This window comes from Chelonoidis abingdonii, chromosome 7, assembly GCF_003597395.2.
Source record: "Chelonoidis abingdonii isolate Lonesome George chromosome 7, CheloAbing_2.0, whole genome shotgun sequence".
NCBI lineage: Eukaryota > Metazoa > Chordata > Testudines > Testudinidae > Chelonoidis > Chelonoidis abingdonii.
Genome location: NC_133775.1, coordinates 86,857,235 through 86,929,323, shown reverse-complemented (window position 1 = coordinate 86,929,323; position 72,089 = coordinate 86,857,235). Strand labels below are relative to the sequence as shown.

Below are 72,089 nucleotides of genomic sequence, written 5' to 3'. Positions count from 1 at the left end.
CTGGTGTGTTAGAACACAGGATTCTAATCTCAGTTTGTGTGACTTCTCTGGTGTTTGAGGCATTGGTTAATACCAAAAAACATGAAGGATACTGCCTTATTAGCTGAAGTGAATCTAGAACTCATGAGCTCCTGATTCTCTTATTTGTACATTTCAGTTACACTGGTTCTTAAACCAACCCTGGGAGGGGTGTGTGAGAGGGGGATCATGCCTCATATGATACCCCAGAGGAGAGCCCGGACTACTTGGGTCTGGTGCTAGATATGTGCAGTGGTCTAAGGGATCCTGGCCCAGCTTTCTCTTCCAATCTTCCTCTACTACAGGTGCTTTTGCAGCAGCTGGGCTGGATTTCTGTTCCCAAGGATTCCCAGTGCAACACTTGATGCTACTATGGTTTCAGCAGGAGCTTAGCCTTAGGTTGTTTAAGGCATTTGGTTTGCTGCCAAAATTAAGCAGTAGCAACACAAGCCAGATCAAGGAAATGATGATTTGCTTCGGTTTATATCAGCTAAATCAGGACAAAATTTCATGTTACAAGCCGAAGGTAGTTGTCTGATCAAAGACCTGTAATAAGCAATGGAGAGGTTAGGACTTCTCAAATAAAGAAGAACACTGTATAATTGAAAGTGTTAGAGGGCTTGCTTCAGATTCACCCTGTAATACCCTGGATCAAATCAAATAGCCCCATGATAATGTAATTAAATAAAAAATGAATCAATCTTCCCCATATAATCCCCAGTGAAGTTCAACAGCAATGTTACACAATTCTTCACAGGCTAGGGAGAAAAGGTGAGCCTTGTAGTTTGCCTAGGGACTTTAGTATTACTTTGTATCAACCCGTGATGGGGTTCAACTTACCACCGCTGGCACCCCCTGCCGGTCACTCCGGGAATTAGCTCTTGACCACTCCAGGGCATCTTCACCGCATGGTAGCTCGCCAGTTGTCTCCATTCTGCTGCCCTAGGACCCACATGCTCCCTGCTCAGTGAGGTCCTCTTCAGGACAGTCTTTATCAGCTTCAGGACACTGCCCTCTGTCAGTGCCCACTACTCTGGTCTCACCCCCTTCCCAGGAGGCAAGGGTTAACAGGAGTCCTTTTGTTTGCCCTATCTCAGTGGCCAAACACAACCTTAGCATCTAGCCCCTTATCTCAGCAGCAGGTCATTGTCTGTCTTAGCCCCTCTCCTCAGTGGGCAGGGGTAATGCAAGGAGGGGACCCAGGCCTGCCCGCTACTCTGGGTAGCAACCCAGGGACCCTCTAGTGGCAGTGTCCCTCTCTCTTCCTTCTCTCCCCTCTTGTCTGCCTAGTTTCGCTGGGCCACTTCCCCTTTGGCCATGTGCACCGTCTCGACCTCTTCTAGCAAGGGCTGCAGCCTGGCAGGTATCTGGGCCAGAGGTCCAATCTGCTCCCCCAAGCCTGCCCAGCACTGCTCTGTCCAAGGTACTGCTCTTCAGCTGAGGAACCAGTCCTCCCCCCTCACTAGTCAGGGAGTGACTGACTTCTCCTTTGCTGGCAGCCTTTATATAGGACCTAGCCTGGCTCTGATTGGCTGCCTCTTTCTCTGTCCTGATTGGCTCTCCCCAGGCCTTGGCTGATTGGCTGTTGGTCTGCACAGCCGCTGGGGCCTGGTTCAGCCCTTTTCCTCAGGGGGTGGGGCACTGTCCCACCACACAGCCACTGACTTTGCTTGAGGCACCTAGCTTCTACTTTCTGCTGGTTGGATTCAGTGAGTCTTGTAATTCAGAAAATGCTTTGAAATTCATGTTCTTCATTTTTCATCTTCTCAGGAGAACTTTTATATTTCAAAAATCTCATTTTTTAATAGTAGGGTAGTTGATCATTCCAACATGATCTAAATGCATTTAAGAGGAGTTTGGTAGTGTTAAAACAAGTTCTTCCCTCATTATCTTAGCAGTTGCCTATTCATATCTCTAAAAATATAAGCAATAAATGTCATCTAAGCAAAAATCCATAAGTAGTATTCCTCCTCTGCTCAACAACAGCCAAACACATCAAACAGCTGATTTTTTTATAACAGCAATTTGTACAGGAATTTCCATCAACCTACAATCATCACAAAGAACACATATGCCCCATGCTAAAATTTTATTGATAAAATAGTTTGAATTACAGTTTTGGATTTTCACTTTTACACTGTTTCTTTGAAATAAAAGGCATAAACAAAAGGGATGAGTAACCCTTACAATGGGTGGAGTATTTACACATTGCAACTGCAGTTTAAACATTTACATTATTTCACTAAAAGGAAGGAAACAATACAGCAATGTAGGAAAAAAAATCAGTTCCCGTTTTCCTAGTCTACAGCTTTGGAAAATTGATGATAGTCATGAGGAAAATTTCTGATAGGGCTCTTACTTCCATCATAAGTTACTTTTTAATAAGGAAACCAATGTTTACACTGTAATTATTTTTGTAATTTCCCCTCTCACTTATAAAGATAATTCTGTTTTTATGGAATTTATTATCTGTATTAGTGGGACAATAAAACCTTTATTTAGGAATGTTTATAAATAAAGTATAATAATTTCCCTTTCTCTATAGGGCAACAAATCGTTGTCAGCACTGAAAAATGTGAATGACCAATTCCCATATACCTAAAAGATGGATCATAATTTGTGTTCTTTTTCTTTTCCAGACACAAGGAAATTTGTAGACCATTAGTATTTTTGAATTTTTGTTTTCCCCCTTTAGACTTGTCCTTTTGAAAGATGCATTAGTGCACTTCCCTTAGGAATTTTAGGAAACTCAAATTATTGATTCACAATATATAGGAAATAAAAAAATAGAAATGTTCCAAATTTAAGATCCTTTACCCCCATGTACATAACAGCATGTGTAACACACAAGCATTCCCATAGTAATTATATTCTTTTAACACAGCATCATCTTGAACTTAATATCAAAGTTCTGTTGATGATTCCACAATTAATCTCAAAAGTGGCCTATTTTGTACTTGAGAGACAAGGTGGGTGAGGTAATATCTTCTATTGGACTAACTTCTGTTCATGAGAGAGACCAGCTTTTGAGCTTATGTTACCCACACACCTCCTGGGTGTGATGTTCTGTCCCATCTAGTGGCACTGAGAGAGAGTTAAATGAGTCTGCTCTACAGCCTTAGCTAAGAGCCTGTTGGCTTTTAGTTCATGCTGTAGAGGCTCATGCACTAAGCTCCTGAGGTCCCCACTTCGATCCCACCCACCAATGACCGGGGTCTGTCGGTGTTACACTTACACAGAGCTCTTCTGAGAAACTGCTGTGTGTAAGCTTGAAAGCTTGTCTCTATCACCAACAGAAGTTGGGCCAATAAAACACATTACCTTACATCTGTAATATCCTGGGACCAACATGGCTACAACAACACTGAATACTACTATTTTATACTTGCCACTTCTTTGGATGAATAACATCTGTACAATATTTTTGTTGGCTACAATTCCCACCTTGGTAGGCTATAAATAAAGAGGTTAAGTCTATTCTCATGGCAATAAAACAGAAGGACCTAATCCTGCTCCCACTAAATGTAAATAGAAATTTTGGCATTGACTTATCTGTGAACTATATCAGGTTTAATGATTTGATACTGCTCTAACTGAAGTCAATGGAAATGTTTCCATGGGCTTTAGATCAGGCCCTAAACCACTGATCTTGCAAGCAGCCCAATTATTTCCAGAGAAGTTACTTATAAAAGAACTAGTGCAAATGAGAGCACTAGGCACTGCAACGGATCAAGTACTGTATGAGTCAAGACAACTAACATTGTTTCCCCTGATGAATCTCTTTATGAAGCAGTATCAGAATACATCCTTTATTTTTAGGCAAAACTGTCACTAAGTATATCCTAATCTGAGTAAACTAATACATACCAACACAAATCCAATATATCCTTCTTTTCTTTGTTACTTTGGACCAATATCCAATGTAGAAAAAGCACACCACAGAGACAATTCTGGAGTTCCTCTAATTCCTATTTTGGACTGTGCGGTAATTCTTGAAAATGGTTTCTTTTTACTATTTATGTCTTTCTCCCATGGGAACATCCAGATTTCCTACTAGAAAATATTTCCAAGAATAGGCCTTTTGTCCTTCTGCTCCAAAACATATACCACAATAACACTTCAGAAGCAGATCCCATATACTTGGCTTCCAAAACCAAAACCTATACAAATCAAAGCTTAAACCCCCCAACAATTTTTATAGAAAAGCTAGTCCTCAAACTAACAAGTCTAATTTTTCCTGACTCCATATTTAACAATCAAAATGATTATTTCTTTAATTTTTAAAAATTACAGAATTGTTTAATGGTTTGGTTATGACCAGAAAAAAGTAGATATTAAAGCAAACTTCTCCATTTTTTATCTACCAAAAAAAAAAAAATCCAAGAGTACCAAACTTTTGCATCCCTTTACAAACTTCAATTGCCTGGTCTAATAAGTAGCTTGCTTCTACGTATTGCTTCAAATAATGGTCACCATTTTCAAAAAGCAATTAGTGATTTTGGGTTCCCAATTAGGACACTTTGGAGAGATCTGATTTTTCAGAAAGTGTTGAACAGTGACCCTCTGAAAATCAAGCCCCTTTGTGGTTTCAGGTTGAATACATGAAAATGGGGGCATGAAAAATCATATCACCCTTGAAAATCTTGGCCTAGTATCATTGACTGGTGCCTGGAGTAGAAGAAGTGCTGTTTTTTTTAACACTGTGTACTGTTTGGTTGTCCTATGCAGCTCTCAAGAATGTGGTACATTCATCATCTTTTGTCTGGCTCCGCTTCCCTCCATCGGTCACATAAATACATAAAACAAGATGTATTGGTTAAAAGGATATGGCCCAGGCTGATATATGTAAAAATATCCTTCCCTATTGATTCTCACATATTGAGGGACAGCTTCAAAGAAAAAAAAGTCATCTTGGGTTTGTTTGGGGTTTTTTTGCCCTGGTCCCTTTTTATCCCTTAAACACAGTTTCAAAATAAAAAAGCACTAGATGTAGAAACTGATTATTTTCCACACTTCCCTTGAGAATAAAAAAAATGAAAAATGTCTACGCCTTCAGTTTTTTTAAAAGTTAAGTCCATAAGCTCCATCCAAAATAAGAGCCTCATTGAAACCCATTGAAGTAAATTGAAAGACTCCCATTGACTTCATTCAGCTTTGGATTATGCCCTAAATGCACACATAACTATGTTATACTCATGTGTGCAAAAAGGATATTTCAGCACTCAGAGGTAGCTGTATATGTACACCTTACTTTTTAATGTGCAATGATTTGTGGATATGTACATGTGTAGGTACCACGGGCAAGATCAGCACTGCAACCTTTAACATTTAGAAGCCCTGCCACCTAGTGGAATCCACAGCCCTGAGCGAGACACCTAGGCTCCCTATACAATGCATGGTGAGAGTTAGGTGCTGAAGAATGGTTTCAGAGTGGTAGCCGTGTTAGTCTGTATCAGCAAAAAGAACAAGGAGTCCTTGTGGCACCTTGGAGACTAACAACTTTTTTGGGTATAAGTTTTTGTGGGCTAAAACCACTTCATCAGATGCATGCAGTGGAAAATACAGTAGGAATGTATATATATATATAGAGAGAGAGAGAAAAAACATGAAAAATGGGGGTTGTCATACCAACTTTAATGAGACTAATCAATTAAGGTGGGCTATTATCAGCAGGAGAAAAAAACTTTTGTAGTGATAATCAGGATGGCTCATTTCAAACAGTTGACAAAAAGGTGTGAGGAACAGTAGGGGAAAATTAGCATGGGGAAATAGTTTTTAGTTTGTGTAATGACCCATCCACTCCCAGTCTTTATCCAAGACTTATTTAATGGTGTCCAGTTTACAAATTAATTCCAGTTCTGCAGTTTCTCGTTGGAGTCTGTTTTTAAATTTTGTTGTTGAAGAATTGTGACTTTTAGGTCTGTAACTGAGTGTCCTGGGAGGTTGAAATGTTCTCTGAATGGTTTTTGAATGTTATAATTCTTGACATCTGATTTATGTCCATTTATTCTTTTGCATAGAGATTGTCTGGTTTGACCACTGTACATGGCAAAGGGGCATTGCTGGCGCATGATGGTATAGAACGTGAATCACAATCACCAGCAAACTGAGCAGGGAGCCAACACCTAAACAACCAATAGGAAATGTTGAAGAGAAGGGTATGGCCTTCTCCCAAAAGGAGTTAAATACCTAAATCCAGAGTAGATGCAGCTATCTCCCTCTGCTTGGTATTCACAGCTGTGAACCCTCTCCTGGAGTTAGGTGCCTAGCCCCTTTCTCTTAAAAATAAATGAAGAGGAGGTGCTCCTCACCATCTTATAACCTTTACCCCCATTGTTAAAGCTCCCACCGAGGATGTGGGAGACCTGGGTTCAAATCTCCCCTCTGCATGATGTAGAGAAAGGACTTGAACCCAGCACCCTAATCAGTGAGCTATGGATTCTTCTGGGCATGGTCTGTCCATCTCCCTGTTGAATATGTCCCACTTTGTATGACTAATTAAATAGTCACTGGAGCAAGTTTTTGAACGTGGGTCTTCCTACAACCCAGATGAGTGCCCTGACAATGGGCTTAGAGAGTTGTTCTCATTCTGCCTCTGATCCGAAGAATAATTATTTATACACAGCAGAACAGCTTCAATAGGAGAGGTGGAGAGAGACCCACTCAAGAATATCCTATAGCCCAGTGGTTAGGGCACTCTTCTGAGAGCTAGGATCATGGGTTGAAATTCTTACTCCATGGGAAGTTGAAGCTGGGTCTCCCACATCCTGTGTGAATGCTTTAACTACTGTACTTAAATTATAATGGGGGGGGGGCACCACCACCTCCGCCTCTGCTTTAGGTGAGGATCCATCCAGTAGGCGTGCTCTGAACATTACTGAATTGGGCCTCACAGGCAGTGTATGGGGCAACATTTAATTTGAGGATGCTGTCAAGACTTAGGCTGCTTTTGGCATGCCCATGAGCAGAAATTTAGGCACCTAGGGGACTTTAGGTGTCAATAAGATTAAGTTGCAGTTCAGTGAGGTGGAGGGGGGAGGTTGATCTAATATGTCTAATATGACAACTAGGTGCACAAATCCTTTTGTGGATATAGCCCTAAATATTTAAAATGTATCCCAAAGAGTCATATGCTCTGTCCTTAATCCACCTGAAAACTTCCATCAGTATCAATGATCGGTCTGTGCACATATCATTGTAAGCCTGGTCCATTCCAAGTCTAATTTTCCCTCAGTAACTATTAGCATCCATATTGGTATATTTGTGCATATAGGGCCTAATAATTTCCAAAGTAGAGATGGAAAGAAAATACAATAGGAAATAAGATAGGGGTAACAAGGATGTTCATTTGGTAGAGTTGCACTGGGGGACATGAGATGGTTCTTAAAAGGACACTGGAGATGTTAGGTTAAATTATATCCTATATTATCTTCACTGTAGTTCAGCTAATGATTTTACTGATTCCTAGTTGTGTTCAATGTACCAAAGGTTCATTGGATCATGGTATTAATTTCCTAATTTATTTTCCTTAGTTTCATCTTCAAGTATGCTCTAATTGTGTTAGATTATTGAAAACAAAGGAGAAAAATCCCATCTTTTAGAGGAAACATTACAGAAATGTTAAAGAGCTTAGTAGGAGAAGTGGAAGGGCAGAAAGTTACACTTAAAAGAAGGATGTAATTTTTGGTAAATCATTTCAATTTTGCCAGCAGGATAATCTCAGAATTTTGAGGTTTTCTATATTGTTTAGCAACAGCCATTGCAGAGAAAAGGAAGCTTAATTATTTTATGAGGATAGCAGATTGTAAAATGTGTCTGGGGAGTATTTTTGGAAAAGTTAAATGGAAAATGTGGCTGGATGGGTCAAGAACCATCTTAGACTGGAGTAAATTTGCAAGAGCTTACAGATGCATCAGGTGGAAAGGAATTTCTCCAACATGCATGGTGAGCGCTGACCTGAGCTGCTGCTGGAAATGAGAATTATAAAAAGTTACTTTATTTGAACTGTATTAAAACTTGGGTGCCTGAACCTAAATAAAACTGGTTTCATTTTCAGAAGTGCTGAGCTCTCACAACTCCCCTTGATTGCTTAAAATCCCAGGATGTGCCTGTATGTATACACATGCTGGACATATGCAATGTGTAGATCTACTGACATATATTGTTGTGGGGAAAAATATTTCTGATACCAAGTGTTAAAAACAGTTGTTAAGGTCACTAGGGAAACAGTTATGTATGATCCAAAACACTTAATGCTGGGTTTCTTTGCAGAACGAAATTATTTTAGACAAAAAATTAATGATATATGTGGCAGGGCACATGGGTAGATCAGTGCATAAAGAATTTCAGGTAAAGAATACCATGGCTCTGGAGATGTTACCATAAACATAAGAGAACAATATAAAAGGAACAGGAAGAAATTTTGGAATCATTCAAAGTACTAGGATCAAGTGAATCAGTTGTGAGCCCATCACCATAAAAATATATTTGTTCCTTGGACCAGCACTTGAATCAACTGAATTCAAAGTCTAACCATAAAATAGAAAGATGACACAATGAATACTCAAGATTCTTTACTTTAGTATGCTCTGTACTGTTGAATTCAAGCTATGGTCCTCCTTCAATACAAGTAATTCCTACTCAAGTCACTTAAAAAAATCACGCAGCCAGACTGAACATATGGATTCATATTATGTTATGGAAAGTACTGAATTTTTCACAATGAAAACAAAATTATTATTTAAAAAGAAACATTTATAGAAATGCTATTTTAAGCATTGTATCAACATGGGCCAGTGACTTGTCCTTCAGATGACATTGGAATTTCTGAATGCATCCTTTATAGATTTTGCATATTTTAATGAAATATATCACAAAATACATCTGATCCATTGCAATAGTGTTTGCTGATTTTTAATCATAAACATAAGGGTTCCTAGGAGAAAACTGATTTGAAGTTACATTCATCCAATCAGTAAACATAAACATGTGACCTAATGAAACAGTTGATACTGACCAATACAACTTGTATTTTGAGTTTCAGTGATTTTAGTTGGGATTTCTGATGTAATGAATGTGAAAACAGCAATTCCAAATATACCAAACCTTCCCTTGCAGTGAAATGATTCTATGATAAGTACCATTTCACTATGCAGCACATCAAGCCTCTTCCCTCATATGTATGGCAAGCTCCTAGCACAGAAGTGGTCCATCTCCTTTTACTGATCATATGGGTAGACTAATTCTCCTGTTTCAGACAAGATCACTTTCCAAGTAACTGCATCTTTTCCCTCTAAAACTGACTTTTGGTTTGACATATCTTCAAAATGAGTCAAGAAACATATTCTATTATTTTTTGCTCTGTTTCTTCTTTTTCTTCATTCTTTAAGCTATTTTTATACAGCTTAAATCAAAGTTTCTTTAAAAACTCAGAAATTAGGGAGGAAATTAAGAGGTGAAGATTTTTCAGGGTGCTTTTTTCTTAAAAAACAAAACAAACTAAAAAACCAGCCTTCTCTGACTTCTAAACAAAAGGTCTTTGGATTTAGCAACCCTTCTCCAGAAAGCTTATTTGGCATAAAATCAAATGTTGAAGCCAGAAGAAAACTCAGTGCACTGATTTTTTATAGGTACTGTAAAAAGGTATTCTTTTTCCAAAAAAGATGACATTTGTGTGCTGTACTACAATGCTTCACAATTGTCCACTATTAATAATGCATATGAATATAGCATATTAGATTGCTTTGCTCATTTTTGCTCATTTTGGTTATTTAGAATTAGAGGAGGAGAAACATGGCGTGGACTTCTTTTCCCTCCCAGGTTGCAGAATTTGTCTGAGTATGTGATCCTTTGTCCTGTCGGGGCCAGAAAATAAAATTTCAGGTTCTTGCAGTATTTCGGTCTGGTGCATTCTCATTACACTCTCTATCTTTCCTGCAGCCTCTTTAGTTTTCTGATGTATATATTACCATCTTTCAATACAGAAACAGAAAGAGCTGTTTTACTGCTCGGTGTCTCGAAAATAAAAGGAGGCAGATACAAGATAACCTGCCTTTATGTTGGCTTTATGATGTCCATCTTGATCCATCACTTGCTGAAATAAAATTAATTATGCAATCCAACAAGAGACAATTACAACCTAATATAGGCACCTTCATCATCATAGGTTTCTATTATAATGTTGGTACTGGCATTTGATCGACATTAGTATATTCATATCCATGCTTCGTAAGAACCAAAAGTGAAGTGCGCTAACATTGACAAAAACATACATATAAAAAACTCCACTTTGATCACAGTTCTGAAAGGCAGAAACAGAGGAGAATGATCATAATCATCTTTACTTGTATAGTTTTCATAAGTTCCAGACTTTCTCCCAAGAGAAATCAAGATCAGGACTCTCAAATAAATAAAACTTGTTCACGTAGCAATATTTTGGGTTTTACATCATAAAAATATTCTGAAAGATTCAAACAAGAACCAAATTACAATAGATACACTTACATACACTATCTTGTCAAACAGTACTGAGGAGGAGCTCTCCAAAAGCTAAGGTGACTATTATGTATATTTTCCCCATCCTTGTCTCAGCACCAGGCATTCCATTTAAATGTGGCTTTTAATTAAGGGTGTGTGCAAAGAAATGCCCCCTGCATTTATCAGATCAGGCAGGCTAACAAATGACAGACACAGGGGCTAGATTTTAAGCAGCAGGCTGTAACTTCATCTAATACTGGAAGAGGGGCATTATGCGCCTCACTCCCCTGCTCTCACACATCAGGCATTTACTGGGTTCCCACACACATCCAATAATTTGGGGTAGACCAGCCTAGGCCCACCCTATGACTCAGCTCATTTTTGAATCCTTTCCACCTCCCCTACAGAGGTAGAGGTTCCTAAGGGAGAACTTTTGTCTCCCTTTTTCCCACAGGCAAAAGCACCAGGAGTACAAGCTGAGTCTCCACTGGCCTCTGGGAGTTGGTCCCTTTTATCCTTGTCTGCATAGGATACCTGCCGCAAGTTGTGACAAGCTAAAACAGTCGTACTTGCCTAATGTTAAACTTTTTAAGTCTTATGGTATAACCTAACTGTGCTTCCATGATGTTGCAAGGAAGGTTATTTGCAAAAACGTACCACACGTCTTGCCAATTTGGTTCAATGGGAAAAATTTCCTTGCAATCCCCTAAAAAGTGATCAGTCAGACCTGCAGCGTCCTAAATAACACAGCACCTATGCTATACTAAGGGAGGCAAGGTGGGGTTGCCAGCCATAGCAATAGGCTTGTGAAAAGTTCAAATAAGTTTAAACAGACTGGCTAGCTCATTCTCCCAACTCCATCCAATGGAAAAACAGGACCCCTCTCCCAGCCATACATGCTCTCTCACATTCATGCCACCTCCCACCCAGGCACTGTGTACTTTCCCTTCTGTCCACTGGAAGTTCTCCCCTGGTCACTACGGGGAAGGGCATTGTGCTCTTCAGTTCACCCAACGGGGGCTCTGGTGAAACATCAAAGGGAGAAAGTTCCAACAGCTTCCCCACTGAAAATAGCCCAGCAATGTTCCAGACAATACAAAACAAGCAACCAAGAAGAACCCAAAGATGCCAGGTCCCACCTAATCTGATAGTGGTTTTGAATAAAGAGAGTCATAATACCCTAGTCATATGAACGAAGACATGTGGGACAAATTTCCACAGCAGTGGAGATATTTAAAGGCGGAAGGGGTAAAGTAGTTCTGCTGAAGGTTTGGATAAAAAATTAAGAATGATTTGCATATCGTTAGATTTATGGACAGTAGCATCTGTTTTTGTTTGGATTACTATTTTAGTCTCATGGACAGGTATTGCTATAAATGAATTTATATTGGTTGTTGCTGTTGCAAAGTATATTTTCTAAATATTATATGCTTTGCCCTAATAATGAGTTCATGTTATTATAAATAAAAATGGATAGTGCTGTATGCAATTAACATATTGACAAAAGTCAGTGACCTCTGATAAGCATGCACCTTTTAGATTAATGCAGACAAATACATTATGGTGTATCTTATCAAACAGCAATATTCAGGTGAATGCCAAAGTGCTGTATTTAATTCTTTAATGATCTTTGGTGACCAAATACACCAACCTAGATAGCGAATAATATGGCCTCCTATCTGCAGATGGAGATAGGAAAACTAATGAAACTTTAAAGGGGACTGCTGTGCCTGAGCACACCAGTTAGGCATTGTTGGGTTTGTGGATTCATACGTTTGCCAGTTCTAGTATGTGATTTTGGATTAAGCTGCCTATTTATAAATTTAGTTTTTATGGTATTTTCCCCCATCTGGTGCTCAGAAACTTTTGAATATGAGCACTTATGAAATTAATATATAAAAATAATATGGCCAATGCCCACAAAAGAACATCTTTCTTACTGTTAGTTAGTCATAAGTATGAATGTTTGGCTGATTTCCAGGTTATTTAATAAGTTCATATCCTTTGTTGTACACCATGAGGTTGGCCTCTTGATTAATTTGCCCCAAAGGGATGATGATGTAATTATTCAGAGAGTTGGACATGAGCATGATGTCCTGATAAGTTTTGAGGAAGTCATTCTCTGTGAGGATTGCCTGTTAGTAGCAATATGTGGCTGCTCAGTAGCAGCAGTGGAGATGGGTTGGAGGTTTCACATACGGTAAGAATTTAATTTATGACACCATACAAGTTTTAGGTCCAGAACAAACCAAAACTGAGCTCAATAACAAGTGTTTTGGTTTTTCTTTTTTCCAGCATTAAGACTTCTTAAATTTTTTACATTGAGAAGATTTGAGTTGCATCCCTACCATTGAGGAACAAAGTGACAGTTTACTATTATGGAAAAATGCGTATTAATTTTATGTGATACCTTAAGAGATGGGTTTAATGGAAAGTTGCCATAAAAGTACAGCTAAGGGAAAGCAAAGTAACTTCCATGAAAAGGCTATTAGAATATACAATAAGAAATAGAACTGGTCACACATGTTTTCTACCCATCTCTCCCTCTGTCCCACCCTCCAAGCAGAATTTTTTTTGTCAGCCCTTAAAACTGAATTTTTTTTTTGATTTTTGTTTGCTCAAAACTGAAATTTTTTCACATGAAAACTACCCTCTTAAAAAAAAAAAGTATGGTTTTCAAGTGACATTTTTTTGTTTGGGGGTTTTCAGTTTTCCAATGAAAAAGTTTTGAGGGAAGCAGATACTTTCCATAATTTTTTTCCAGTAGTCAAAAATCCAATTTTCCATCAAAAAATCTTTCAGTGGAAAACTTTTGACCAGCCTTAATGAGAATGATGAATTACACTGACAGTTATTTCTTTTACAGTAGTGGCTCCAGGCCCAGTCGTGCTAGACACTGTATAGACTCATATTAAGAGATTGGCTCACCTACAAAAAGTTTATCATCTGAACAGACAAGATAGACACAGAACAGATGATGGGTGGATAGACAGGAAGTATTGTTATTAGAGCTGGGCAGGGAAAGGTAATTCTGTTTGGAGAGGATTTTGGCATTTTAAACTATGATTTTGTTTTGATTTGGAATGAAATCCAAAAAATTTGAAATTCTCTGTAAAAGTGAATGGTGACTCTGGGCCAATCTGTCTGGAAAGCTGCCCAAGAGCCATGGAGCCTAGAAGCCTAGGATCCCCGACTCTAAGGCAGTCTGCCTGGCAAACTGCCCTGCAGTTGTGGACCTTGGAAGTCCTAGGAGCCCAGGCTACTGAGGGAGCTGCAGGTTGCTGGGAGCTTGGGAGCTAGGGCTCAGAGAGCTTCCAGATTCTCAGATGCCCATCAGTCAGCCAGGTGGACTGCTGAGGAGCTGGGCAGGCGAGCTGGCAGGAAACCAGGCAGGCTTCCAATAGAACCCTGCCTTCAATCTGTCACAATTGTCAGAGTCCAACCACCTCAGCAAAAAGTTTTGATTTCAACAAATCAGTAAATTCCAATGAAAGATTGTTTTGTCTGAATTTTTCCAACCAACTCTCTTTATTACCCCTTTTCTGGAGGTTGGGAATTGAAGTACAGAGCAATTAACTGACCAGCTCAAAGTCTCACATGAAAAAAAAATTTCTGGTCAGCTGGGAATCTCCCTATTTCCAATTCAGTACCTTAACCAAAAGACCACCTTATTGTTCTTTCAAGAATAGGATCCTTATGCAAACATTTATACATGAATTACCTCATACACAAAACTAGAGTTCAGCTGGACTACTCCTTTGGGTGACTTTAAGCACATGCATTAAGTGCTTGCAGGATCAGATCCTAAGCATGATATCTGTAGACTAACATACACACTGCTGGACTAAGGAGATGATTGCAGAGTTAACATTTCGGGATACAGAATTTGTTGAACAGTCAAACTAAAACAGGAGAGACTGAAGCAATATCATGGAGGAGAATATGCTGAGTCTGCAGAGGGAAATTATATTGGTTGACAGATAGAAGTTGATACAAGTTATTGAACTTTATGGAAGTTTCAGAACATAAATATAAGTAGGTGATTTCTGATTATAGTTATAGCCCTTCACAACAGAGTATTATTTTATTCTATTCTATTTTATTTTTTAAAGAAGATGCTCGTGATAAAACCAGCACTTTGAATACTGGGGATTCTAATTTCTCAGATTCTGACTGAAATAACAGATATGCAAAAAATAAGTAGGGAAATGCACCCCATATGGTATTTCAGAACTGCTTTCTTATGCAATTTGTTGAAAGTCTATTGGCCAGAGGACTATTCTGGATCTAATCTGAGGAAAAGAGCCAAGCAAGATAAAGCAGTTACAGCCAGAGATTGTCTAGTATATAATGATCACAATATTGTTAGTTTATAAATTAATAAATATGCGCTAGAGTAAGCAGTACAGATAATTTAATTTTAGAAAGCTGAATTTCATAGAATACTGTAGAGATTTTGGGTACTATGTGCACTTAACTCAGTGACAAAACTCACATTGACTTAATTGGGAGCGGCATCAACCAATTTTTTATTATTTATCACTCTACGGTATATGGAAAATTTACTGTTGAAAAGTGGACAGTATTGAAGATCCAATTAGAAACACTGACATGGAAATTTCTCCTCAAAAGCAATAGAGACCAAGGTGGCTAAGTGAAGTTCTAAAATAATAATATAAACATTAAGCAGGAGGTATTTTTTAAAAAATTTATTAACAATCTAGTGAGGAGAAGGACATGGGTAGCTATAAAAATCAAGAGAAGCAAATTAAAATGATAAATTTACTGCAAAGAGAAAATAGAATATAGTCACAGCAGGCAGGATGTGGAAAAAGGGAAATTGGTCAACAAATGATTATACTGGGAAATCAGATAAGGAGGATAAAAAATAGCAGTCATTAAATTGTTATTTTACTTTGATTGTTTTTAAACATAATGAAGAATAAGAGTCTAACAGCTGTCTCATCTTTTATATATATGTAGATTATATTAGATATCTCATATGTTTACACATATTAGACAAGAGTTAGTAAGCAAAAACCAATTGAAATAGCTGAGAAAAGAGTAGAAGCTTTTTAGATGGACCAAATATTCACTACAAAATAAATACTTTCATATGTGCTTATTTTTTAATCTATTTATTTATATAGGAACTTTTAATACGTTTACAAATCATTGACCTGTAAATGTCAGAAAAAAATGATGATGATTACAACAGTGAGCTTTCCTTACAATATCATCGTCAGTCGCACTGATGTCATTTGCATCAGATTCTTAAAGCTAGGCATGTGTTTTAAGTACCTTAGAGAATTAGGGTTATGATCCCCACTTCTAAAGTAAATGATAATCAAAATTAATGACCTTTTAAGACATTTTTTGTAGCATATCATTGAAGACCAGTCATATTTAGGGTTATTTAAAAAAAAAGTAGCTACAAGATTAACAGGCATGTTTGGTATAAAACTTGCAGGAAGGTGTTAGAAGTAATATTGTAGGGTTTTAGAAGCTACCATTAAAAGCACATTTTGGGTAGATTTTCAAAGGAGCCTAAAGGATTTACACTCCCAGATTCCAATGAATTTCAATGGAGCTAGTGTGTCTATCTCCCTCAAGCCTCTTTGAAAATCCCAGGCTTTATTTATAGGTCAATTTCATGAGGAAGAGTTTTTTCTTAGCTAACTGGGTTAGGTTCTACCATAGTCTAGTAGAGAAGGCATCAGGATGGAGGAGACATCATTATGAATTTTACAAGGAGCAGTTAAGGCGTTGTGGTGTAGATATTATTTTAGTGGAGAATGCACTGCTCTGGACTGTACCGAATTGCACATATGTAACTGAGAACAGAAATATGGCATCCGTCTCACAAATAGTCCTAGTATGGCAATCAATAAATATGTACATCAGCTCTCAATTTCCAGTGTTTTTGTGCCCCACTACAGTGATGCTTGGACCAAAGCACTGGGTTTGGACAGACTGTTATTGGAACTTGATCCTTGATCCTTATAGAAATCTCCTGGCTGATTATGTAGATGAACAAAATAAAGGTCCCTTGATATAGCAAATCACTTCAGTACAACTTAAGTCAATGGGACTCTCATGCACTTAAAATTATGCCCATGATGAAGTGCTTGGCTGAAGAACATTTAATTAAAATTACATTAATAGAAAAGGTTGGGGCAATGAAAAAACAACAACTGGAATTTGCAACTGGGCATCTGTTCCTCTAGAAACAGAAAAAACACATCAGAAAAACTGGACTCGTGGCATCCAAGTTTATACTTGTAGAATCAAAAAGCGGTAAATTGAATAGAAATGCAATGGAAGATTCTTCACTACATCCTCGTCACTTAAGACACATTGATGCCAATAGTGGCAATGAATGCAGAATGAATGCAGAAACTACAGTCAGTGAAAAAAATTGATATATGTTATGACTGTGCATGAAAAATGAAGGAAATGTGCTGTAGTGTATATGGCAGAAAAGTGAAGGAGGTACTTTGTTAAAGAGGTGGATGAGGGCAGCGAACACAAAATTACACATGAAAACTTCACGACTAATTAAATAGTTCAGAGTTTTCAGTCACAGTTCACACAGCCATTGCCATGGACTTATCCATGTTGAATGGAATAAATGTGGGAACTGGAGAATTCACAGTAAAACTCAGACTAATCTGCGGACGAGGAATAAAAGGCAAAAACTTATCAATAAAAAGAGAGCTAGAGCGGAAAAAGTATTCTTGCAGAAGAAGGATCAAAATAATTTGATGGAGATTTAAATCTGAATCAAAGTTTTGAGAAAAAAAAAAGGCATAAGAACCTAATACAAATTCCACAAACTATGAAACCATAGCCATATAACTGAGTCATTGAGAGTACAACATACTACTACTTTTCCGCGCATATATCAGCTGGTAACATGTCTGACTTTTTTCTTTTTGTCTTTTTAAATAGTTCTTCATCATTAATATACACAAAAATCTGGCTGGTGTTTCTCGGTGCTGGAAGCCAAAAAATCCATGATGCACAGTTTAGTATCTTGTAATGAGGTGAGAGTTAGGTTCTGGAATAGACAGATTCTAAACTAAAGGAAAAAAAAAACTTCAGCACTCCCAAGCCTGGATATAATGGAAAGGGGAGACTGTTTAGGCTAGGAAAGAAGCCCTCTGAGCAGCCATGCATGTGGAGAAGGCTTAGGCTGGGATTTATATAATGTGTAGTTTGCTGGAGCCATATAAGGACTGCACTAGCTTAAAGGGCTCAATTATGATTTTTTTCTAAAACAGAAATAAGAGGCTGCTCAGAAGACCCCATGCAAATGGAACTGTAGATTTGGGGTAAAGAGGCATGTTCCAACTACTGATATACACACTCTACTTGGCATAGGAATGCACATACCCTATGTATGGGGGAACCCAACCACTGATTTAGACTTTCCAGTTTTCCAAGGTCCAGACATGGATCAGTTAGCTACCCAACAGTTTCATATTGTGCATTATGAACCTGAAATCTAGAACTCCCTCCCTCAAGTCATATACTCCATTTGATCTTTGCATAAACCTACCATAGAGATCAGAAGGCAGTCACATAGCCCCAGGAATGTTAGAGGAGCTGGACACATAGTCAAAATGTTATTTCTTAATTTAAGTTATCTAAATAGCTGCTCAGGTTTTATAGCTGCATTTTACTGCTGTTCATGTAAAGTACTCTTTGACAGCCACATAATTAGGTAGCTTATGAATGATTATTTTAGCTCATGATGAGAAGGCATTAGATCAAGTGTTTGTGTATGGGGGTGGAGGATTGTCAGTGTATGGATCAGATTCTGATATTCTTACTTTGAGTAAGTATATACTCTGCAAGGGTTCTGTTGATTTCAACAGGGCGTTACCGAAGGTGAATAGATGTAGCAGATCTGCCTATCAATGAAAACTATATATTTTTCCTCCAGAATATATTTTTAAATCAACAACCAAAACAACAAGCATTTAGCAATTACCTTGAAGGAAACAAATTTCTGTCTTTTCCCCTCTGAGTTCTTGCCAGTTCTTCCTTGTAGTTATGCCTATAAATATTTAGAAAGCAGTTGTTACAATAAAGGTTTCAGTATTTTATAACCAATGACAAATTACTGAATCTAATATGTTCATCCAAGAAATGTTTTGGTCCACTGTAAAACATTGGTATGAAGTACAGTGTACAAAAGCATAGATGTATTTCACAGAAAAAGGCAATTTGGGCTAAATTACCAGCAATTCTGAATGTATTTCTACTGGTGTGGCAAATGATACTAAAATTTCATCAGGAATGGTCTAATGGTTTTATACAGCTGGTAAATTATTTCCAATGTTAACAGTTGTTTCCTTGTGAAATAAGGTATACAAGATAGCCTTTAACTTAAATATAACGTAGCAAATGTTTAAATATTATTTAAAATAGTCTTTCTTTGTTTTGCTTCAATTGTAGTCAATGGAAGATGCCTGCATAGCATTAGAGGAAAAGATAACCTTTGATGTAAAGCTATATAACCAAGTTAGCTTTTTAATAAATATTTGATTAGGAGATGAAGTTTTTTTAATTGTATTTTTACTAGCAGGTGAATTATGGATTTTCCTTTTTTCTTATATATTTCCCTTGGTTTCTCTTAAATCCTTTTGATACTTAATATATAATATGCTTATTTTGTTTACTATACTAGGTCAGACTATAATGAACACATATGGGGCTAGAAATGTCTTAAAATATAGTTAATATTTCACTCTCTGAACTCATATGAGTATTTCCTTACATATTTAGGTAATATCTCTCTTCTGTTTCAGTGCTTCTTTTCTTTCCATTGTACAACATTATCTTTCTTCAAGCAATCTCTGGTTACCTCAGATCATGTTAATTCTTTGCAAATTTAGGTAATAATAATATATTCTAAAACTCCCAAGGATGTGAATGAAACCATTTTACTGAAGGTTCTAACATTCAATTTCTCTAAGAAATCACTAATAAGTTCTACTGCACATATGATTGGTCCTATGGAGTTCTAGGTGCATTCTTCTCAGATACAGCTTCTGTATGTGCTAAACAGCCCAGCCAACTATAAGTAACTGCCATACTGGACCTACACACGGTCACATTCACTAGCATCTTGTCAAGACATGCAACATCAAACACCAACACCCTGGATAAAAATGACTTTTAAGATTGCTTTATTATTCAGCATTAATATGCTGTCAATATCAATGCAAGGAGCTCGGGGCCTGCATCTTGAGATACAAATGTCTGTGTCACTTCTGGAGGTGGAATCAGATGCATACAGTTTTTTTTTCTTCCCCATTTCTGTGCTTTCCTTACCTGATGTGTGTATATCTAAGACATTAAAATGAAACATCTGGGAGCTCTGCCATTTCCGCCTTGAGGATTAACTTCACCGCAGCCCTTAAACTTCCTCTATTATGGCTTCTTCTAGAATACTCATGCCTACATTTGACCCTTGACTAATAGAAGCTCTGCTTTTGCTCTATGTTCATACATTTTGAGGATGGTGGCGGGGTGGATAGCTGCACCACCTCTAAATTTTGCAGGGCCCTGTGTGAAATAAGATATACAACACTTCCTGCACTTCCACAATTTGCATTCCACAGCAAAAGGTGGTAGGGTTTGGCAGCTGGATAGGTCAGGGGTTGTTCTGAAGATAAGGGAGGGTTTAAAAGCATGAGGAGATCAAAGTGCATGCTATTAGTGGAAGGCTGGAGAGGATGAGCTGCCGTCATTGATCTTTGAAGATGTGGGGAAGTGGTTGGAAGAGGTCTTGACAAAAAAGGCTCCCTCAGCCCTTCTTCCCCTACCCCAGAAAATCACAGAGCCTTGGGCAATTCAACATTAGGTGCAGACCTAGTGTCAGCCTTGAGGGTTAGAGATATTATTGGATCTAATGAAGCATTCCTGTTAAAACTGTGTCAGTGTCTCCTTTTGGGATCCTTGTGCACTTTGTTTGAATAGCTCATTCTGAATAGCCTTCATTGGGCTTGCATGAGTCAGTTAAAAAATTGTAATAATATAAGAAATACTCAATTATGTTACTCATATATAAAATAGAAAAATATAAAGCAGATATGTTGTACATCTTTGAAAGTAATTTCCACTTAAAAGGAGCATAAATTGTAAATTTATTACAATGTTGAAATGTTTCACCTTTCCTAAATCATACCACCATCATCATGTTATGTAGTCAGATCACTCATACATTTTGAATTTTATGGTACAGTATGTTTGAATAAAATTTATGTGTAAACATATTTATAATTCATTCAATCCATACATTTAATTTCTGAAATACAGTACAAGCAAACATTGCCCCAGTGCATCATCACTGATTTATTTGGGAAACAAATAGTAAATAAAAGAGCATAAATAGTATATAATATTTATTAGAAAATAAGATCATCCTCTTTTTTAAAATTAACTTTGTCTGCAGAAGATTGGTTATTCAGGAAAATATGTAGGCAATGAATTTGCAAACACTTCAGAAATGTTTTATATAACTGAAGATCAGAATAAATGTTTAGTATTAGCAGTTGGATTTAAAAGTGTGTCACTACTGAGGAACTGGTTTTGATGGATTAAAGTTACATTGCTTCCCATCTTTCATAAACCTGAAAAAACTTGAGAAGCTTGTCCCTTCAGACTAGAGAAATTGAGTCCAATGATGTGACAAATTAATAGTAATAATTAAATGATTACCTTTGTATATTCAGGGTGTTCTGTTTTCAAAGCATTTGTTTTTGCTTGCCTTAGAGCAGTTTGGCACTAATTGAATGGATCTCCCTTATGAATTATAAATTCAATATTATATATTAGTGCAAAAATTAAGTTGTACAAATAAAATAAGAAGTTAGAAGATTCAAAAGTTGGTGTCCTGTAGCAACATTAATTTGGTCTCATTGCACATGCTGTGTAACTTATGGTATATATATTTATTTAAAAATAAATAGAAATATAGGAAGGCAACAAGAAAAACAGGAATAAGAAGTACCGCATTATATTTTGTCTGCTAGCTCAGACCCTGACATAGGGCTCCCAGGATACAATGTCCATCAGAAAGAAGGTCCAAAATTATGTAAGTGACCCTTCACCCTTACTCTGAGTGATGCTGACTAGGAGTCATCACAGCTAGACCACCTGGAGGATGTGCCAGATACTCTTCTAGAGTCTGGAACACTAATGGAAACTTTTCTCTAAGTTGTGCTCCATGGATTGCAGTTAATATCACTGAAGCTCAGCCTCCACCCACCCATGCAGGGCATAAATCAAGTCCCTGTATATATATAGAGAGAGAGAGAGAGAGAGAGATGAAGAGAGAGACGGAACATATGAGTTAAAATTGTTGTTGCACTTGTAACTTATGACTGTACTGACTTTTTTCAAATTGTAATTGTTACAGGAACAGGTAAACCAAGGATAAACAAGCAAGAGAGTGGACATGGAACCAATTTATCAATCAGTTTGAACTCGACCCAACAGCTGACCAGGGACCTACTTGGAGACTGGGGAAGCCACAGAGCATCTGGAGGACTCACTGGGATGTCAACAATTTAACATTTCTCTGACACCGGATATCTTAGTTCATTCTGTTGCGCAAGACAAAGAGCCCAGGAAATTCAACGGTTGCACATTGAAATAAACAATATTTTGGGGGAAAACTTAAGAAGCTGGGGCCAGAAGACTCCAGGTTCAAATACAGCATTTGGACAGGCTGTAGACTTTGCACAGCTGCAGTCTTAATACACTGTAATAAATATGCACACTTCCCAAGTGGCACACACTTATGCAGACACTTTGATACTATAGTGAAGAGCAAGACACAAGGGCTGATCCTTCAGGACATTCCATGTTTTTTGGGAGACAAACCATTAACTTATAAAGGCAGTAATCAGAGACCTTCCAATGCTCAGGCAACCAGAAAGATCCTGATCTGATCACAAAGGCTCATGGATTCCAACAAGTTTGAAAGCCTGCTAAAGTACAGCAGCACCCCATCCACAGGATAAGGAGTTGAGAACTTGGTGAATCATTACCATTCTACACTGGCCTCGGACATTGACACGTTGTCCCCCAAACTGCCCCTTTCTCCTTGTTGCTCCTTGGTTTTCTGACACCCTATACTGGATGAAGAGAGAGAGTTGGAAACTCAAGCATCAATGGTGGAAAACAGAGGTTGATTCAGACAGGATGAAACATAATGGATTCCTCAAAGCCTATGCTGAAGCTGTATTACAGGCCAAGAGAACTTTCCTATCAGCCTCCACTAAGGCTGCCAAATCCCACCCAAGAAGCTATCTGGGGGGTAAATTGCTCCAGCAACCCTGAGTGCCTACCACATGCATCATCCTACTTCATTGAAAGATCATACACATTCAGGAACTCTTCTGAACACCCTAAAAGAGTCCCAATCCAAGACTTGTGAATCTGACCCATGCCCTTCCTGGCTTGTGAAAGAGTCATGAACAACTTATACCATTCCTGACCAAAATAGCCGATGCCTTATTCAGATAAGGAATCTTCCCTTCCTTCTTCAAACACTGAAGAAACTCTCTCCTAGATATTTTACTCCTATCCAGCTATTTCCCAGTGTCAAACCTGTCATTCTTGAGCAAGCACATAGAGAATATACCCAAAGGCCAACTACAAGCTCATCTAACTGAAAACAACATCTGAGACTCTACACAATCTGGATTCAGGACAGGATAGGGGTCTGTTTTAGTGGCACTGATGAATGATTTTCTCCTGCCATTGGATACAGGACAGACTTGCATTTTTTACCCTCCTGGACCTCTCTGCAGTATTATACTACTGTCTCACCTGAGAGAAGTGGCAGGATTCTAGAGTAATGCACTACAATGGTTTGAGTCCTTCCTGAGGTGGGGAGGGACACACAAAGAATAATGATGGAAACTGCATGTCCGCCACTAGACCCCTAAAACTGTGAGGTTCCACAAGGATTAATTTTCTCTCTGGTCCTTTTCAACATGTACATGCAACCACTAGATGAATTGGTCAGATGACATGGACTCAAGTGCCAATAATATGCAGGTGACACACAGCACTACTTATCCTTCATCACATACAGACAGACCAGTACCAGTGCTTGGATGAGATCAGCTCATGGATGAAGAGAAGCTGTCTGAAGCTGAACCTGAGCAAAAGAGAGGTGATGCTGGTGGGCAGATGAAAGTATTTTGAGGAGTTTTCAGTGACAGTGCAGTCTCCTTTGAGTGAAGGTTCCCATCCACAGTCAGTCAATTCAGTCCGTAGTCTAGAAGTACTCTTGGATTCCTCACTGATGTTCAGTTCTCACTTTGAGTAATACTATCTACCATCTCTGGTTGGCTAGAAGAGTCTGTCCCACACTGGTGGATGAAGATCTGGCCTCAGTTATTCATGCCTTTGTCACCTCTCAGTTGGACTACAGCAACGTGTTATAGCTGGGCATGAAATCTTCAGCAATGAGGAAATTCCAACTAGTACAAAATGCTGCAGTATGCTCCTCAGGAACAGAGGCTACTGTGCGCACACCAAATCTGTCCTCAGCTTTCTTCACTGGCTTCCTATAGAATTCCAAATCAAGTTCAATGCCTTGGTCCTTATCTTCAAAGCGCTCCATGACCTGGGCCCAGGATACTTAAGACTTTTTAAGATTGTGGGACAAAGACTGTTGTTGACAACTTCACTCTTCTGATGCAATGGAACTCTCAATAATAAGAGTAAAACTCATTTGTGTGGGAGACAGAACCTTCTCCAGGGGTGGTACAGGACTATTGAATGAACTCCCCCAGCAGGAACTAAGGACTATCACAAATCTCACCACTTTCTGCTCCAAGTGGAAGGCTCATTTATTTGAACTTGTCTTCTTTAATATAAATACACAGCAACAGATATATATAACTTACCAAAACAAAACACTCCACTCCATGTGATTCTTTCTCTGGTGAGAGGATGTATAGTCATGGTGTTTAATGCGCTCGTGGAAAGCACTCAGATACTATGGTGTTGAGCATGGTATAAAAATGTATATATAATACAGGCTTCGGCTCCTAAGTCATTTCGGCACTTTTGAAACACACCTTCTGCCTTTCTGTGTAATTAATCTATCTGGAAGCACTCATTTGTATCCTTAAAAATAATTGCTGTGTGCATGGTCAGATTCCAAACAGTCTTAATTTTACCTAATTGAAATCATTTTTTACCTTGAACCAGCAGAACATTACTCCTGTAGAAGACTAATTAGATGTCTAATTTCTACCTTCAAAAGTCTATTTTATTCAGATCAATGTCTCAAAAAATGTGCTTTAGAATTAAAATTTCCTCTTTTTGTTTTTTTGTTTTTAAAAAGAAATCTATTTCACCTTCCTCCAATTCTAAGGCTGCAAGGGTTTCCCTCATACTTTTGGACAGAAGCCAACTGTAGAAAATTTGATCTGAAGAGGTGAATTTATGAGAAAATTATTATCATCTGAAAAAAAGAGTAATAAATGAAATAATTCTGAAAACTGAATTGTAAGCTTTCGTTATGTATAAAAAGCGATATTATGTAAAAACATGGTGATTAATATTTTATTAATAAAGATCTTGCTCACACAAAATAATTTTCAGGCCCTTACGTCTCCATATCTAAATGCACAACTACAGGAAAAAAGTATCCACTAAAACAGTATCTTCCAAGAATAGTAATCTGTTAAGGAAACGAAGTGCTTGTCATACTACAGTATCTTGTCCTGTCTCAGATTCTGTACTGAATATGTTTTATTTTTATATTATGCATAAATGATACAGTTACAGTTGCAAATATGAACAGAAGAGAGACATTCTTCACATTTTTAAGTGTCAACATATTTTGTAACCAAACTGAGAGCCCCATATTACCATTGTCACATGGGGATCAGAAACTGAGTTTGGATTCATTCATTTAATGCTTTCATTGCTGTATGTGTACAGGTTTTCTCTCAGCAGAAGTGGCAGGATGGTTGAGTTCACAAAACTACAGATCTTTAGGGGAGGGAATGGTCCAGGGGGAAATGGGAGGAGGGTGGAGTAGGTATACCGTCTCTGTAAATCGAAGTATGACAACAGCTGGAGTGGCTGGGAAAAATTCTAGGCTGAAGATGGCAGTGAAGCGGAGAGAGAGGGAGAAGCTCTAGGACTAATAATTTTTCCTTTATTCTAATACAGTTCCAGCCCAAAGTTAAAAGAAAGCCACGCCACTAGCATTGTTACATGACAGGGGTTGCTATCACTTAACACTACTTCAGCTTGCATCAAGGTCCACGGCAGCATAACAATGAAACTGGGCTGTTAGGGCCTCCCGCAACAGTTGCTGTTGCCATAAATCCGAGAGGTGTGGGAGGCTTTCCCCATCACCTACTGTCCGAGTACCATGCTGAATGCGGCATTAAACATATAAGTAGATAAACAGATTACAGGTGGGGGACCTGCACAAATTAATCCAGACTCAATCAGCTTTAACCTATGCTGGGCCAACGGTCATATAGAGAGAGTCCAATTCCTCTAGCTCCGCGGAGCTGGGGCTTTCTGGCCACCATGAATAGTTTACTTAGGTTCAGGAGGAAACAAAGAATCATCTTCTCCCCTTTGCATTCCTGCTCCATCATAATGCCTAGGTTTCTGCTCCCCTGCAGATTAAGTGGTTCAGAATAGGGACCAAGCCTTATTCTGTATTTATGAAGAGCTGTGTAAAGATGCAGCACTCTATAATAATAATAAAATAATAATAATAATATAATATATTAATGACACACAGCCAAGTTATCATGGCTGGTGGAACAGTTTTTTTCCCATTTAATAGTACATTACCATAGTATTGAAAGAACATCCCCACCAAATATATCTTTGTGTCTGTCTCACAAACTCAGGCAGAAACTGTTTAACAAATGGGGTGGGAGGGGCAAACAATCTGCCAACATTATATCACAAGGGCTCGGCTCAGTCTTAGAGAGGGAGCAAGTTTATACATATTAAAAGCTTGCTTTGCTTTGCCCTCTCTCCACCTCCCATGGTAGCATGATAATTCTGCCATCAGTTACCATCTTCCAGCTGTAGGTTGGCATAGGAGACAATGTGGGAGCTATATAACACTTCAGGACTGTTGCAAGCAAGGATAACTGTGAAGTTTTAAGGCTGTTTTGTGACATAAAGAAGCCAGAACAGGAACAAGAATCTCATTTCCATTGAATTTATAAGCATGACCTTGATCTTTAGCTACATGTATACCATACATCATCTAAAATGGAGAAGGGTTTCTTCATTGGCAAATAAATAGAGCTGGTCAAACATTTCAAATTCTGAAAAATGTTGACAAAAAAGGACACATTTTTCAGGAAGAGTTTTCCCATTTTTTCCTTCAACTCTAGAAGCAAATGAATTTTGTGGTCTGAAAAGACGCCATCTTTGTCCCTTATTTAAATACAGGTACGTGCAGAATCATTTTCCTTGCAAGGTGAATGATGGAGGAGGAAAAAAAAAATAGTAGGCATCTCCTTTCTCCAGAGGTGAATTAGCCACCTGTAGCGTTTTGGTAACAGCAAATATTGGAAACATAATTGGAATCCTGTGGGTTTTGTGTCAATTCTGGTACTTTAACCCATGAATTGCCACAATCACTTCAGTCAGACTAGTCATCTAGTTAGATTTCCATTTCATGGCTCTGGTTCCAAAAGCTTCTCTCAGGAAGTTAGGAACTTGTCTGCACATGTCCAATTGTCTCCCACACCTCCTTTAAGCAGACAAGAAACTCATTCACTTTCAGGAGTATTGTTGCTCTTGTGATTCAGATGCATTATTTTTCATCACAGTTTTAATGATGTTCCATAAGGTGATAATGTTGACAGCTGGAGAGTGAAACTGTGCCTCCACACTTACAATGTTACTATCCAAAGCGCCAGCTGTTGCCAGTTTCTCAGATAGTCAGTTCATTTTTCTTACCAGATTTCCAAACTTTTGGTCTAAAAAGGGCTAGATTGACACAAAGGATCTTTTCTCAAAATTGCAATGCCTAACTTTAGGCACCCTAATGCCTAGTGGATTCCACAGCAGGTGCCCAGGCTCCCTATAGAATGCATGGGACAGTTATGCAACTAAGAATAGGATTCACAAAAGCCAACAAGTTGAGCGAAGAGCTGCCTAACCTCACCAACAGAAGAGGAGAGGGGTGAGACCTCAGTCCCACCCCTCAGAGGGATTTAGATACTTAAGTTTGAGTGAGAAGGGAGTGCCTATCTCCACTTGGTATTCACGGCCAGGAGCTCTTTGCTGGAGTTTGGCGCATAAGCCTTTTTTGGTAAAAAATGGAGGGGTTGGTGCCTCTGGCTCCATTAATTAAATAGTCATTAGGTTAGAAAAGGCCTCAGAGAATGATGCTGTATCCTAGTGGTTAAAACGCTTACCTAGGATGTGGTAAACTCCAGTTCATGTCCCTGCTCCAATCACTAATTATACAAAGTAGAACATATTCAATGGGCAAGACTGAAAAACATCCACCCCAGCATACCCCACAGCTGTAGGGCACTTTCTGAGAAATGGGAGATGTGAGTTCAAATCCCAGCTCTATATCAGGCAGGTAACTCCAGCTCCTCCACATCCTGGATGAGTGCCCTCACCCAGTGCTTAATTTGTAATGAAAGAGGTGCCAGGGCTCAAGCAACTTTTATAACTGACACGGCAAGCCCAGAGGTGCCGGGGCTACGGACTGTCAAGCCTAGGGGTGCCAGGGCTCAGCCTGCCCTAAACACTGGGCTAAAGATTATAACAGCATCTCCTCCTCTGGCATTTTGCACATGTGCCAACATGTTACATGGCCTCTGAGCAGGCCTTCCAGATTGGGTCCTGCAGGCAAGATAGGCAGAGGAATACTTAATTCAAGGATCCTACCATGGTTTGTGTGTGAGTGAGGCAAGTGGGCATAGGACAGGTGCAGCTGTGCACCCGCCTAATGACAGATATCTAGGTGCCTAGGAAATGTAGGCACCTACAGGTTTAGGCAACAGCTGAGGAGTGTTTGATGCAACTGAAGGGAGGGACTTGGTTCAGAGAAGGCTTTGTGCTCTTGTAATCCCAAGGCTGCTCTCTGTTGGGCTGGTTTGTTAGTGCAGGTTAGAACAGACTTAATGCTGCTCTAACTTGTGCCAGCTGCCAAGGGCCATGTTCATACTCCCTCTTTCCCTGCTATCCCCCCTGCAGTTGCTGCAGGGAGAAAGAAACCACAGGAGCTACTCTGGGTGACTGTGTAAGGCAGCTTTAGGGCAACTTTGGATTCATGGAACAGTGCCTGGTGCACGACAGGCTTTGACCCTGAGGATCTCTTTGTCTCTCAGCTGGCAGAGATTTGGAGCACTGCAGAGCTAGGACATTCAATCAAATGCCTTTTGTAACTCTGCATCAGTTTTTGGGGCTATGTTGTGAGTAGGCATTGAATGAAATCTCATCCAGCTCTGCTTGACCTAGGAAGCTTGCCATGAAATAGGGTTTTGAGGAAGAGAAGAGGAGAAAGTTTTTCAATAGGAAAAAGGGAAAAAAAACACCCCATGCTCTGAAAAGGACAATAGGAACAAAAGCACCAGAGCAGAGCGCTCTCACTAGCTAGCATACCAGTAGGATGACCAGACAGCAAGTATGAAAAATCGGAACAGGGGGTGGGAGGTAATAGGAGCCAGAAATTGGGACTGCCCCTATAAAATTGGGACATCTGGTCACCCTACATGCCAGTCAAAACCAGGAAATGCTCCTCCAGGCAGCACTACTAATGTAGGGCCTTGTCTTGCAACTGCTACTCACATGAGAAGACCTTACTCACACAAATAAACTATTGAAGTCAATAGGATGGCTTGGCTCACATGATTAAGGATAGTCAATGTGAGGAGGTGTTTCAAATTTGGGCTAAAATTACTGTGTAATTTGAATTTTCTCTCTGTCAAATACTGAGATGTTTTTGACTGTCGACTCTGTCCATAATCTTTTCTGTGCCTTCACCTGTCGTTGCCTAAAACAGAGAGACATATGCATTATGCCTTGCAAAAATTATCTCATAAGGTTTTAATTAATTTAGTTTGCTCATATGTTGCATCAACAACTTACAAATGTTTCTGACCAAATAAGTGATCTAATAATTTTTCTATATCATGGACGTACCTAAAACTGAATTTCCAAAAGTATGCACAAATGTTGAGTGTTTTAGTTTTGGGGAGACCTGATTTTCAAAAGTTCTGGGCATCTGCAGCCCCCACCAAATTCCATTTGTCATGGGTGCTCAGCACTTGTGAAAAATCAGGCCCTAGGTATATGAAACTGAGGCACCCAAAATCAGGAAGACATTGGTCTAACTGTGTTAATGAATTAAATATACAAAGTAGTATATGTCACCATGATCTGTAGCAATGAAGGTCTCTTAAGGGGAACAAATGGAGTTTAGCTCCCCCAGAGGAATGGAGCATTAATAGAGAAAACTGGTGATAGCTCCTGCCATATAGACAGAGCAGGACTGGTGAGAGAGGGAGGCCACTAGTGTCTTGTTCACTGCTCCACTGACAGCAGAGTCATAGCAAAAATGACCTGACTACTGGTACTAGTCAGAGTTGGATCAAGAAGTGAGAATACTATCATGTCCCATTTATGGAGATAGCATTCTCCCCTTCATCTGACTCGTGCTGAGTCATCCTGAGTTGTCTTGTCCTTTCACTTTGTACATTAAAAGCCCTGTTTTGAACTGGACTGAAGAGTACTCAACATTGCAATACTTGATTTGATTAATAAGAAAACGTGTGCTCTAGTTAAGCAATAAGAACAAGGTGCAGGCATTTCTGGGGATTAATGCAAGACTGGGAGGAGCCAATGGCACTGCAGCACTGAACCATTAATCCCCAGGAAGTGCCTTGCCTTGAAATAGCTGTTATTATAAACTAAAAAAGAAAGCCAAAATTGGGTTTATGTATTTTTTGTGTGAGATGTAGTTTCAGTTGATATGTACAAGATGTTTCTGGAGAATGAATGCCGTGTGCTTTAGCCATCATCTCAAGGTTCAAGTCGTTTTATGATTTCTGTTTGAACACTCGGAGTGAGCAATCTGAGAAGGTGCTCTTGCTTTAATTTTGGAACAACTGCTTTCTTTCCTTATGCAGCACGTGAAAAGATACCATTCCAAGCAGTGGTCCTGATGTAAGTCAGGGAGTATAAGTAGCTGTGCAGTGAATATAACAAAATCTCACAGCAGAGCCACAAAAAATTGTTAACATGTAGAATATCAGGGTTGGGAGGGACTAAGGTCATCTAGTCCACCCTCCTGCTCACAGCAGGACCAATCCCAAAACAGATTTTTGCCCCACATCCCTAAAGGATTGAATTTACAACCCTGGGTTTAGCAAGCCAATGCTCAAACCACTGAGCTACCTCTCCCTGCAAGACAGAAGTGTTTACATATTTAATACTAATGGAAGCATGTTTGCTAAAAATGGGCATTAGTGGTGTTTAAAGGCTAAATGCAGTTTTAATGTTCTGACTAGAGTGGATGCACATAAAAGCTGTAGAGAACATGCCAGTGAAATCAAGAGTATTAGAGAAATAGGGAGACTTTTAAAGTGGTGGGCCTGGAATCCTGGTTAGTGATCCCAAGAGGGAATAAAACCCCCATGGCATGGCAGCTTTGATTTTCTGATTTCTCTGTTCCATACAGTGAATCCCTTTAATACCTGATGTACTTACTGTGCTGTTTATAGGCTAGATAGTCCCATTCTCACATGTCACACAAAAATGTCTCTGAATGACAATAGATCATTCATTTTGTTAGCAATTATATATTTTAAAGCATTTTTACCCTTTTTTGTTGGACCCAAATTTTAAACAGGGTGAGGAAACACCTAATAAATAAACTAACTGGTGGACTACATATAATTAAAGAAAGATCTCTACTGTGACGTGAACATTCTCCTCCACCAGCCTCATAGAATCACCCTGCATTGGATCTATCAATGGGAACTTAAAATATATTTGCTTACAGTCTCAGTGAAGGAAATGTATTTTAAGCAACAAAATGTTACAAAGAATTAGTCTGCTTTGATACAGTGACTTGTTTTCCCTACCTATTACCATTAGGAGACAAGACATCTAGTTGTTTTATTTATAACAGAGCTAAATGCATGCATGGCAGCTATATCATTTAGTGGCTTTAGAAGAAGTGATAATATCACTGAAAGATAGGCCTGATCTTACCTTCCTTTAGATCTGGCTATATTAATACAATTGTTGAAGGATGTGATCCTTAATGATCCAATCAGTAATACCTATCATTACAACGTTAGCAATGATACATAAACCCTAGTATTTAAAATGGGATAGCACCAATCCCGGCAGAAGTAGCTTGTTTCATAATGCTCTGGTTTAAAATCTGAATATAAATAGTTCCATGCAACGCCCCAGTAAAGACCAGTATTAAAAAAGAAAACCAGAGTTGAAGGGTGAACATCTACATGTTAATGGGGAATTCAAGAAACCCTATGATAGGTTGAAAGGCCTTGTCACAGATAAATCTGTTGGGAAAGGTCAGAAAACAGCCTACTGGAAAATTGTAGATTTTTTTTTAAAGTTCTAATGATGCAGAAGCTGCATAATAATCTCTGTGAACCACAAAAATAATAAAAGCTGAGGCCATTTCTAACATAATCTCTATCAGCAAGATGCCAGCGCTTTTCCAGATTTCCTAACGGGTCCCTGCTAATTCCATGCCAAAACTAGCAGTGGATTTCTTCCTTTTAATCTCCCCTAATGCCTTATTCGATTATTGTCACTGCTCTCCGACCGTGCACCGTCCCTTCAAACTCTAATTCCCCAACTGAAACAGTCAGACGAGGCTGAACCGCGGCGTGGAAATCAAACCGCGCGCACACACACGCACAAGAGGGTGCAGAACCAGAAGAGGGAGAAAACAAATAACTCCACCCGCACAACTGCATTTTTAGATCATAAAGCCCCGGGCATTCCCAGGGGAGAGAGGAAACGATGGACTATGGAACTTGCTCCAGTTGACTAGGCAGAACGCTATCCGGGAGTCCTGACCGCAGTGCTGAAGCATGGCTTGTTTGTTCTCTTGGATGTGCATCATTATCTGGTGAGTAAGCTCTTAAACAATACTAAAGACAATCACGACTAAGCAACCCAAGTGCCCTGCCCGGAGTCGAGTCAATGGGGAAAAGGGGATGGGTGGCGGGGTGTATGTTTCCTGATGTGTTTCCCTGACCCTGGCTAAAGAAAAGCAACTGTTGACTTTGCACGGAAGGGGAAGGACTGCCTGAATGATGGCATTGCTGATGTGTTAATTGCAGTGTAGACAAGGCGCTGGGGATCCAGACTGATGAAGGGAAACTGTACTCTGAAAACATCACCCGAATTCTGGATAAGTTGTTGGATGGATATGACAACAGGCTCCGACCTGGATTTGGAGGTAGAGGAAACCTAGTATCTTTAACTGTAGCGCTCCCCTCCCCTTGTGTCCAAAATCGATTTTAGAGAGGAAACAGTTGCATGCCCTGAATTCCTATCCCCTTCTCCTAGGGAAAGTCACACCAGTGGAAGGTGTCCTCCCCCCACCCCCTTCAATATAGACGTGTCTCTTCCAAACAGATACGTGGGGGTTTGCAGAAAGTTTGCATCTGAATTACCCCTTCTGAATGGAGTTGTTTACAGGAGAAACAATTGCGGTTGATTTACACAATCCAGAAGCAGGAGGTCAAAGTGAACATTGTTCCCTGCGTACACCCCATTTGTTTTGTAATGCACCAGGGAACATGTTCCCCCACAGCAGTGTTGCCGTGCACCGGGGCCACGCTCATGCCCTTGACAAGTTGCTGTGTGGGTAGGCGGACTGCGGAGTGAAGTCCTGTCGATAGCATGCATCTCTCTGCTGATGACCCTGGCAGTGCTCAGAGCTTGTTTGAATGTCCGCTAGGTGCTGTTACAGAAGTCAAAACGGATATCTATGTGACCAGCTTCGGTCCCGTGTCGGACGTGGAGATGGTAAGACTCATTTTAAATTACATACACCAGGGGTTCGGGAACAGTTCCCTTTTTTTTTTTTTTTTTTTTTTTTGACATTCTCGTCGCACAAACCGTGGGATCTTTCCAGCATGGGAGCTTCGCTTGTCCCCGGCCCCGGTCTTGTTTTCCAGGATTCATTACGGTGGCATCTGAGTGGACTGTCATTAGAGCAGATTACCAGGGTTTAATCTTCTTGACAATCCCTGTCTCTGAGGGACCGAGCAGAGAGCATTCTGCTACTGGGTCCCATAAAGCGAGTTCCACAATGGTGTCAACCTAACTGGCCAGGCAATTTCGGCAGCATTTGCAAGGAACATTTGAGAGGAATGGGTTGCAAATAAGTTTGTTTCCCAAGCTAAGGCAACGAGAGCGACCGTTGCTTTGCTGAGTGTTGAATGAAAAGAAGGCTTGGTTAAAGATGCATAAGCACTATTAAGAAGATTTTAGGCATGTGTGCTACAATGCAGAGCTTTACAGCAGGGCTGCGTGTTAGGAAACAGACTAATAGTAAAATAAAGACAGGAGTAATTCGGGAATACTGATGAGTTCCACCTTTTCCTTTTCTCAGTAAAGCAGTCGAAGCTATAAGGTGTGGTACCCGAATACAGGTAGCTGCAGACTCCTATAAAAGTTATTCGTTTACAAGAACGCACATTGAAACCAACACCAAGAGTTTAACCCATCGAAACTAAACCATTTCCCATGCTCCCCAAATAACCATGAAACATATTTGCATTCTAGAAATGGTGTTCGCTTTCCAGCTATGAGTCACAGTGGCTGTGTATTCTCTAACTTGGGGGGTTACTGTTAGGTGTCTATATTTGGGCTTCTGAGTAACTTGTTTAGGTGCTTAAATATGGATTGAGGAGACTAGCTTTAGCCACTCCTTGAAAAGTTTGACACGAACATTAGAAAAAGTTTTTGTAAGCATTAATTTGCAATAGCACTATGAAGAAACTTGACATGCTGTGTAATCACACTATAATGAATATGTATAAGATTTTTGTAGCAAATATGCAAAATAATTTGCATAAGAGATATTGAGGGTGTCTTTTTTGTTCACTGTCACTAAGTACTGAGTTTCTTGTAGCAGTCATAACGCATATAAAACTAGACATTTGTATCTCCTTACAACAGCAGTCATTTGAATTAAATTGTGTTTTGTGAGAGCAAAATGAACTTTCTTTGTATTCATATCAAATTATCTGTTCAATGATTAATTCGCAGCTCTTTATTAAAATAGTAAGAAAATAGGATATTTTTCTCATAGACTGACTTTTTTTAGCAGCTACTTAATGATAATAGGATTAAAGCAATTAAGCAGTGGTGAATGAAATGTGGTTACCACCTGTGTTATGTCCTTCACTGAGTTATATTAGGTCAGTACTTTTGGCCATGACCTGTGATTGATTTATTTTCCTGTAGGAATACACAATGGATGTTTTCTTTCGGCAGACTTGGACTGATGAGAGGTTGAAGTTTAGTGGGCCAACTGAAATTCTTAGATTGAACAATTTAATGGTCAGTAAGATCTGGACGCCAGACACCTTTTTTAGAAATGGAAAAAAGTCAATTGCTCATAATATGACAACTCCTAACAAACTATTCAGAATTATGCAGAATGGAACTATTCTCTATACGATGAGGTAAGATTCTGCTGTGCTGTTTCCTGTTGAACTTGTTTTCAACTGTTAATGATGGAACTGAGTACAATTTATTTTAATGTATTTTAGACTGACCATTAATGCTGATTGTCCCATGCGGCTGGTAAACTTCCCTATGGATGGGCATGCTTGTCCATTGAAGTTTGGGAGCTGTAAGTTTTTTGTAAAAGTTTCAGATTTTTTAATATATTTATTCATATTTGAACAACAGGATGTAGGGCCTGTTAGTGACTTTAAGAACTTGAAAATGGGGTCCTTAATAGGAGTTAATTCCACATCAGAATCTGTTCATGCATACCACTAGTACCAGGACTTTGCATAGTCAGTGGAATCCAGGCTAGCGGATCTCATTGCAAGCTCATGGCTATAAACTGTATTGTGTTTTTTGTTATTCTGACACAGTCAAGTGTATACTGGTACCTTTTAAACAAATCTGCTGTTTTAGCAGTGAAGAAAGGTTATCTTTATATGCTCTCACTTATTAAAGAAACTGGTATATTTTCAGTGAAGAACTATGCTGAAATGACCACTTGCAATCAACAGACTTTCTGCCCTCAGCTGGAGGGAACCACCCCTCTACTGTGGGCAATATCAGAGTGAGTGGGATACCTCTCAGGTCCTGACAGTCCCAGAGACCCACATGTGTGGCAGATACACCACATCAAGAGGAGGCTTATGTAGAGAGAGGGGGACCCATCCTCCCAGGGAGCCATAGTGATAGCTTATGTTTCTTAATAAGCCCCTTTAATGGTAGGTAGATGGGTGGTGGTTGTGGTCTCTGTAGCACAGAGGGAAAGTAAATACAAAGGCCATGGAGACAAGATCACCTTTTATTTATGGAGGGAAACAAGACAAATATTAAGGGAGCACAATGCATTATGAATTGATAGGGAATTTTAAAATTAGAATAAAAAAGAACCTTAATGTAATTCAAACCCCTCAAGCTGAGGCATGTTATTAGTCTATGTTATGGGTTCTCAACCTGGGCATGAGCACTGTCTGCCCTTCCTATGTGGCTAAATGGGAGAAAAGGGTCCTGTGGAGATGCTAGCTACAAGGGAGCCAGGGTGAAGAGGAAAGTTGAGAAGGAGAAGCTATTATTAATATTACCCTCATCATTCCTGTCCCCCCTCCTGTTTGTTATGCTCAGGAGTTGAATCTTAATTAGAATTGAATTTTAATTAGATTAGAAAGAGTTTGTAATGGTAGGGACCAAGTGTCCTTGTTTGTATAACACCTACCATAGTGGGGCCATAGTATTTATTTTGGCCATTGGGCACTACTGTAATATAATTAATACTCTTGATTTTTTCCTCTATGATACCCCAGATGCCTATCCAAAAAGTGAAATCATTTACACATGGAAAAAGGGACCTCTGTATTCAGTAGAAGTACCACAAGAGTCTTCCAGTCTCCTCCAGTATGATCTTATAGGACAAACAGTGTCTAGTGAAACAATTAAATCTAACACAGGTAAGACATAGCCTCATGTAGAATTGACACATTATAAAACATTCATTGGAAACCAACTAATTGTTTTCCTTTTTATCTCTTAACTGTTTACTCTTCTTCCCCTAACTAAATAGACTGAAGATGTTTTGTTTGTTTCCTGGAAAAGATTGATTTTCAACATATTGCTCATAGGCGGGCAAAGTTTAATGTAACTTTCAAGAACACTGCTTTTTCAATAGCAGAACAACATATCAAAGTAATAACTGATTCACCTTTTCTCTTTATCTCAGTTGATTCACTTTAGCTTCTATTGATCAGCTAAACTTTATCATATAGTAGGAGGCCCATTATTTGCCACTGCTTTCCTCAAAACACAACATATTCATATAAGACATTCCAAAGTTTACTCCAGTAATGTTCATTCATATATTGCCAAAATAACGCTGACATACTTGTCTCCTAACAGGTGAATACGTAATAATGACAGTTTATTTCCACTTGCAAAGGAAGATGGGCTACTTCATGATACAGATTTATACTCCCTGCATTATGACAGTCATTCTTTCTCAGGTGTCTTTCTGGATTAATAAGGAGTCTGTTCCAGCTAGAACAGTTTTTGGTATGCTGTGTTAAAGTCTCTGCAACAGCTCATGTCATCATTCCATTTATTCATCACCTTTCATTGCTTGTTTGTTGCAGGTGAATATTCACTTCAGCTGCTCTATTTTCATCTGCAAAGGAAAATAGGCTACTATCTCATTCAGACATATATTCCATGCACCATGACTGTAGTCCTGTCTCAGGTTGTGTTTTGGATCAACAAAGAATCTGTTCCAGCAAGAACTGTGGCTGGTATTAATGTTTTTACCATGAAATTCATTTGTTGTTTTGAATCCACTGTATTGAACAGCTACTGTTGTGTGATGGGAATTTGTTTTTAAGTAGAGAAAGACAAAGCTAATGGATCCCAGGGAACAAAAATAAATAATTGTATTGAAACCAGATAAATAATGTTAAAAAAATCATACTAGGAACAGAAATCTGTTCTCAGAAAATTTACATGGTCAATTTTGACTGTTTCTGTTGTGTGGTATCCATAGACATTCCGGGCATATGTGCACGGAGAGTTTTAGAGTTAAGATCCACCATTCAGATTTCAGAACAGAGGTTTTCTCTTGATTTGTATTCTGTTAAAATCAATACTTAGATTCAAAGAAAGGTTTACCAATAAAACTAATGAAAATTAAATGTATAGTGTTAAATAGGAGAAGTCTATGAAAAGTTATGTTAAAAGAGTGACAAAATGCAAACAAAACCCCCATCGCAAGCTCTCTTATCTGCCTGTCTCTCATGACATTGGGCTGCCTTCTCTCCAATGGCTTGGGTTAAAGAGTGGACTATCAATTTTATATTTTGGATCCTCATATATATATTTAGCTTTTGTAAGTTAGACTCTTCTTCTGTTTACTTCATTCTTAATTTTGGACCTGTACTGTGCCCATCAACCTCAAAGACAGAACTTCCACCAACCAAAGTTGAGAAGAACTGCAGTATAATTAGAGCTGGACAAAAAATTCTCATCAAAAATATTTACAGTGAAAAATGGAGAAAAATTGTAAATTTTAACATGTTTTCCCCAATATCATTTTTCAACCAGCTCTAGATATATTACTGTAAATTCCTTGGAGCCAAGTCCTGTAGTCTTTGTACAGACCAAACTCCTGTATTTGCCTTTTATACTAAGATTGCAGGATCTAGGGTCATATTTTCAAAAGTGTTGGTTGCCCAACTTCAGGGGACAGGAGGATTGGGTTTTATGGGTCTCCCTTAACCGCAGTGGAACTATTAATATATGTACAGCTACTTATGTGCATGTTAGAGCCACGGGACACCTTGGGCCCAATTTTTAGAAGTGCCAAGCGCACACAACTTTCATTGACTTGAAATAGAGTTGTGCGTGCTTCTTTATTCTTACAATCCCAACTGCAGTTGGGCATCCTAAAAAACAAAAATGTGGAACCTAAAATTAGAGACCACTTTTGAAAATTTGGAAATTAATGTTTATTGTCTTAAGCATTCAGACAGAACTATAAAGAATAATCAGATACCTGGATGAGTTGATATAATAGATTTTAAAGGGTGCTGTATTGCTATTGAAGTGCAGTGTGTATAGAACAAATGGGGGTTGACAATCCGACATCATAATATAACACGCTCAGTACTGTGTAGTTCATGGAACAGTTACAGATGATCGGAAGCATATCATGGCATAGTTGGTGAAATGTATACCATTCACCTGACAGGCTGAATGGGTGATTTGGAATTGCTCAGTCTATTGGGTAAATAGGTCTTCAGACTGATTTTTTAAAAAAATATTTACAAACATCTGAAATGACAGTCTTATGAGCCGTTTCAGACTGAAGAGTAAATACAGAATTAGGAACAGAGGAATGTTCTTAGAAAACACAGTAAATGCAAGTGCCATTGCCAGTTTTGCTGAAAAAATAGTAATAGAAAGCCTGACACTTTGTAGAAAAAATATACCAACTCCATCAGTCCTAATTCAGGACATTCAGTCCAATGACTATACTGAAAGTTTCTGCAGGGTAAGGACTGAAGGATTTATCCCTATTACTGCCTGAACCTGTAGTCTTTATTCGGAGAAAACTCCTTTGACTCCAGAGAGTTTCACCTGCAAAATGATTGCAGGCTCAGTTCCTTACTACCTAGAGCAAATTTATCAGACCCAGTGACAAATCAGAGGTTTAAAATGGAAGACCTGACATCCCATTGTGTATACCATTGGGAAACATTGATGTTATAATTATTATCTAAGTGAATTTGGCTCGAAAAGTCATCTGAATTTCCCCAAATTAAAGGTTTAAAGGGGGGAAAGGAGAAATTAATGATGGGAGATTAAAGCTAGTTTGCAAAAACCAATTCCAATATTATATAAATGGGACAACATTGTAAGCAGATTGAATCCCTCAAAAGGGTGCAAGATTACAGTCTACAAAAATAAGGAATGCTATGATCCCAAGATGAAGGGGAAGCAGGGGTCATAAAGATCTGCTTGCTAGAAACTTCTGAAAGAAACAGGGTGGTAGGCAGAACCATCTCAGGTACAGTAATACTCCTTTGTACTGCTATGTACTCAAAAAGGGCAGTGGATTCCCAATATCCATTTCCCTATATATATTACTCATGGCCTGGAGTGGAATAAAGAACATGCGTATTTCTAAGTATGCCCCATTAAGAGTCATATGCAAGTTATCCTTTAGCTCACACCCACTGTGTTCAGGGTCTCACCACTTCATCCAGATGTCTGTCTCAGAGTCCTCACAAAGAGCCCCTCTACATGAATATTTAGCTAATAGATTCAGGATGGTAAATCTTATGCACAGATAGATACGATCAGCTTTCTCTTGTTTTCGTATCACACTGGGAGCCAGAATATGACCTTTGAGCTATCCTATTCATTAAAATCTCAGACGTGGAAAGATTCTTAAAGAAAAATTTTATAATACAAGTAGTGAAATAAAATGAGTTTTACAGTAATGTTAACCGAACTTTCTTAAATCTTACTGAGAAATATTTAAAATCTACAGCCAAAGATAAACAAATATCAATTGTACAATTTTTTCAACTGTGTTTTAGCATTCTGTGAGATAAGGCAGATTTTGTCAGTCCAGAGCATTTCAAGAAAATCATCTTCTAAAATCATTCAGCCCTTACTGATAGGAATCTTCCAGATTCCAAATATCTAAATTCCAGTAGTGATAAGTATTTATACAGACACTGAATCCATCATTATATTACTAAATATTGCTAAATAGCACATGACCATGTTCTAATCTCAGTACATATAATCTTGAAAAGGTCACCCATGTGCATATGTGAGTCATGGACTTTTGACACTGAATTATACCTCAGACTTATTTATATTTCTGTTATAAAAATGTCGCCAAACTTTGGGCACAGGAGATATTGGGTTTTTTTTAAATCTTCTATTTGCATTTTATTAAAAACATGTTAGATTATGACATTGGAACAGTGATACTCAACTGCAGATAGTTGACAAGCTGCATCTTGAGAGAGTTGCAGAGAGAATCCTAAAATAATCAACTCACATAGTCCAGAGGCTGCAGTGAGGTATTACATCAGGATGTGATGACACTGCATTCTATTGCTTAGCATCAGTCATAGCATATTAATGATCAAAACAACATAACATAACATTTTCTACCTCCCGCCCACCCTTTCCTGATCATTGAAGGAGAGAAGCAGTGTTCTGCAATCTATTTACTTCAGTATAAGCTATCCTCAGACCCACCTGCCACTGTAAAGAGTGAACATTGATCTTGGAAGCTATCCTGCCACTAGTCTTCATTGCAGAACTCCCATGAGTTCTGTATGACATCTTATGTCCCTTCAATGTAACCTCAAAGTGGGGTGGGTGGAGAAGGATGGTGAAATTACATGTTACTAAACTATAGTATTTTAACCTGGATTATTGCAATAGATAGTGCTCACTAACCCATAGATAAAATAGGTTTTTGAAAGCTGAGCTCTTTCCTTCTTATATGGGAATTGCCTTGTTCGGTCCTCATGTTGTTCCTACAACTACCTTCTCTAGAAAATAGTGCTTCCCGGCATGCTGTTACGTCCATGTTTTAGCATCATTCTAGAAAGAACACTTACTCACTGACTAGGTATCTTCACTTTACATTTGTGTACCATTTTAAAATATGGCATACAATCTAGGATGGCTTATTCACTATGGTTAGATATACAAATATGAACTGTTTGAAGCACAAGGAGTACTTTGCAATCTGGTAATCAGCTGATAGGGAGCATAGTAATGAAACAATAGGAAGTGTAATCTATATATTTATAACAATTTATAAGCCATATGGATATAAGCAAAATCCTAATACTTTAATTTTCATTCTGTTATTTTAAAGGGATTACTACAGTTCTAACAATGACCACTTTAAGCATCAGTGCGCGCCACTCTTTGCCCAAGGTGTCTTATGCTACTGCCATGGATTGGTTCATAGCTGTGTGCTTTGCCTTTGTCTTCTCTGCACTTATCGAGTTCGCAGCTGTCAACTACTTTACCAATCTTCAGACTCAGAGAGCAATGAGGAAGGCAGCCCGGGCAGCAGCACTAGCAGCAGCACTATCAGCAGCAACTGTACCAGCAGAGGACGAGATTGTCTCGGTAATTGCTCGTTTTTCTAATAATAAGCATCATATAGGATGAGACAGCCAAAGTAGTGAATGCAAAACAATTGAACAATGTTAAAGTGATCTTAGTCTGGAACAGATTACATAACTGAGTCACATCAATTCAAACGTCAAGGAAGTTATTGCTCTAACATCAGAAGATGAAAGCAGTTCATTTGTAGTTGTTTGTATTAAATGGAGATATTCTTTTTCAGTCATTCTTATTTATATAAAGCAAAATAATTAAAGAAAATCAACATTAGAGTATTACACAGAAATACTTCAAGCAATACTGTAAGTACTGTGATTCAGGGAAATAATCACCAGTATGCGGACTACATCATAGTAAGATTGCAAAATTTGCAGGGCACTGTTCAAAAAAGAGTGAGAGCATGCATTGGCTAGATGGTTACTGGATCACTGTAATATACATACCATAAGTGGGTTAACTGGGGGAAGGAGAATTACCAGAACTTGGCATCTGTTACTTGCATAAAGAGCTGTGTTGGTGGAAGCTTTGAGAAAGACACAGAGATACAGTTTTAAAGGAAGAGGGGCAAATGTTCAGCACATGAGAGAGACAGAAATACTTTCTCTTATCAATAGCAAGATATGTTAAATGGTTGAAAATTGGTTTTAAATATTTTCACTACCAAGTCTCCCTAACTAATGCTACAGCCTGCATTATCACCAACTTCAGTTTATTTATATGCACAACACTAATCCAAGCTAAGTTAACATTATCATTATCTCCGGTTACAGATAGGGAACCGAGGCACATAAAAATTAAGGGACTTGCCCAGGGTGACCCAGAAAGTGGGTAGCACAACTGAACCCGGTTCTCTGGAATACCATTCCACTGCCTTAACCACAAAGCCATCCTGCTTCGCCATGTCAAATCTCAAAGTCCCTAGCTAAAACATTTCTATTTAAATATACTTTAGTACAACTTAAACTGTAATAGGTTAGGTGTATCTCAAACCATTTAAAGAGTAGTAGGGTACATTTACTAACAAAGGTGTAGTTGTACAGCCTGTTACTGTTGCTGCTTCCCATTGAAATAAAAAACAACATTTCCTTGACATCAGTGGCAGAAGAATTTGGCTCATAAATCTCCTGGCTTGTCTAGAAAAACAGCGTGTGGCAAACTGGGGGTTCAAGTCTACAGTGCACCCATATGCCATCCCCTAGTGTGCCTTAATATACTTCTGTAAAGCAGAGTACATTAAAGTGTTCTAGGGAACTTTTACTGCATGGTAGCAGGTGTATATGGACAACTAGCGTACTATAGATTTATATCGCAGCTTGCCGCACACTAACTGTGTGTCTAGACAAGCCCGCAGTGCATTTTAATAAAGATTTGTTTTAGCATTGGGAAGAAATATGAGACTACAGAAAAGACAGACAAAATAAAGAAAAGCAGATTATTCTCATAACATCTTTTGTCTTTCATAAAAATTTAAAGAAACTGTATCACACTTTACAACTCAGAAAACAGAGTTTTTTTCCTGCCCAGATTGTGTAAAATGTGGTTAAAGAACTCCCCCCAAAAAAACTCAAGCAAGACTGACTTGAGCAAAGCTAGTAATATGTGATAGAGTTTGCAGAAGTTTGCCATAATGGATAATGAAAAAGTAGATTTTCAATTTTGATGAAACTTGTAAATAAATAAGCGTAAAGTAAATCTAGATGTGCATGTTGAATATTTACATTTTTATTATTCTAAGGAAACCTTAATAATAAGTTGCCTCATCACAACTTACAACAAAAGCAGATAATATATTTGTTAATGTTCAGATGAAATAATTTTTTTCAAATGTCATGATATTTGAGAAAGACTTAGTTGTTATGACTGAATTATTATTATTTGACTGAGGACATTATATACCCTATGGGCAATATATTATAACAGCAAATTAATGCTACAAAGGTAAAATGCTACAGATTTAAAGACTAGGAGCACTTTAAAAGGTTTTAAGCCCTCCCTCCTTTTTTTTTTTTTTTCAAATATACCTTTTTCACAGGAAATCACTCAGGAAAATATCAAAATACTAAGTTAAATAGATCACCTGGCATGACACAGCAAAAGAAAATATTAACAAAAAGGACATCCCTATCTTAGAATAAGAACCCTAAACTGGAAAGACATTTTGGGTCTGAATCCTTGAATAATGCTCTTCATCATTTGTTCCATTTAAAGATCCAAATATATAGAATACTAAAGAAAATGTAATATGATCTATAGAGTGTCCGTTATATATAAACAATGAAATTAATTCATAGAGGACAGAAGGAGGAGAAAAGAACAATGTGATAATGGTCCATAAAGTCCTGCGTTCTTGGAGAAGGGAAAAATATAATTTTACACAATTTAGAGTCCAAACACAGTAGGCAGAGACATCAAATTATATCTAGTAAAACACTTACTTAAGTACTGCAGTCATTAAAATTCTGAGATCCCAGAAGAAAAAAATTATATTAGAAGAGCCAACTCCTCTTCATAGGTAGACAAATTTTTGCCTCATTTTTTTTGAAGACACCAATACGTACAGTGGAATCTGAATAAGACAAGGTGGCTCAAGGAGGCCTGGCAGGAAAACTTGCCCGACGTAGTTCCTATTTGCTGTTCCCAGAAGTCGCAGTGAGAAGGCCCACCCACAGCACTGGTTGCCAAAGGCATCATGAGTCTGATCCTCAAGGTGCTGACTGCCCTCAGCTCCCACAGAACAGAGAGTTTAGCAGAACTCAAGAGTCTCTAGTGAAAAGAACATTACATTCATGTTGCAAATGTTCAATCAAATACCAAAATCCAGTCAGCACTTTCATTATTCTCAGCCTCTTCATCAGTTCTCAAAGTCCTCATATTGGGTTTCAGAAATTTACAATCCAGGGTTTTGGGTAGGATTCTGCTCTCTCTTACGGTGAAGTCAGAATGGTGCAAAATCCATATAAGGTACAGAACCATTGCCTTTCACAGAGGGACTCCCCTATCTTCAAGCTCTAGTGCAGATCACAGAGGAGGTTCAGCTTCCTCAAAACAGGGCCCATATTCAGACAGTTTAACTTCACACTGACCAATTACAGCAAGTGTCTTTTTGCATTTTGCCCTCCTCTGCATAATCTGCTGTGGGGTGACTCTGCAACAGATGCTACAAAGTTTAGGAAGTGAGAGCCCTGCTGCTGAGGACATTGCTCCACATAGCTGCTTTCCCAGTCATGCCAGGGCTTGAGTCTAAGAAGCCTGGCAGCTCCCACAGCCACTGAAGGGATTTACATATTCTCCATACCACTGTAGCCCAATCTGAACACAGGCTAAAAGTCTGACCTTGAAGAAATCAATAAACCAAACAAAGAAGTTTTAAATTCGCACTCTGTAAAGTTTCCCTCTCAAGGGTTTAAACTACAAACAACTGTAGAAGTAAGTACAATCAATACTTCCCTCTTTTTTCACCATTTTAGCAATAAAAGCCAGCAAGTGAGTAGTAAAATATCTAAGAAACACAGTCTACAAATATTTTCCTTAACAGAGCTATTTACAAATAATACATGGCATCTAAAACTAGGAAAGAAGCAAAATCCAACCAAGCGAACAATATAAGCCCTATACAAAAGTCTCCAAATTTAAAAAACGTTATAGACAGCAGTGCATAGAACTTCTCCCCAAGCAGAACTTCAGAACTGGTATCTTCAGAGTGTCAGGAGTCACTGTTTATACCTGTGGAATATTGCTCCACTTCCACCCTGCTGGTTTGGCATAAGGATGTACCCATCTCCTCAGGAATAGGAAAGGGAAAACCAAGGGAAAACACAAGAATCAAGAGTTCTTACGAATTAGAAGAAGATGTAGCAAGCAGTTGCAAAAGTGGCTTCTTTAGAACTGCAACTGCTTGACTCTGTTAGATTTAAAGGGCTGACCCTCATAAAGGCATGCTGGGAAAAATTCTTGTAAAAAGGCAGCCCTGGTTCAAGGGGAGTTAATAGGAACTAGAATGTCATTAAGGAAGGTGTTTTGAGGAAAGGAGGTGCGTCTGTGTTTTGTATACTACTTCTATATCACTCTCCTATTTGTCTTGTCTCTTTTTCCTTCTCTTTCTAGAACTCTGCCCCTTCTGTTTTGTATTCAGTTCTTATGCTTTGGTTCCTTACTCCTTATCTGCTTCTAAATCATGTCATTGCTTTCTTTTACAGTTCCTTTTCTTTCTGATTTCTGCAAAGTCTAGTTCTTGTTCTAGATCCTTGTATAATATTGTTGCAGGACTTTCTGTCTTCTCTAAGATGTCCTCTGTGTGTCTCAATTTTTTTTTTACCAGGCCCTGTGCTATTCTCCCTCAACAATGTTTTAAAGAGGATAATTTTTCTCTACCCCTCCTCCCACCTTTCTAAGTAGCCACCAAGTTCTCTGCTTCACGTGATTAAAAGAAAACCGTTAATTAAAAATCTTCACGTTCTCCTATGCCCACAGATCTTCTTGTCTCCTTTTCTGTTCAGTTCTAATATTTCTCCAGCAGAGTAAAAAAACACCTTTCTTCCCCTATAATGGTGGGTTTTGTTTTGTTTTTTGGTGATTGCCAAGGGTTTAGGTTTATCAGTTGGGAGTTTCAGGAGAAATGTAGTGAGCAGTGTCTGTGTCAGAAGGAAGAGTGCTATCTGCCTTCTGTCTTTATAGAACTTACTCCTTAGATACTGAAAGCTGATGGGGAATGTTAAGGTTGGGCTAGTTACTGAAGAGTCCAGGAGGGCTGTGTTAGACTGGGAATCATTCAGTGCTACCAATACAATTTCATTAGTGGTATTAATGGGGTGAGTTACAGTGTAAATAAGATACCAGCATTTTTGTAATCATGTTCTCTAAGCCTGTCCCAACCAGTCTAAGTGATATGGTGGTGTGTATGCCCCTGTTTACACAAACACTTCCACTGGTGGTATAGTAACGATGAAATAGTTGCACCCAAACATTTGATTGTAGCAGACAAGGCCAGAGAGGGAGGATCTAGTATTGATGAAAATTCAAAGAGTCATTTAAAAGCTTTAGTTGCTTGAATAGTTTTAAACCCATCAAGTTAAAGTGGATTCAGAATATGTTCAATTTTTTACAGTTCCAAATCTAATTTTCTCTACTACAAAAATCATTCAAAATACAGTAGACATGTCCCTCTCACCCTTTGGGATAGTTAATTTTGTTCAAATGCCTCTTTTATTCAAAATCTCTTGCTAATATGTTGTTACATAATCCTCCACCAAACCTCTGTAATCTAAAAATAGAGAAGGCACAAGGCCAAATTCTATTCTGTCATACTCAGTGGAGTTGCTACAAACTTCCATTAAGTCTTTGGACTCCACTGTTTTCAGTCAGATACAGTGGGCTGAATTCTGCTCTCATTGAAGTGATACAAACCCAGAGTGACTTCACTGGTTGCCAGGGAGTGACTATGAATTTACCTCAGGTAGCTCAGAGCAAAATTTGGCTCATTGTATTTGTCAGATGCAGTGATCTCTGTGTGAAACACAAAACTATGGGCATTCCACTCCAAAATATGACAGCAACAAGCTGAGGATGCATCTGGACCCTGATGGAAGCCCATTTTTATTCTTACAGTAATTACATTTGTTCCAGCATATCAAAAACAACTCAGAATCTATAGCATAGGAAAGCAGTACAGCTTTTAGATTTTATTCTATTTCAAATATGTGTTTTAAATATGAATCATATTGTTTCTTCCTCACAGCTCTCTTTGTTCAGTAGGCCCAGATCCTGAAAGTGTTGCACAGGTCCCTAGGTGCCTAGAACCCTCTGGACTCTCACTGACTTCAGGAGGGAGCCAGAGTCCACCAGTACACTAGAACACAAGGACCTAAGTCACTTAGTATGGACGCCTGTTGTACAGTATCCAAGAGCTTTTGCAGCATGACAGTCAAAGAGCTTAACAGGGATTATTTCCTATACAGATGGTCAGAATTTTTTATGACATTTCGATAAACAAATGAAATGTGAAAAAAAATCAACAAATAAAAACCCTTTCCAATTAAATATTTTTGTGAAAGCTTTTTGCTGTTTGTTTTTTTCAAGCAGCTCTTTTTCCTAAGCCAAAAAGAGATATGGCTCTGACAGCAGAGGATTCTTATTCTGTCTTTAAGCAACAGTCGTCAAGTGTAGAGGAGTCTGATGTTTTTCCAGTATAAAGGATTTAGTTCCCTGCGATTACATCAATCAAAATATGTTGGACATGTTTAATAAGTATCCTGATGTGGCTGAAAGGAGTGGGCAATAACTGATGATCATTTGGATCCACATGAGTTAAATGTTTTCTAGAACTAGGGCTGAGTGATAGGGATGGGAGAGAGAAGAGAGTTGAAATCATACACAAATATATGTTAAATGTCGTGTATTTCAAGATATGAGGGTTTTTCCCCACTAGCATTTAGACATTTTTGCACAGTATTGCAGTCTGATCTCAGTAATCACAGCAGCACATATTAAAATAGGACAAAACAAATGTGATTACACAGTAAAAATGAAGGAATATCACTTCTTTTTGCATAAAAGCTGCAAAGATTGCACAAAGTAAGTGGAGAGACCGACATCTGCTCACAGTTCCACTTGGGCCACTCCAGAATAATTCCGTTTAAATTACTGGGTTGGCACCAGTGTATCTAAGAGCAGAACTTGGCTTCAAACATTTAACATAAATAACATAAAATAAATATATTTTGTCAGACTCTCTGCAGTGTCAGTCTGCATTTTGATTTGTCATATCATGGACCTGCATTGAGACAGCAAGATCATAAATCTTTAAAAGAGCTGTTTTTTTTACCTGCTGAGATCATAGAATCATAGATTATTAGGGTTGGAAGGGACCTCAGGAGACCATCTAGTCCAACTCCCTGCTCAAAGCAGGACCAATCCTCAAATGGAGTTCTGTGTCTCTTCTGCAGATGTTAATAGCGTTAGTAACAGCTGTGGGCTCAGTTGTGCCAATTCCGTACCTGTTTTAAATGTTGGTGATGGAATCAACAGATGTTGGGAGCAATGTAGAACTTTGGAGAGAAGGTTACTAATCGAGGGCCAGACAGTGAACCTCTTATACTTACTGGTAAGCAGTTACTCATAAGGTTGGTCTCGTTGACATTGGGACTACTCTTATGAGTAAGTACTCACCACTGTGAGTAAAGGCTCAGTAATCTGGCCCAATTTGGATGTAGATTTAATATTTTCAATGGTGTTTTGGTTTTAAATCTATATCTATGTCAATGGGATCTAAATGAGTGTTCTTAGAGTCCTTTTGCCATTAGGTCAACAAACAAAAATAAGAACGAAAGCTTTATCAATTATTAATTATTGTTATTAACTAAGTTTTGTAGTGTCTAGGGTCCAGATCCTCAAAAGTAGTCAGGCACCTAACACCCATAATGGAAGTTAGGCCCTTGAATAATCTTTGAGGATTTAAGGCCACTAGTTAGTTATTTCATTTATATTGTGTAGCACTGGTAGAAATGTCACATATTCATAGGTATATTAATAAGAGGAAAGGGGGAAAAGCATAGGAGATATGTTTTTTTCTTGTTTAATGCTTGTCCAGGCATATTTGAGTTTTGGCACTAATTTCATTTTCATTCCAGTGTGATGACAGCAAAATTCTATATCCTTAGTGTAGTAAATTACAAAGGAAATAAGAAATATCACATTTTTCTATCTGAAAGTTTAGAGTTTATTGCCATTATTTTCTTCTGACTTCACTGTACTGACAGGAAAAGTATATAATCTTAAGTGAGCAAAGGAGACAGCAATAAGAACAGGTACAAATTGTTTTAAAGTTTGTTGGTATCTACGCACATACATAAGATGTTCATTTTAGTGCCATGCTACAAGCTGCAGTGACAGCAAAATCACATATCCACAGTACGAAGGAAGGCAGATTTACAGATAATTTCAAAGTGATTTTTAATTAGAAATATGAAGAGAAAAATATACACACAAAATTAATAATATGCACACTGCATCCCTATAAAAACAGAGAATGCTAGAATACAGAATTACATACACTTCAAAGTGATATTTGCTCTACAGGAGGTAAGGGCCTGATGCTGCAATTTGCTGAGATGCTCTTGAGTTGTGCTAAGAAAACCCTAGCAAAGTCAATGAGAATGGAGGGTGATAAGTATCTGGATGGAATAGATTCCCAGCTGCTTTGTGGGCATCCAAAGGGCATCCAGATTAGTTTAGTTGTATGATCTTAGTTAGTCCTAGACAGCACCTTACTACTCTATGCAGTACAGCACTTCCTGTTTAATTTTGAGTGATTGTGCAAAGGTCCACATGCATGGGTCAGACTGCAGGCATGGAGCAATTTTGTTCATTGTGCTGCAACACCACAAATCTGCATTGTCAGCAAAGAGGCCACGTAAAGAAGCCAGTTTCTTTTGCAATTTATCAAATCAACTAATAGTGTTTGAGATTTTGTGTTAGGTGTGCTGGACAAGTTTGCTTTATTATATCCCATAAAAGCAGGGATTAACATAGCTTGCTAGTTGTAATAGTTCATATATTTTCTTTCTGTGTAGTGTTTTGGCAAATTTCCTGACTGTATCCTAATCTCAATGCTCTTTGTCAAAGAAAATAATCAAAAGGGAAAATCCAAGTAGAGAAAAGTAATGACTACAGCAACTATTCAGAGCTCTGCTGTCACAGAACCTGCAGGCTCCCATCCTCATGCATAAACTTTACCAATTTAATTTGAATGAAAGCCACAGGTTGTTGCATCCTCTTGCTGCTGTTCCTTTGGCCAGAGTCTCTGGGTGAGTCTTCACTGGTAGCTGAGAAAAAGTTGTATTATAAATTGGAGAATAATTTACAATGGTAGTGTTGGTAAAGACAATCCACTGCAACACAAAAGACTAAGTCCTAGGCTTCCATCTGCCCCTTTTGCATTGCTTAAGTAGCAAACAGGGATCTTTAAATTGGTTTAAGCAGCTATTTGAGGTCTCCCCTCCAGAGAGTTATACCAGCTCTACCTGATGTTCCTCAGTGTATGGGGCATGCCCAAGGAACTGACCATTAATGTCTGGAGCAATAATGTGTCTTGGCTGCTGGAATAGGCCATCGAGGTGTAACTTAAAGCAATTTGATGCTCCTTTTAATTGCTCCAGTTGCCATCCAGCCACTGGCTAGGTCCAGGGTTGGGAGTATAAAACTATCTTGTCTCGCTCAATGGGACCCAAGAATTGAGACTAATTAATATATTCCACCTTGAATCTGTGATCAAGGATTCTGTGACTGCAATGCTAAATGAAGATATACAGGTGGGCCCTTGAAAGTAAGAGAGAAGTTAAAATAAAAGGAATCTCCTGTATCTTGTGGTGGCAAAACCTCCCCAAATTTATCATCATCTGATGTGAAGAGAATGTTCCCTCATAGCATGGTAGGGACAGGGGTGCTGGAACAATTCATATAGTGGGGGTCCTGAAAGCCATTGAATCAAACTATAAACCCTGAATATGATGGAAACCACTTCAAGCCAGGGGGATGTGGCAGCATCCCTGCTCCCCCTCTCCCCCGGTTCCAGCATCTATGGGTAGGGATGTTTATTTCTTAAAATTTGTGCTATACTAAATAAAGAACTGTCCACGTCATGCTCTGCGAATACTTCACTCTTAAAAATACATCCCCCAATAAACAACCTCCGGCATGTCCCTGCAGATAACCCACCCTTGCAGCAATGTAAACATAACAAAAAGATTTAATAAACCCACTGACAAAATCACCACCTCAGCTCCCCTCAACCAACTCCCTATACAAAACGATTTGCTATCTTTGCATTAACAGTGAAACAATAGAAAGAATGTTAATGTACCTTCTGCCAAACCATCATCAGCAACCTGTGGGCCTATTTTTCTTTTCACTATGGATGTCTATACAGCCTGGGGGAGAGAGCTTCCCAGCCCGGATTGACAGACTTGGGCTAGCAGGGCTTGGCTAGTGCTCTAGAAACAGTGCTTTGAAGTTGCAGCTTGGGCTGGAACTTGGGCTCTGAAGCCTAGGAATGGGGATGGACTTCAGAGCTCAATCTCCTGCCTGAGCAGCATCAAAGCAGCATCTACACAATTATTTTTAGAACACTAGTGTGAGCTCCACTAGCCTACGTCTGTCTACCTGGGCTGTGTAGATATACCCATTTCGACCAGCTATACACCATGGTACCTCCTCAACTTCAGTGTACTGAATCCTGATTTACACCAGTGTAATTCAAGGCAGAATTTGTCCCAATCTATATATGTCAGAATGCTGTTTATTGACAAGTGATAGGATGAAATAACAAACACTTTTTTAAAAAAAAAATTCCGCTCATTTTCCTCCACTGTGGAGAGACCAAGCCCTCTTGTACAAAAGCTAAAGACAAACCAGACTGTGTGTCTAGCAACATTCCAGTTTTGAAAGCAGGGCACAAAAGCAGAATGGGATAGTGACTCTGAGTGGAAGTAATGGCTCAGGCTCAAACAACCAGTCTGTTTAGAGAGAAGGATTATTATGATTAGTGCCAGTGCACATGGATAACCCTCTTTCTGTTTCTGTGACACATCTGTGGATGATTCCCCCTTCAAACCTGTCTGCTGCTTGCAGTGTAACTGGAAAATACAAAAATCAAACATCTGTGTTCCAGATAGACATAGCCTCACAGTATGTATGCCACTTATAATCCATCTGCAAAACATATTACTCTTCAGTTACTTGACACAGTGTGGACAGGGGGCTTGGGATTCAGGAAAGAAACGTGTGCGGGGAGGGGTAGAAACAGAGAGAGAAAGAAAAAGCATTATCTGTTGTGCAAATAGAAGCTTATTTTTCTCCACTGCCTTCTGTTTAAGTTTTCTTAGACCAAATTCTGCAAGTGGATACTCATATACAACTTCCATCAGTTTCAATGGGAAATCAGCATCTGCATCCATGAGCAGAATCTGGCCTCTTGTGAGAAGTCTGTGGTTCTCTTTCCTACTCTAGCAGTGATACTGAATACTAAGAAGATAATTCTTTTACATTCCTTTTGTTCATCAAACATAAGACATATTGTCAATACCAGGTTATCTGGTTATCTGTGAGTGCATGATATTAACTATAGATTATCATAGAATAGAATAACTATTTCAACACTGTGACGTTGAACTCTATGATTTTATAAAAATATGCTCATGTAACTGGAATATGCTTCATGCAAAAGGTCTCTTGTAAGGTATCATTATAAAGCTTATAATCTACTGAGTGTGATCATCCTATTTGTATAAATGTACCACTCTTGTATCTGAGTATAGTATATGAACTATAACTGAGGGCCTATTGTAATTATGCAACGTGTGGACCATTAATGGTGGTTTGGAATCTTGATGACTCCCATTAACCAGGACAACTGACTGCAGGTGGCTCTGTTTTACCTGTAAGTCTTCCTGTATAGGTGTGTGCTGGCAAGTGGGTAATGTCTTAAATGGCTAAACTCTTACAGTGACATGTGATCATGTCACCTGAACTGGAATCCATCTTTAACCTAGTGGTCTTCCATTGAGAAGGGGGCGGGGAGACCCACAGGGACAAAGGATTCCTGCCTTATGCAAAAGATATATAAATGGGTGGAACAGACCAAAGAGAAGGAAGCCATCATGAAGACTCCCCTAGCTACCACCTGAGCTGGAACAAGGGCTGTACCAGGGGAAAGGATTGTGCCCAGATTAGGAAGGCATCCAGTTTGTGAAACAGACTTATTGAAACATCTCTCGGGATGAGATTTTATCTGTATTCAGTTTGATTAGACATAGACTTGTGTGTTTTATTTTATTTTACTTGGCAATTCACTTTGTTCTGTCTGTCACTACTTAAAACCACATAAATCCTACTTTCTGTATTTAATAAAATCACTTTTTACTTATTAATTAACCCAGAATATGCATTAATACTCAGGGGGTGGGGGCAAATGGCTGTATTTCTTTCTATTAATGTTATAGAGGGCAAACAATTTAGGAGTTTACCCTGTATAAGTGTTATACAGGGTAAAATGAATTTATTTGGGGTTTGGACCCCACTGGGAGTTTGGCATCTGAGTGTTAAAGGCAAGAACACTTCTGTTAGCTGCTTTCAGGTAAGTCTGCAGCTTTGGGACAAGTAATTCAGACTCTGGGTCTGTGTTGGAGCAAACAGGTGTGTCTGGGTCAGCAAGACAAGGTGCTGAGGTCCCAAGCTGGCAGGGGCTGAAATAGTCTTGGCACATCAGTTGGCAGTTCCCAAGGGGGTTTCTGTGATCCAACCCGTCACAAACACATGTTCATCTCTTTATATGCTAAAGGTCCAATCCTGCAGCTTCTGCATTTAAATGAAGTCTCATGCATGGAGCAGCTGAAGAATCAAGCCATAAAACTTTTACAATAAGACACTGGAATGTTCTTAAAGGAATGATTGTCATAACAATCAATGTCCAAATAATGAATTTTGCACAGTTTTCTAACCAAAACTAGATATCCAACAGCATTTTACTGTGCTATACAATTCAAATACAAAAACATAGAAATGGCCATATTGGGTCAGACAATGGTCCGTGTAGCCCAGTATCTTGACTTCTGACAGTGGCTGGTGCCATATATTTCAGAGGGAATGAACAGAACAGGGAAAGTGTTGTCCAGTCCCAGCTTCTGGCAGTTAGAAGACACCCAGATTATGGGGTTGTGTCCCTGACTATCTTGGCTAATAACCATTGATGGACCTATCCTCCATAAACTTATCTAATTCATTTTTTAACCCAGTTATACTTTTGGCCTGCATAACATCCCCTGCCAAAGCTGACTGTCCGTTGATTGTGCATTGTGTGAAGAAGTAATACGACAATTCTATTTTACAATACAAGTATTCTGGATAACCTAATGGCATTTAAATTGCTGAAGACTTCAGTCATCAGTTTCAGTCATTCTGTTTCTGCAGCGGATGACTGAAAAAGCTCTTTAGGTTTTCACTAATTCACATCCACAGAGATTATACCCAATTTAAGTGCCAACATTTTTATCCATTACTCTGAAACATAGGTTTTTGGGACACCTTCCTTCCTCAGATTCTGTAAGCTTCAAGCCTAGCTATGATGATAGTAGACAGAACTGAGCAGAATCAGTGAATCCACTGGATTGTTAACTCTTTGGGGTAAGGGCTATCATTTGTTCTGTGTTTCTACAGCAACCAGCACAATAGGATTCTGGTCTATGACTGAGGCTCTTACATGGTACAGTAATATAAATAGTAAATAACAGACTCAATGGTAGAAAAACTTCAGTGGCAGGAATCGAGAAAGAATTAAGATAGAACTGAGCATAGATACCTCAGGTTAAAGAGCCCCAGAAGAGTTCATCCATGCTTAATAAGCACAATCAACCTGTTTTCAGTCTTTCTGAATCAAGCAGGATAGGAAAACATTTGACAATGAACTGAGCATTCTCTGGATACTTTATAGGGAAGGCAAACACCTAACGCATCAATGGATCTGGCTGAATTTTATGGATTTCATGGCATGGTTGGGTTCTGTGAGGGGTAGTTTGGCAAGGGGAACAATGGAGGAACAGATGTTGATGTCAGTGATCAGTGATGGTCAGTGCTATTCTGCAAAGCATGAGAAACAGCAGGGTTTCATTTTTATTAAACACAGATTATGCTATAAAAAAGTGGCAGAAAAATCCTAGTTAGAGAAAATGTCTGTCCTCAGCTATCTATATGCAACATCTGTTGGATTTGTGTGCACATATCTGAGAGTAGAATTTGGCCCTATAAGTTGAGGCACTGATGTAGAAGAGAAGTATGGGATTTATGTCTACTTAATCTCTTTTCTTCTGTGTTCTCTCATTTGTCTTTTCTCTCCGGTTTCTCTTCTGATCTATTGTCTTTCCCTCCCTCACCCAGCCCACATATATAATAATGGTAACACAACATTATACATAGAACACTTTTTCTTCGATCATCTTATATCAAAGCTCTGAGCCAAATATTGCCTCAGATATCTGCATGTATCTTTCATGTCGTGAGAGTGGTGCACATATATACACCTGAGGACTGACTCTGGCCATTAGCATGTCTGTGTGTATTAGTTTTGTGTCTGCTTTAAACTGTACAATGAGGAATATAAAAAAAAATGAAAAAAACAACAAAAAACCACAACAACGCTCAGAAAACCAAGCAGAAAGAAGCCTAATTTCAGTATGTTGAAAGAAACTGCAAACATGTGTGTCAAATCTCACAGCTGAGAATCTGGTAATGTTTTCTCCCTACAGCATTCTGATTCCAATTGTAACCTGAAGAAGCGAATGAACTCCACAATGTCTCAGACAGACCAGTCCCCTGAAGCCAGAATAATGTCCAATAGTGCATCTCAAGGTCAACCAACGTCTATTCCCCTGCCAGCCCCACCACTGCCACCACCACCACCATTAATCGGAGGCACTAGTAAAATAGACCAGTATTCCCGGATCCTCTTTCCAGTGGCATTTGCAGGATTCAACCTGGTATATTGGGTTGTTTACCTTTCAAAAGACACTATGGAAGTGAGTATTAGTGTTTAATTGTGTTCAACTGTTACAGAATGAAAGTATGCTTTAGGGGCCAGCATTTTTTTTTTTAAATCAGCCTTGGAACTTCAGTTACTCAGTTCTTTGCAGCATGGACATTTGTAATAATATACATTAGCAGCCAGTGAGAAAGGAGTATTGAAGACAAGGAAGTAATGCTATTCATAGGGGAGAAATTAAAAATGTTTCTTTCTACATACTTGGAGCAGGTTGAGGGCAGTTGTCTAAGACAGTATTCCTAGCAAATTTTATTTCTTTCATCACTTAATCTTGTTAGGTGTGACAAGGAATGGTATAGTATTTGTTGAAGAAGTGAAATGAAAGCGCTAAGAACCCGAATATCTTTTATGATTGCCTTAAAATGATGAGTTACATTTTGCTTTTTGTTTACTCATTTGTGAAGAATGATGGCTTTGATATTCATTGTTAGAATTATAATCTATTATACTATCTCACTAACTTTTCATTATTGCCTTAAATGCCTATAGTCATTTTGCTATATTAATCTTTTCTATTCAAGGTATAATTCTGCAAAGCCTGGGCCATGTAAACAGGTCAGTTCAACTCAATTGCAAGATTAGGCCCAAAGTTACTAAACAGGGATACGCTACTGAAATAAATTGTTTTAGCAAATTGAATCCTGCCACAATATCTTTGAACATCATTAATATTTTTCACACTCTGGCTACATTGGATCAGTGTATACTTGTATAAGAAGTCAATGGAGATTAGTCAATAGACTTGCATCTACTTTACGGAAGCGGCTCATTCGGCTCATCCATAGAGCCTTACATTTCCAAAAAAAGTAGCAACCTATGCACATTTTTATATAACAATCCAGTTTTATTAGATTTTTTAAAAATCATTTATTACATCTTTTAAAAAAGTAAATACCTTAATATTATCCAAATATCCATTACATGTGCTAACACTATGGTGCATTCTGTATAGTAATATTATCAGGGACTAGTGTCCCCAATCATGAATGTGCTGAAGTGCTTTGCAGAACTGGTGAATAGTTCCACTAATCATAGAGCAAAGATGCACACGTGCTTATATGCTTTGCAGGATTAGGGCCTACAAGAGGTCTGGATCCTTATAATATGGACCATATGGAGGTATACTTTTAATTATTTATCACTTGGGCTTCACAAATGAATAACAGCTTGCATGTGTGTCTGCATTTTTTTAAAATAAATCCACTTTGTACAGTCAGATCTCAGAATCTAAGCAAGGGTACTCTGGATGGGAGACCTTTAAGGAAATCATACATACTTGTTGCAATAAGTGGTGTTGGTGTTTCTGAAGGTGGTACTTTTATCCCTTTAGTCTGTATTCAATCAAGATTTCTCCAGTATGTTTTATGGTGGACTGTGGGGCTAGAACTACTGGGTCAGATCCTCAGCTGATTTAAACTGGGCGTAGCTCCTCTGAGGAAGGTCAACGGAATGATGCCACTTTGTACTAGCTGAGAAACTGACCAACCATTTTTTTAGATGAGACATAACAATGAGATCTGGATCACTTGTAATAAAAATCCATGGCACTTTTTGTAAGAGCAGGTGTGTTAACACAGGTGTCTTGGTTGTTTTCTAATTCAGAACTTTATATAATCTGCCCAAATTCTTCTTTTTATTTCAGTAGGCTACAGTATTCTTCCTTACCTCATGATCTGGAGTCAGACCCTCATCTGGAGTGAATCTGCATAGTTTCAGTGAAGTCAATGGAGCCATGCTGATTTACACTAGCTGAAGATCTGTCTCTTAGACTTTTGGGAAGCATTGCTGTGCGCTATCATATAGTTACTGCTTATTGCCCAAATCAAAAGTGCCTGCATTTTAGAGGTGAATGAACTGATCCCTGTATAGTTTGCATGGTGTGTCAGTTAATACAATTTGTAAAGCACTTTGGGATTCATAAGGAGGTGCAGTGCTTTATAAATGTTAAATCATTATCATTAAATGATTTTCTTATTAGAGAACAGTACAATTCTGGAAAACACAATTAAAAGGAAAACATAAAAATATTAGATACACAGATGCAATAATTAGATTTTTGTGTATTGAAAGAAGTGTCTTGCCATGTTTACTTATTCTCAGTGTTGTTTCTATATGCAGAACAACAGAAAATGCCACAAGGGAAAATATACTAACAAAATGATCACGGGAAAAATGTTGTCCTAATGTATATATAAATCCCATCAATATCAACAAGCTAAAAACTAACTGAGTACTTATGCCCATTGGTCACAGGTATACCACAGGCTAAATTTATGGCCCCTTTGTACCAATCCATCTGTGCAAGGCAGCAATTAACCCAGTGGATCCAAGCACTGGAAGATTTCTCCTAGAGAGAGGAATCCACTGATGGCAGAGTGCTGACACAACAGGTCCTATGTCATACTGTCCTCCCAAAATCTGGATTATGATGTGTGGCCGGGAAAGTTGGTGCATTGGACCCAGCTGAACTCTGGGTTCTTGAACAGACCCTGGCAGCCTTCCAGGCTGGTTTGTTTTATGCAGTTGATACTTCATGACATCAGGAGTGGGGGTTGCATAAATGGTGTAATGTCAGACCCTATCCCCCCCACTGGTCCTGTGCCAAGTATAACTCAGCTGGATCAGAGAATCTCACAAATAACTTTATCAAATTTTTTGTAAAACTGCTGGTTTGATCTATGTTGGGGGTCCCCTGAGACCTCTACCACTCAGTTACCAAAGAACTCATTTTGACTTCAGTCTCGTCATTCAGGCTCCTTTATTTTGCATACATCAAAGCTATGCTGAGTTGATCAGATTCAAGTATAGGGGGTGAGTATAGGCAAAAGTTTTCCTTATATACATCTTTACCAACACTAATAACACATGCATTCTTAACTATACATTGCATCACATGCTTCCGGATTCGTTTGGTTACTCTGCAGGAATCAATCCCTGTTCAGCATGCTCTGTTCACACATTGTGCACGCACGACTTACTTTTTACCTCATCTTACATTCCAAGCTTATTTTGTCCATTGTAAACAGTATCCTGATATTCCCTCTTATCTCAGCTAATGCAGACATCCTGTCTCTAGCCGACTGATCAATTTACCTTGCCTGTCATACCCACTAAGAAATGAGGCAAGTAAGTTACTTATGACCAGGCCTACATTATGTTTAAGTAATATGAAAAAACCCTCTGAAATGAAAGAAAAGCAAATATAAGTTAAAACAAGAGGATTATGGGAATTTTCTGTTCATGAAGAAAATAGGGTAAAGAGAAATGATTCAAATCTTAGCTAGATCACGAGTGGAAATGAGTTTTCTTTGTCCATAAACACCAATTCTCCATATCATAAAACCACCACATGGTTTGGTATTTTTGATACACTTGGCCATTATTGCTCAACACCTGTTCAGGCCTGGAGTAGCAGTGGTGTTGCAGGGCCACAGTTGTATCAGCAGAGTTGTGAAATGAAGCTAACACAATGTTCTGCCTGCAGTTTGCTTGGCTTTATAATTAAAGTCCCGCTGATTTTTTCCTCCCGTGCAGTTCGTAACAGGAAAATTGAAGTGTTTGTAATGTTTTATATAAAAAAGTCCTAAAACCACAGATGTCAGTTTCTAGACCACAATGAATTTAGGTAGCCATGTTATATGTCTCTGCAAAGATAGATTTATAACTGAAATGCTGACAGATGTTTAACTGCAGCAGCATGGATGTACCATTTATAATATAAAAAATCAAAGCATTAAAACCACTACTCTAAAGAGGACTTATTCTTTTTCTATGTAAGGTCAATTTGTAATTAATTTAGCTGCAAAGTATCAGAATGTGACTTCCCCATCACACCTACATGACACTGGAATACTGCCAACTGTATTTGCATGCACACATTCATCTGCTGAACACAGTGGGAGGCACCATTCCAAAACCACCAGAACAGACAAGCCAGATACAGGGATTTATGAGTGGAGAATCTAACTAATTTGAAAAAAAATATAGGTTGCTTCAGTGAAAGCTGCCCTAGACCTGAAATAGCCCTAACTATGGAAACAATACACGAGAGATAATAAATTCCTCCCAGATAAACTTTGTTCACACAGTTCTACATGAGCATACTGTCCGAAACCAAAGTGCAAAGAATAACGTATTAGGAAGATAGCAATTGCCATTAAAAATTTGACTAGCGGTCCATCAACTCCAGTGTCCAATCTCTGACATTGGCTAGCTGCTTCAGAGGAAGGCCCAAGAAGCCCTGCAGTGGGCAGTTATGGGAATATCTGCCCCAAAGGAATCTTTCTCCATCTTTCACAATCAGTAAGAGTTTGGTTTATGACCTGGAGAATGAAGATTTATATCACTTCCCAAATTGTAGGTTTTCTTGGAACCTCCATATTGTAACTCTCGCTGTTCTTGTTATGCACATACCTGGAGATGAGCATGGTGGGATAGAGGAAGGAAGCTTTGCAGGGGCTTAAAGGAGAAGATGTAGAGTTTGAATGTGATGCAGAAATCGCACAGAGATTTGAGTGAGGAATTGATTTTAGCAGCAGCAGAGTGGATAGACCAGGAGAAAGAAGTGTGAGAACTGGAGAGGCATTTAACATAAGAATGGCCATACTGGATCAGACCAATGGTCCATCTGGCCCAGTATTCTGTCTTCTGACAGTGGCCAATGTCAGTGCTCCAGAGGGAATGAACAGAATAGGTCAGGGGTCAGCAACCTTTCAGAAGTGGTGTGCCAAGTCTTCATTTATTCACTCTAATTTAAGGTTTTGCGTGCCGGTAATACATTTTAACATTTTTAGAAGGTCTCTTTCTATAAGTCTATAATATATAACTAAACTATTGTTGTATGTAAAGTAAATAAGGTTTTTTAAATGTTTAAGATTCTTCATTTAAACTTAAATTAAAATGCAGAGCACCCCAGACCAGTGGCCTGGACCTGGGCAGTGTGAGTGCCACTGAAAATCAGTTCGCGTGCCGCCTTTGGCACACGTGCCATAGGTTGCCTACCCCTGGAATAGGTAATCACCAAGTGATCCATCCCCTGTCGCCCAGTCCCATATATAATAATATGCTAACATTCAGAAGACTTCGCTGACCTTTGCAATGTATATAATATCATGCTTCATTTTAACCACTGGAAAATAAAATGAACTGCAAAAGAACTAGCCAGAGTCATTATAATACATACCTAGAATTGAGCTTTGCTGATCCCAATAGCAAATGTTGCTTCTAATCCTGAGAAGATTCTCCCTTACAATAAGTTGCTGGTTTAAGCCTGCTAAGGCAGCTGGGAATCAATAGCTGAGTTGCGTTATTGATTGACTGCATTGTTAGCAGCACACGTCTAAAATTTCCCTTGTACCTTTTCTTCCAGTTTTTTGAACCCACTGCAATGCATCTTCGGAATAACTATCAGCCCAACTGATGTACGCAACACAGGTTTGACAAATCACTGACTGTCTTGTGGAGCTCAGTGACTTCAAAGGATGAATGTCTATCTCTGCCTGCCCCAAATGTAAAATATAGTGTATTTATGTGGGATACCATCTGGAAATTTAGACTCTTGACTGCTTGAAGACTCTGTGCACAGTTGTAAGGTGTTGATTCAGAATGCAAGCTCAAGTTCTTACTTTGTTAAATGGTTTAGGACTGAGAATTATACTTGTTCTAATTCTATTATGAATGTTTGAAGGTAAATCTTGAATCAAAATTGAGAGTCCTTGTAACATCTCCCTGAAGTACTTTTAAAGGTACTAATGAAAACCTGATTCTGAGCTAGCGTGAGTAGGCTCAGATCCATTGCAGTCAACAGGGCTGTTGTCAATTTACACCTAATATCTGTTGAGATGTCCTGTCAAAGAGGGTCGAACCCTATCAATTTTTCATGATGAATGCTGTACATTTGTTTGTATCCTTGTTTTTATCATCTTGTTTAAATGTAAAATTTAAATGAAGATTCATATACTATTATAAAAAAAAATCCAAAAAATATATGCCAAGGGGAATGGAACAGGACATGTAAATCACTGTTTATTAATCTGAGCAGGTAAATTAAGATATTGCACTTTATCTTGCCTATACGCAGATAAAGTATTATCAGCAAGTTTGGTGTCACTTTCATCACCATTAGATTTGAAGGTATTTACAATTTGATTCACACTCTTGTAACAAAGAAAGGTCTAGTCTTTGTTGTAGTATTTATGTTACATATTTCTTTGCTTTCCTCCCTTCATCTTCATTACCCTTGTTTAAGAATGTAATTGGAGACAACTTACCCAATGAAATAAAACCTGAGCCTTCTTTCTAGCAAGCCCAGTGGATATTGGATTGCATTGAGAATAACATGCAGTAGAAATAAACTAAGAACTCCTACATTTATATTAAATTGTTGTTAAGCTAAATGGAATTAAAAATTAGTGAGATGATTAGGTGCTGCAATGGTTCATTGAGGGGGAGGGATAGCTCAGTGGTTTGAGCATTGGCCTGCTAAACCCAGGGTTTTGAGCTCTGTCCTTGAGGGGACCATTTAGGGAACTGGGGTAAAAGTCTGTCTGGGGATTGTTCCTGCTTTGAGCAGGGGTTTGGACTAGATGACCTTCTGAGGTCCCTTACAACCCTAATCTTCTATGATAGATCTAAGCATTGCAAAGGATTTCTTGTTTCGTCTAAACTAAACCTATTTATCACTTTGAGTTAATATTCAGGGACTAGACTCTCCGCTCTTGTAAGTTCTCAGTGCTTCACTTGAGCTATGCCAATTTATCACCATCTTAGGATCTGGCTTCAGTTGCCTACTTTCCCCGTATTTTAATATGTATTCTCCTGGTCTGGCAACCAGACAGAACACACTAGGTCAGATCCTCAGTTCAATTTCAGCCTCCCTGCTCTCCACCTGTGTGTACTTTATGTGGGTGGAGTAAGTTTCATGCTCAGTACACTTGGGCTAATATAGTAATTGCAGCCTACACACCAAGATGTCATTATATGCAGTTTATATTATTCCAGAGATAACAGACTGGCATGTTTGAATGCACTTGTAAGTGTACTGAATTATTTCCCATTTGCTCTGAAACCAGAATTGTGAAAGCTTTCCCCATTTTTAGTTTCCGTACAATATCTTTATTATACACGGGACCCCCCCTACAACTTTGTATTTTAGAATTTGTAAATATATTTTACTTGACACAGAACAAATTAAACTCAAAGGTCCAAAGATTATTTGGATTTTAAAATGGATATTTGGCTTGTGTAAATATATTCATTTTTGCTTTACAAACACATTTTATATTAATACATACACACACACACACACACACAGTGAATAATCTACCACAGTTTTCAAAATAATTTTGGACAGCCTTGTTTATAAAATATAAATGTATAAAGGTGAAGGGAAAGCTAAACTGGAACTGAAAAAAGCTTAATTTTGTATTTAACTCTGATTTAGTTAAAACAACTCAATCTAAATATAAGCGTTTGAAACAAATCCTTTCAAATGCCTTTGAAAAAAATTGCTTGACACCTACAGCTGATTACAGTGTTTTAAGCTATAGGTTGGTTCAATGAAACTTATCTAAACTTGGAAATAATGTATTAGCACCTTCAAAACTGGTACTGAACTCTCAGGTTTTGATCTAAATATGTACCATATAGTATGGGCCCAAATTCTGTTCATTTGACTTCAGTGGGATTTCTTTCTTACATGGGCAAGGTGAATAGCAGTTGCCACTGTGTATGCTTGGACACTTGAGCATATGTAGCTCAAATTAAAAGAAATTAAGGGAAGTAGTTAATTTTTCCTTGCATTCTCTAAATGAGGAACAATCCTGCTCATAATTACTACTACATGTACACTGCTTTTATAAGACATGAACCATTTTAATAGGAACAGTAGGAACTAGGCAGTGGTGCTGTAAGTAGTTCAACTCACCACTATTGAACCCTCTTGCACTGGGGTGTGGCATGGCAGGTGCTGCCTGCCTCAGTTTACAAGGAGTAGCAACTGGTCCAGATGAGGGTGGTCTGTACGATAAGATCAACATACAATCTTTAAATGGTTAAATAATAACCGCCTTAGAATCTGGCTATCCGTTCTTTTAAACAGGCAAACAAATATAACAGAGACACATGTGGCTGCAGTGCTATAAGCCAAGGACCAGAACTGGCTCTCGGGTTCTGACTTAGCACTGAAGAGCTTCCCCTTCATCCCAGTATCCCCCAGGACTACCCTCAAAGGAAGCAGGTAAACCTTCTTAATTGGCCTGTTGGCTCCCTATTCATCCGTATCACCTCCTGGCCCTTCTAGGCCTCTGGAGGACTAAATCTCACAGGTAGCACTGCTGAAGTGAGTCTTTCTGAAGCAGGGGTAGTCAGGACACAGATGCCTCCAGCAGGGAGGCCAAGGTGGCCTAAGACACCCTTGCATAGGCACTTTGAAGAGCTAGAGATGGGAACATGTATAAGCCCAACAGGATGCTCGGACCAGAAGACATAAGAATCTTCATGAATAATGAAGAAAGATCCTGGGTTTTCATGCTCTAGAGACACGTTCTATGAATACTGATCTGAGATTTCCTTAAATCCTAATAAAAAGTGAGCTCTGATTTTGTACCACTGACTATTCGAGATGTGGATTTGAATTAATGAATGGGAAGCATATAACCATGGTAAGTGGGGAGAAAAAGATGACTAAGAACAGAAAAAGGGGCAGAATTATATTGCAGATACAATGGAAAGCCCCTTACAATAGAGAAGTTACCTGTACCATTATAGGTTTTTCGTGTTTTTCATGATTTCTAAACTGAATAAAATTCCAGCCAGGGTTTTAAGATGTAGAACCTAGGGATTGCCATAGTAGATCAGCACACCTAGTCCAGTATCATATCTCCAGCAGTGGTCAGTACCACAAACTTCAGAGGAAGATGTGAGAACCCGACAGGAGGCAGATATGGAATAATCTACCCCCAGACTAGGTATCATCCTAATCTCTAATAGTTAAAGATTGGCTTAAACCCCGAAGTACAAGATTTAATGTCTCTTCCAAAGTTTGTGTTATCATTTATTATAACGGCATATTCAGAGTTATCTAAAATCTTTTTGAATATTGCTAAACTCCTGGCCACAATGGATTTCTGTGGCAATCAGTTCCTTAATCTGATTCTGCATCGTGTGAAAAGTAATTCCTTTTTTTTTGGTTTTGAATTTGCCCCCTTTTAATTTCACTGAACATCTCTTCCCCTGTGTTTTGAGACAGTGAGAAGAGAAGCTCCCGTTTTACTTTCTCAGTGCCATTCATTTTTTAAATACATTTTTATCACGTCCTGTCTGATTCATCTCCTTTCTAAGGTAAGCAGTCTCAATCTTTTCAGTCTCTCTTCATGTGAGAGGTGTGAAAAGTGACTGCAAAAATGCACAGTGTTGCTGTAATATATCTGCTAAGTTTACTGAGGAAAAACAAGTTATTCACAATATAGAGTCAGCACAGCTGTGGGAAGAGTAAGCTATATTCCATTTTCTCTCACATATCTTCAGCAAATTTGCCACCTGAATTCTGACTCCAAAATGTGTTGCATCAGTGATATACAAAGTATAAAGATTACTGTTTGATTTTCTGATATCAGGTTGATATCCCCATGCTGGAATATTGTGTGTTATCTGAATACATTTGTGTGTTATCTACTTCCACACATTGGACATAGAAGTTACTGACAAAGTGTAAATATGACAGACACAGCCATGCCACTCTTGCATTCCAATTTCTGACCATAACTACACAATAAATCTTTCAGATCATCATTTAAACAGGAACTATTTCCTTAAAAAAAAAAGAGTCACCCACAAAAAGCAGAGCAAACAAGCAAGTTTCCACATACCTTGAGGGTACAGTTTTGTCTCCCTTGTTTACCAGGCACCACTCTTCTCTGGATCTCTATACTGGACACAGATATTTAGTGGCTGAATAATACACTGCAAGTCAGAAAGCCATTACACAGAGCACCTCACGCATATTGCATATTTGTATAGGAGTCAAAACTAGGCACAGTCCAAAGTAGAGGGATGTCAGCTGTGTGATTTGAACTGAAACATTCTCATAATCAGCCTCCATTCAAAGTCAAACAGGGTCCTCAAAGCACCATTACTCCCACAGGGCCAGACTTCTGCTACTCTGACATTGAGCAATACCTTACTGCAGGAGTACTGTCATTGAACTGTTAAAATAACGTAATTCTAAACAATTCAAATATTGAAATGGGTCCTTTCAATTCTTGCTGGTCTAGCTCATTTCTATGTACTGATATTCTTATTTAAATTACTTTATGGTGACTAGACATGACCAGCTGTGACTCCCCCTAACCTGAATCTTGGCAGTAGTTTTTCAATAAGATGTGTTCTCCAGTTGTGTGCCTGTTCAAGCTGCTGAGGCTGCAAACCATTATGAAGCCGTTATTACAATGACATTTCTAACCCCCTTTTGAAACTAGTTTGGAAGGGCATGCCCAACTCTGCCCCAAAGGACTTTGATTGACGCCCTACTCAAGGAATGTAGTATATGACACTGTGTATGCACCATGGTTTAAAAGGTTTCTTTAGCTTTTTTCCAAGTGATGATCATCATCACGTGAATTAAATCCAAAATTAAACCAAGCAAAACTCAGTCCTGCAGGCTGTATCAGCTCACTCTTGCCTAATCTCACCTGATACTGTTCTCACACCACTTTAGTCATTATGAATGTGATGGAACAGCATGAATTGATGGGACACTTTACAAAAAAAATACATTGTTAAGAAAGTATCTTTTTCAAGGATGTAATAAAAAGAATGAAGGAAAACTAATCTTTAATAGCTAGGCCTAGCTACTTCTTACACAAGTATGCAGTGTGTGTGTGTATGGGAAGGGGAGAGACAGAGGAAGGACCATCCTTGTGCTCTTGAATGGCACACTTAAGGCAATCCTCCTTAATTAGGGTCTGATCCTGTAAGTTGCTGATCACCTACAACTCCCATTGACTTAAATGAGGATTGGAGGTGTTCAGCACCACTCAGGATCAGGCCCTTACTTGCTAAAGGCACATGATGCCCTCCTGAAGAAGGTGAGGAAAGGCCAGAGATTGGCTGCATAGGGAGATATATGCCCTTTTTAGGGTTTCTTAAAGGCATTTTTCAGTTTTATAACATCTCCTATTTATAGGATTCTCTCTGTGGTAGCATATATATATCCTTTTTTAGCAGCAACAACAAAATGCCCAAAAGGAAAGCTGCATCTTCAACTTGAACTTAAGTAACTAGAAAAGAGTTGAAAGGGAAAATTCTCAGTTAAACTTCTTAATACAGATGTTTTCTCCTGGAACACACTAGGTCTACTGCAGATATAAGCTCTGCTTGTTGATACACATACATTCCAGCATTTTCAGTCTGAGTACTGGAGAAAGATCTGTGATTATTTTCAGAGCATAATATAACCCCTGTGTCTAGAAATATCTTGTTTTCCAGTTCCTTGGGTTCCTGAAACTTCGTTGATGCCTCCAGTTTCTGAATCCTACAGTTCTAGAATCATCTAAGGTAGTGGTTCCCAAACTTGTTCTGCTGCTTGTGCAGGGAAAGCCCCTGGCACTTTCCCTGCACAAGAATGAATCCAAAATACAGCTGCATGGGAGAATCTCAATTTTATGAACACCAATCAGTTCTACAAACCTTTTTTCCTGACTCAGAGGGAGAAATCACATCACAAAAGTGATGCTGATGAAGAGTTAAGTCCACATCCATTCACATCTTCACATTCTAATGCCCTCAGTGCATTAGCATGCATCATTATGCAGTCGTTTAAAGGGTGAGGAAGAATTTTTTCCCCAAGTCAGACTGGCAGTGACTTTGGGTTTGTTTCACTTTCCTCACATTATGGCATGCTCGTCATTTGCTGGGATCATCTGGGTATCTCTCACTTAGGCCTGGTCTACACTACGCTGTTAAACCGATTTTAACAGCGTTAAATCAGTTTAACGCTGCATCCGTCCACACTACACTGCTCTTTATATCGATTTAAAGGGCTCTTTAAATCGAGTTCTGTACTCCTACAAAACAAGAGGAGTAATGCTAAAATCGATATTACTATATCGGATTAGGGTTAGTGTGGACGCAAATTGACATTATTGGCCTCATTATTTTACAGTAGCTACCCACAGTGCACCGCACCAGAAATCGACGCTAGCCTCAGACCATGGATGCACACCACCGAATTAATGTGCCTAGTGTGGATGTGCACAATCGACTTTATAATATCTGTTTTATAAAATCGGTTTAAGCTAATTCGAATTTATCCTGTAGTGTAGACGTAGCCTTAATCTATTTCCTGTAAAGGTATTGGTGGACTTCAATCCCTCCTATGCTCTGCCTGACGCATATAATAGTTTAGTCTTCTGAGGACTGTAATACCTTGGTCTAAATTCTGTTGTTGCATTAGGGGGCTGGTGCTGGGTGGTATTGGTGGGATGTGATATTCAGGAGGTCAGACTAGGTGACCTCTTCTGTTCTTAAATTCTATGACAAGAAGAAACTGATGCAGTGCTCCACACTGCAATTTATGCTCAGTAACAATTGTAATTTTGAGATGTTCAATTTTATGAACTCCTCAATCCCCAATTAGTTTGTAAAATAGGTTCTACTTGTACTTCTCAACCTCAATAAAGAGTGCTCAGCTGGTGTTTGCAGTTGGCTACAGTGCTCTTTAAATATCGCTTCTCAGTTCATGCTGTGTTTCTTCCAGCCTCAAACTGCCCAGAAAGAGCTCTTGTATTTTCTTATGCTTAAGAAATGCACATTTTTAAACAGATAAGAAAAATATCTTCAACCATGTTAAACATAATCATATAAAACTGTTGTATCACAAGACTTGTATTTCATAAACCAAAAAGTATATTTTCACTAAACCAAAGCAGAAATGTTCTGCAACAGTACCTTGTGACATCCACTGAATAGAACTGTGTGACTTTTCCAGTTTGTGGGATATTCTGCAAATTCTAAATTTATTTTCACTCTGAATCGGAATGAAAAATAATCATCATCATCATCATCATAAAAAAAGTCATATTAAATAAAATTTCAGAAAAGATTCTATTTCATGTCATTTGACACATTGTTCTGATAACATTAAAATGTGCATTTCAATATTCCAACATTTTAATTTATGAAAATAATAATAAAAATTAATTTTTAAATGAAAAGTAACTTCAAAATCACTTGCATCTGACGAAGTGGGTATTCACCCACAAAAGCTCATTCTCCAATATGTCTGTTAGTCTATAAGGTGCCACAGGACTCTTTGCCGCTTTTACAGATCCAGACTAACATGGCTACCACTCTGATACTTCAAAATCAAAAGCATTCAACTCTGAAAATGTCAAAAAAGAACATTTCAACCTTATCAAAATGTTTTTTCCCCACTTTTTTAAAAATAAATTTTGACACTATTCACACATTTCTCCAGGAAGCTTTGTTCCATCAGAAATTTTTTTATCCACCTTTAATCAAGACCTTTCACAGTAATTATTATAATATCTTCCCAAGGAGAGTAGTAGTAGAAAATGGGTGATTTTACCATATGTGGTACCATACATACGCAGAGTAACTAGGACTACTCTCAACTGGGAAAATAGGATGCAAGAGAGAGAAGTTATACTGGTATCTGAATTATAACATTTCTGTCTTTGATCCTTGGTCCTATAAGTTTGTGTTACTGATCAGTGCTTTTACAAGGAGATCATTAGCACATGAAAATTCAGTCTGCTTTTAGTATCGTTCCCTGCATCCACTTTTTTACTTTACCATGGATATTAGAATCCATAATCATTTTCATATATTCTTAAGTACTAGAGTCAGTCAGAAGTCAAGCATTGCACTAAATTCTATGCTTCTCTTAAGAAATAATTGATCCTCCTATTTTAGATACCATTGGGTATTTTATATTTATTCAACCTTTACTGTAAAGTTTTTTTTTTTGTCTTCTACACACTGTATTTTAGTACTAATTTCTATAGCAAGGATGTTACTAATTTGGATTTAATAAAGCTAGCAATCCATATGTTAGTTTCTGTGGTACTTGTCATAATCCTAGTGGTAAGAACAAGAATATCAACCTTTATATAATCAATACACGTCTTCTCAAGTTTTAATTGGTCATAAAAACATAGAACTTGGGATATTAAGTTTTCAACTTGACTAGATTGTAATGTTAGGCAATGGAGTCAAAGCTTTTCTGTTCCCTGATTCACTCCTCATAAAAGTTTGCATACATGTAGCTCACATAACATATTTTTAAGTAATAAAGATAACTTATAGGTACTTAACATTTGGAAGGTAGCTAGCATACATGAAAGTATCTTTCTAGCTAATATTGTTTATTGAACAAAACAAGTCTAAGAGCAGTGTCCATGAGCACATTGAAATGAGCCCTCCAATGGTATTGTAGAGTTAATCAAGTTTAAGAAAGTTCCTAAATACAGATGTAGGCCAAGAACCACAGCTGGTGTAAATCAGTGCAGCCCTACTGAAGTCAAGAAAGCTATAGGTCTGTCACAGTTACAGGACTAGTTGTACTTCGGTGTCATTGAGAGTATAATACCCTCTCAAGTCTTAGGCCTTGAGCCTTTATCTCTCTCAGGGTGGAATCTCAGTATTATCACATTCTTAGGCCAGGTCCTGAACTACAGTACTCTGTGGGTCAACTGAGTATACTCAGCAGGTGCAACAGGATTTGTGGACCTGTGTTTCTTCCCTCTGAGTCAGGGGTTGGTAACCTCTGGCATGCAGCTCACCAGGGTAAGCACCCTGGTGGGCCGGGCCAGTTAGTTTATCTGCCGTGTTGGCAGGTTTGGCCGATCGCAGCTCCCACTGGCCGCGGTTCACCATCCCAGGCCAATGGGAGAGGCAGGAAGCCGCGGCCAGCACATCCCTTGCCCGCATTGCTTCCCTCAGCCCCCACTGGCCTGGGATGGCAAACAGTGGACAGTGGGAGCCGCGATGGGCTGAACCTGCTGACATGGCAGATAAACTGGCCTGGCCTGCTAGGGTGCTTACCCTGGTGAGCCGTGTGCCAGAGGCTGGCGACCCCTGCTCTGAGCGTTTGTGTCCAAGCAGCTTAATGACACAAAATAGCCTTCTTAAATCAAAGTATTGTTTCATCTTAACAGTAGGAATGAAGCATAACATAAGGGAAAGAGTGTTCTAAAACAATGGAAAGGCTACACATATGACTGTCTTAATGAAGGCTTATCATCCCCTGTATTGGAAGCCAAGGAAGGCCTGACTTCTTTAGTCCCCTCATTGGGTTCTCTGTGTGTCAGTCTGTTCCCTGCAAACAGCTCCTTAATAATTGTCCGGCCTCTGGCTACAGAGTATCTGTTTATAGTGCTTTTGATCTCTTGGATCACAACCATTGATGAGAGAAGATTTGTAACTTCGTTGGAACCAAGATAGTAGGTGCCTTTGAGTTAAGAGCTCAGACGTTGCTTAACCCAGATATTTACCAGGAGATGTTTTGTATGGAGCCTCCTAACCTCCTGCTGTTAAACTAAACCAACATATGCACACTATAAACAGCCCAACG

At 38.7% G+C, this 72,089-nt stretch overlaps 1 protein-coding gene and 1 long non-coding RNA gene across 2 annotated transcripts in view; both read left to right on the top strand.

Moving 5' to 3' along the window:
* The window catches only part of LOC116833106 (uncharacterized), a 62,291-nt gene extending 40,293 nt beyond the window's left edge, over positions 1–21,998 (top strand). Inside the window, exon 3 of the long non-coding RNA XR_004375608.2 lies at positions 21,926–21,998. This is a non-coding gene — a long non-coding RNA (uncharacterized LOC116833106). The remainder of the gene's footprint in view (positions 1–21,925) is intronic.
* Positions 21,999–27,611: 5,613 nt separating this feature from the next.
* GABRA6 (gamma-aminobutyric acid type A receptor subunit alpha6) lies at positions 27,612–62,038 on the top strand. The gene is made up of 10 exons (XM_075068254.1): positions 27,612–27,706; positions 32,865–32,983; positions 33,488–33,555; positions 35,002–35,222; positions 35,310–35,392; positions 36,570–36,713; positions 37,159–37,311; positions 41,657–41,916; positions 56,205–56,474; positions 61,866–62,038. The coding sequence occupies exons 1-10, from the start codon at positions 27,612–27,614 to the stop codon at positions 61,914–61,916; spliced, it is 1,464 nt and encodes a 487-aa protein (XP_074924355.1). The 3' UTR covers positions 61,917–62,038.
* Positions 62,039–72,089: the final 10,051 nt, after the last annotated feature.

Coding starts and splice junctions, on each gene's coding strand:
- GABRA6 (XM_075068254.1), top strand. CDS start 27,612: ATGCATGGGACAGTTATGCAACTAAGAATAGGATTCACAAAAGCCAAC. Junction 32,984..33,487: donor GCTCCGACCTGGATTTGGAG/GTAGAGGAAACC, acceptor AATGTCCGCTAG/GTGCTGTTACAGAAGTCAAA. Junction 56,475..61,865: donor TTTCAAAAGACACTATGGAA/GTGAGTATTAGT, acceptor CTTTTCTTCCAG/TTTTTTGAACCCACTGCAAT.